General features: G+C 35.0%; 6 protein-coding genes, 2 long non-coding RNA genes and 1 other non-coding gene across 11 annotated transcripts; 3 read left to right on the top strand and 6 right to left on the bottom strand.

The window, feature by feature from the left end:
• Positions 1-4583: 4583 nt before the first annotated feature.
• On the top strand, positions 4584-6122 carry LOC125807604 (SAGA-associated factor 11). Its single transcript, XM_049487342.1, has 3 exons — positions 4584-4740; positions 5222-5533; positions 5631-6122. The coding sequence occupies exons 1-3, from the start codon at positions 4606-4608 to the stop codon at positions 5808-5810; spliced, it is 627 nt and encodes a 208-aa protein (XP_049343299.1). The 5' UTR covers positions 4584-4605; the 3' UTR covers positions 5811-6122.
• A 301-nt stretch (positions 6123-6423) lies between these two features.
• On the bottom strand, positions 6424-6539 carry LOC125808087 (U5 spliceosomal RNA). Its single transcript, XR_007441686.1, has one exon. It is a non-coding gene; the product is annotated as a U5 spliceosomal RNA (small nuclear RNA).
• A 2846-nt stretch (positions 6540-9385) lies between these two features.
• On the bottom strand, positions 9386-22221 carry LOC125807558 (6-phosphofructo-2-kinase/fructose-2,6-bisphosphatase). Of its 2 annotated transcripts, none has more exons than XM_049487292.1 (23): positions 22036-22221; positions 21887-21950; positions 21421-21716; positions 20654-20863; positions 19879-20088; positions 19681-19776; positions 19421-19519; positions 19310-19339; positions 18666-18719; positions 17711-17764; positions 17558-17635; positions 16625-16716; positions 16481-16538; positions 16305-16379; positions 14895-14942; positions 13667-13764; positions 13457-13532; positions 11869-11931; positions 11681-11772; positions 10893-10961; positions 10721-10784; positions 10557-10622; positions 9386-9603 (listed from the first exon to the last, which is right to left on the bottom strand). In XM_049487292.1, exons 1-23 carry the CDS (start codon positions 22216-22218, stop codon positions 9529-9531), a joined length of 2250 nt encoding a protein of 749 aa, XP_049343249.1. In that variant the 5' UTR covers positions 22219-22221; the 3' UTR covers positions 9386-9528. The 2 variants fall into 2 exon arrangements, with proteins under 2 accessions (XP_049343249.1, XP_049343250.1); XM_049487293.1 differs by having other exon boundaries at positions 19879-20085.
• Positions 22222-23294: 1073 nt separating this feature from the next.
• LOC125807623 (uncharacterized) lies at positions 23295-23950 on the top strand. The gene is made up of 2 exons (XR_007441669.1): positions 23295-23463; positions 23673-23950. It is a non-coding gene; the product is annotated as an uncharacterized LOC125807623 (long non-coding RNA).
• Positions 23951-24448: 498 nt separating this feature from the next.
• Positions 24449-27494, bottom strand: LOC125807770 (pyruvate decarboxylase 2). The gene is made up of 6 exons (XM_049487509.1): positions 27024-27494; positions 26476-26639; positions 25182-25832; positions 24986-25103; positions 24730-24918; positions 24449-24633 (listed from the first exon to the last, which is right to left on the bottom strand). The coding sequence occupies exons 1-6, from the start codon at positions 27492-27494 to the stop codon at positions 24463-24465; spliced, it is 1764 nt and encodes a 587-aa protein (XP_049343466.1). The 3' UTR covers positions 24449-24462.
• Positions 27495-28514: 1020 nt separating this feature from the next.
• Positions 28515-32051, bottom strand: LOC125807603 (ran-binding protein 1 homolog a-like). Of its 2 annotated transcripts, XM_049487341.1 has the most exons (5): positions 31829-32051; positions 31580-31731; positions 31337-31462; positions 28911-29068; positions 28515-28880 (listed from the first exon to the last, which is right to left on the bottom strand). In XM_049487341.1, exons 1-5 carry the CDS (start codon positions 31981-31983, stop codon positions 28836-28838), a joined length of 636 nt encoding a protein of 211 aa, XP_049343298.1. In that variant the 5' UTR covers positions 31984-32051; the 3' UTR covers positions 28515-28835. The 2 variants fall into 2 exon arrangements, with proteins under 2 accessions (XP_049343298.1, XP_049343297.1); XM_049487340.1 differs by having other exon boundaries at positions 28515-29068; positions 31829-32030.
• Positions 32052-33585: 1534 nt separating this feature from the next.
• On the top strand, positions 33586-36062 carry LOC125807624 (uncharacterized). The gene is made up of 2 exons (XR_007441670.1): positions 33586-33657; positions 35938-36062. It is a non-coding gene; the product is annotated as an uncharacterized LOC125807624 (long non-coding RNA).
• On the bottom strand, positions 34778-43527 carry LOC125807554 (DExH-box ATP-dependent RNA helicase DExH12-like). Its single transcript, XM_049487283.1, has 4 exons — positions 43436-43527; positions 40291-43268; positions 38313-38702; positions 34778-38198 (listed from the first exon to the last, which is right to left on the bottom strand). The coding sequence occupies exons 2-4, from the start codon at positions 43243-43245 to the stop codon at positions 35019-35021; spliced, it is 6525 nt and encodes a 2174-aa protein (XP_049343240.1). The 5' UTR covers positions 43246-43268; positions 43436-43527; the 3' UTR covers positions 34778-35018.
• A 1207-nt stretch (positions 43528-44734) lies between these two features.
• Positions 44735-48633, bottom strand: LOC125807579 (ERBB-3 BINDING PROTEIN 1). The gene is made up of 10 exons (XM_049487315.1): positions 48471-48633; positions 48247-48373; positions 47889-47973; positions 47629-47778; positions 47173-47326; positions 45830-46045; positions 45590-45726; positions 45378-45469; positions 45101-45283; positions 44735-44993 (listed from the first exon to the last, which is right to left on the bottom strand). Exons 2-10 carry the CDS (start codon positions 48335-48337, stop codon positions 44938-44940), a joined length of 1164 nt encoding a protein of 387 aa, XP_049343272.1. The 5' UTR covers positions 48338-48373; positions 48471-48633; the 3' UTR covers positions 44735-44937.
• Between the last annotated feature and the right edge of the window lie 7773 nt (positions 48634-56406).

Genomic DNA, 56406 nt, shown 5'->3' with positions numbered 1-56406 from the left:
AAGAATTCCATCTAGTGCATACTTCTTTTGGAACTTTTCTATATTCAAGTCCACATTCTTTACAACGATTTTTAAATTCTGTAAATTCTAGCTTTTATTTTAGCTTTAAAAATTCAATTACAAGCAAGTCTAATTTTTTCACAAGAAATTCCAAATTGAGAAATACCATCTTTTACTATCAAATTATACACATGTGCGGCACACTTAATATGAAAAGAATCATTATCAATTGGACAAAGTCTACATTTTAAATAATCAATTGCTTTCAAATTATTAGAAACATTATCTAAAGTGACACTCATTATTTTATCACATATTCCATAAAATTGTAAAACAAGGCCATTTTTGTTGCTATATAAGCACCGGTTTTAGTTTCTTCAACATATTTATATCCTAATATTCGTTTTTGCATGTTCCATTCATGGTCAATCCAATGGACAGTAATTGTAAAATAATCATTACCATTAGGACTACGTCCCATATCAGAAGTAATAGATAATCTACCATCATAATAAACAAATAAATAACGAAGAAAATGACAATATTCTTTTTGATATTTAAAAAGATCACTTTTAATTGTACTTCTTGGAATACCTTCATAATCTGGGTTATACAATTCCCGAATATACTGAATAAAACCAGGATGTGAAGGAAATGAAAAAGGCAAACCATAAACAACAACCATTTTAGCTAATTCTCTACGATCTTTTTCTTTACTATATGTGCGGTGTGTGCTTCGGCTAGCCGGGTTAGTCATATTTAATACACTTTGAACCATATTAGAACCTCCAGCTCCCATAGAATTTTCAGGTTGAGGTATTCCATTTCTATTAGCCCTTTCTATATCATCTAGGCGAGCAAATTCTTTATTACATTTTCTCAAATGTGTTCTTAGTCGTCCCGTTCCCCTTTGTGTACCCGTATTTACATGTTTCATGATCAATTTACATTTCGTGCAAGTAACAATAGTTTTTTCCTCATTTTGCACCAAAAATTTTCATACTAAAGATCTTTTAAGACGTACAACGGTCTTTGAAAAAGTAGGTAAAGAGGGGACTTCATCTTGTTCCGGTAATTCGGTAGCCGGACTAGTAGGGGTAGGGGTCTCATCATCTTCCTCATTTATTTCTACTTCCTCATCTAATTCTTCCTCAAAATTAGTAAAACATCTATTTAAAGTTTCATGATCTACTACATTTTCGGAATTAAATTCAATAGGTTGTGAGTCTCGTGTAAAAGAAGTTTCATCAACATGAGTATAATCATTAGTATTAATTCTAAATCTAGGAGGTGACAAATTTTTAGAATTAGAACTACTTCCTCCTCCCCTATTATTTTTTCTTTCCGACATTGGTCTTTTACCACTATATTTTTCAAAATTCATGTTCAAGTTTAAAATAATTAATATTATGAAAAACAAGCAAAGATAATATAACAAAAAAATAAAATAACTTAATTAATAAACAAATAAAAAATTAAAGTTGGAACGAATGTACCGAACGTCTACGTAAAAGTAGACGTATAACCAAAGCCGGAATTGAGAGATGCCAATTGAAGCTTCCAATTTACTTCAAATAAATCTCCGAAATTCGAACTCCAAGTCAATATCACAAAATAATAATTATGAATTTATGAGAGATTGAAAATTAAGAGATTTTATAAGATATTAATGAAATAGTTTGTGAATTTGTGATTTAAATGAAAAAATATGATATATTTATAGTGTTAACGGGTAGAGAGGGGTGGGGGGGCTGTTTGGAGCCGTTTTGGGCCCCAGCCCAACGGCTAAAAGGGCCCAACGGCTCCTTATCGTTCACAAAAAAAAAAAAAAAAAAAAAAAAACAAATTTACCGTTGAACCGGACCGGAACCGGTTCTTACCGGACCGGATCAACCGGATAAAAATCCGGGTTCAGTTTCGGTACCGGTTCCGGTCCGGTAAGACCGGTACCGGTTGAACCGGTACCTATAAGACCGGTTCAACCGGTACCGGTCTTACCGGACCGGACAAAAACCGGTCCGTTTGCCACCCTTATAGTGGAGTATGTCTAATTATGTAGTTTCTACCTAGAAATATAATTAAAAAAATAAAAAGATTACCCCGAATTAGGGGTGTCAAAATGAGCTCAAAATAATTTGAGAGTTCAGTCTCAATTCATTCAAGACTTAACCCATCATTAAAGAATCTTCAATCGAGCCAATATAATCTGCAATTTCTAACCCATTTTTTAAAAAAAATTATTTGCATTAATGTAATGTATTATCCTATATTAAAGGAAAGAATTATTTTTTTTTTAACCAAAGGATCATGAGCCATTTATTATTGGGAAAATTGTATGAAATAACAAACTATTAATTCAAATTAAATGTTATAGTCATAGTTTATTTTAATTGTAATTTGCAGCAAACATCCCATTTTTTTGCCATTTGATTTGGTATACAATTAGCCATTTTATACATTTCGGTATAAAATGCATTTGTGTTTGTGTAAAGCGAGAGAAAAATATATATACAAATACAAATACATATATTTTCGTCATATACACTTATAATTATACAAATACAGATCTTATTATACAAATTACAATGTATAAATGAATTTATACAAAACTGAACAACTTGTATAAAATTGAATGTTTGTAGCGAATTATACAAATCAAAAGTTCCATATCAAACATAAAATTTGCTAATTATACAAACTATAATTATAACATACAAATATAATTTGTATATTTATTATATATAAACGTTGCTCTTGATTATTAAACAAAAAGAGTACAGAAGGCCCAAATCAGATTGATCCAAACCCAAGATAAAACAACAACAAAAAAAAAAGGGGCAAAAAATCTAAAAACAGTAAAAAGAGGAAAGTAAACAGTCACTCTTCTCTGTCCACCAAACTTCAACAAATTCCATCTTCATCTTCTCTAATCAATCGAAGATGTTGGCAAACTATAGAACCAGTGAAGGTATAAATTACTATTTACGGTCTACTCTCTGTGGTATCTTTTGACTTGATACGATATTTAAGAAAAAAAATGAAGACTTTTAAAACTTAAGATCTAAAATAATTTAATATTTGTGTGCATGTAAACCATTTTATCAAGGTAAAATGAGAATTTTTAAAGTTAAATTATTTACGATTATAGTAAAACCACATTATTTTTAAGACGGACTAAAAAGGAAATAGTGTCACATAAAATGGAACAAAGAAAGTATTTTATATCTACTAGGATTTTTTGTCCATTTGTAACTTTTTTTATTTTTTAGAGTAAAAATTCAAAATTGTAGTTATAAAAGTGTTAAGTAATAATATGTTAAAATTATTAAGATTAAACGAGTTAAATTGAGTGGGTCATGACCCAACCCAAATTTTAGCTAATTTGAGCCCAAAATAAAGTGATTCAACCGATTTCTATTGTAACCCATTTAATGCCTCTACCCGAATGCGCCTATCAAAATACCACACGAGGCAGTTTACAAAGTAGCTGACCGTAGAGCTCCAAATTCCCGACCCGACCCGACCCGAACATTGAAGCCCATCGTCCCTTCTGCCCCTGTTCCTAAATTCAGGTACGAAATTCCCAACTCCTTTCTGTTGAAGGAACAATCTTCTTTCTCGATCTGTAAGTTTTTTCTTTATGTTTTGGTGTAAGTTTATTGCATACGTTTACTAGATTTGGCAGGGATTTTAATCGGAAAATTGCAGATCGGATGTGGAACAGTTTGATTAAATTAGTTTGGAATTAAGATTTTATTGATTGATGCTTGATCATGGTTGAGATCGACTTTAAACTTCTAAATTAATCGAAATGAAATCCAGCCGATGGATTAAGTTTGTATGAACTGAAGTAGCTTCATTGAGCTGGGGAAAAAAAGGATGTCTATGTTTTTTTCATTGATACTTGGTTTGGAATCTTCAAATCTGTTGCAAATTTAGTTGTTGGTAATGTGCTAGTGCTGCTGTTCACTAGTCAGACTTTATCATAATGATGAGAGCATATAACTCGAGAAAATCACGAATCCATTTGTTTGTTAAGATTGTATTTTCATTTTCTCATATAGTATGTATATGACACAATCTGAAGATATGATGTTAGATTGGAGGTTATGGAGGACATGACTTAGGTTAGGAGGTTAGGTGATAAAGCATTGTCATGCTTATCCTTTCATTCCGGTAGTCGTAAACTCGTACTGTTTCTCTGGTAGTTTCTTGTCCTTCAAATTTTGTTACTATCTCTTGTACTTTGGTTATCGCATTACTTTGTCATGTTTTCTATAGTATTTTGCCATGATCTTCTCTTCATTTCCGTTATGTGTTTCCTTAAGTGGAGAGTCTATCAGAAACAACCTCTCTCACTCCCAAGGTAGGGGTAAGGTCAGCGTACACTCTACCCTCCTAAATCTCACTTGTGGGATTACACCGGATATGTTGTTGTTGTTGTGTAGTAATGTATCTATAAAATCAAGAAGATGATATAACCAGCTAAATTTGTAAACTTATTTTTCCTTTACACATTAACTGGAGAAAAATCATGAATCCAACTTGTTTGGGCCTGTGACATAGTTGTTGTTTGTATTTTTTTTTCCTATTCTCTTCTTGATCATGTTCTGTTGTTGTCTATCTAGGTTGCAGGTTTTTTTCTTGTGCCGAACCTTGTGGTGTGGATTTTATTGTTCATTGATTTCTGAGGAGAGATTCATGTCGGCATCAAATGAGGATAACATCTCTCAACCACAAGTAACCCACATCTTAAATGAAACCAGAAACTTATATTTGCTGGTTATCTTGCTTAATTGCTATAGTGAATTGTATGCATCAGTTGCTTCTGAAGGCAATTAGTAGAATCTTGCTATTATTTGACTCTATTGTTTCTTCTTCGTGTGGGCAAGCATGCTTTTTCTCGTCTTTCCCAGCTTTTCTATTGATTGCATATGGTTTTTGTTTTTATGTTTACTTTACTCTTAAATTTCTGGATATAGACTGTTCCTGCCCTTATTCCCATTGATGATCAAAGGTGGGCCTCGGGGTTTGGAGGCAGGGGTGTGGCACTCCTTATTTAAGCTCAGTTCCCCTATGTTTTTTACAGTTAGAATGTCTTGTATATGGGTCAATTTACTGTATTCTACTTCAGGCTTTTCTTGTTGATATTTGACTGTTAGTCTGCTTTGTGATTCTTGTTGATATTTAACTATTAGTCTGCTTTGTGATCCATGTGCAGTTGTCCGCTCATGTTTTTGATGAGCTTCTTGATTCCATCATTACTGATGTTGCATCTGAGTGTCACCGCGTAGCGAAACTAGGCCTTGATCGTAATTTAGAAGAAGAGGAAGAAGAACTTCGGTTGTCTGCACAAGCCCGGGCAACAGTAGCTGATCCTAGCAACAGTAGTGAAACAAATGGCAAATACGTCGTAGATATATTTGGGCAAACCCATCCTCCTGTTGCAACTGAAATATTTGAATGTATGAATTGTGGCCGATCTATCATGGCTGGGCGATTTGCTCCTCACTTGGAGAAATGCATGGGAAAGGTATATTCTTTTTCTATTTCAGTCGCCAGTCTCAAATTACCTCTCATCAGTTGATCCAAATTATTTTCTATTAATACTTGTATGCACTTGGCCTCAGGGGAGGAAGGCCCGTCTTAAGGCAACAAGAAGTAGCACTGCTCAGAACCGATATACACGAGGCAGTTCTGCTTCAACCTACTCCCCTTATTCAACTCCCACCAGCACGAGTCGATTACCAAATGGAAGTTCCGGTGTTTCAGGTCATGAGTACTCAAATGGCTCCTTAGAAGACTTGTGACATGGCCTTGGATGGATGCAGTGGTGGGGGCTGATTCATCTTCAGGTGAAGGATTGAACTGAGAAGACAACCCACTGTTGTTGCATCCTATCGTGCCATAAGAGGAGCTGGTGGAAGTAGCTGTACTGGTCCGTCATACAAAGCAGATGCTGCTCATAGTATGGTTAGATAATAACTGTATGAAAACATGGGTTTCCCATACAAATGGTTTATAGTACACATTGACTTTCACAAGAGAGATGAATAGCATTAGTTTAGTAGAGATTAACAGCATTGTAAAGGAGATCTCACTGTCTGTCTCAATATTCTAGTTCAAAGCTAATGCCTTCTTTTGCAAGTTTGGGGTTCTATTCTTGGTACAATTGAACTGATAATAACATGACCCATGTAACGAAGTAAAATACTATATGCTTTGAGCCTATGACTTGATCATAACATGGCGTCATAATGTCTCCAAAACTTTGCCTAACCCCGCACCCCATCCAACACTAAGCTGACACAAAAATGGCTCAACCAGCATAGAGATTTAATTTTAGAAACAACTTCCTAGGGTTATATGTGCAGGAAATTTACCCAAATTCACTGAAGAATTATTATAACTAGAATTGTTGGGATCCTCAGTGAAGAGAACCCCTCCAAAAATTGGCGTATGCCACTATTTGCAACGCACACACGGTATTCTTTAGTAAAAGGCGAAAGAATAGTTCGCTATGTGTTCATTGCGTGGCTGCGTGAGTATAACAGAAATGAAGGAGCGCTTTATATATTCCTTCTAGCCTCTCTGTTCTTCGTATGCACTTCGATGTGGGACTTTCTACTTACCAGGTTTCATTATTAAGTACCACTAATGGGCTCTGTTATCTATTGGGCCGAGTCCAAGACTTTGAACGACCCATATTTTTGAGGAAAAATTACTTGCAAGGGTATTTTTTAATAAATAATTACTGATTTTAACAATACTTTTTATTTATTAGTATCATTTTTAGCAATACTATGTTAAAATTGCTATGTATTAAAAGTGAATTAGGTATGCAATATATATGTATTATAATTGGTTTTTTAAAATATATTATGCTTGTTTGGTAAAAAATTGACACAGTGTTTTATAAGTGTATAAAATATGTGATCCATCAATAAAACTTGTATTATATGTGAATAATAAATTGTTCTTGTAATATGTATTAAAATTGTATTATAAATGTATTAAAACTGATCAAATGAGAAAAAAATGTTATTGCTATAAATGGTAAATATTTTTTGAATGTGTATATTTATGTAAGTTTCCCTTTTGAAATATCATATTATTTATGAACTTTTTAGATCGCCATGTAAAGATTCATTTTGTGCAAATTAAAAATTACAATGATTCCAATTTTCACTATTTCTTTGTTTGGGAGACCTTCAAACATGTTTTACAATGAAATTTCATTTTTTACAAAATTTACTTATAATTATTCTATATCTTTAAGTTGGGTAAGAAAACTAAGAAATCTGTTCCATTGTCCATTTTATGAGGTTCTATTTATCCATATTAATAATGATTTTAGCATTTACTTCCTCAATTTTCAATCCTGAGTTCCTGACCACTTTTTAAAAAAATAAAAAATTGTGATACTTATTTATTTTTTATTATTTGAATCCATGGTGTATGGGCAATGGGCCTTATTGCTGCTACTGAAAATAAATGAAACAGTTGACAATGCAGTAAACCAACTCAAAGAGAGTGAGTTTAATTACTCTTCTTTTTTTTTCCTAAACAAAGAGAGGGAGTTGGCTGTTGGATTTATTGCTACTATGTGATTTAAAATAATTTAAATATAAAAGATTATCTGTCTTAATTTTCAGATTATTAATTTCACCTACTGCTGTCTGCTGAGAATTACTTATACATATCTTTTAGTAAGCAATTTGATAATATTCGTTTTTATTGTTACAATATACAAGTTAAAAAGACTACAAACGGTTTGATCCATATATAATAGTAATATAATGGCATAATATAGACAAATTTAGGAGTTAAATTTACTTGGTTTAAACTTTAGATTCTAACCATTATGAGTTTAGAATCTCAAATTCATCTAAATTTTAATAAATTTAACGTAGAACGGATTTCTCCTCGGATATGCCATATTTCTAATGACATTCTGATGGAGCTGTCCATTTGAAATTCGCGTTTGTAGTTATATTTTTTCTCCATCTGTCAACAGTATTCCCTCCGTCTCAATTTAAATATCTTACTTTTCTTTTTGATTTGCCTACAAAAATGTCATTTTTATATTTAGTAAGTTTTTCAATTTTAACATTCTACGTGACAAGTTTAATAGTACTACAACAAGATTTAAAAGACTACACACATTTTTAATTTAAGATCACGAGATTCAAAAAATCTTCATTTATTTCTGAAACTTTGTGCTCAGTCAAACTAAGACACATAAATTGAGACAGAGGAAGAGAGTATTAATAAGTAGCTAGACAGCAGAATTGTCTCTACTTTTTTCCCACTTCCATTATTTGAGTTGCTCGTTATTGATCAATTGGTCATGTCTTTACAAGATACTCAAACTTCAAACTGGTACTTCAGTGACCTCAAATTAATAACCTCACATTTCCAAAACCATGGCCTTTCAATTATTTTTTTCTTCATCTTAGTATTACTTGTTGCCTTCTTTTTCTTCTATTTTGATTGTAAATTTAACTTCTTTTCTAGTGAAATATTGAGCTCACCACCAGATGCAAATGCAGTTTTGGTACAAATCAACAAGGGACTTGATGAAGAAACTATTCAAAAGCTGCCTGTTTTCTTATTTGGTGAGACAATATGTAAGTTAGATAGTGTTCAAAGAAGTGATGAGTGCCCAATTTGTTTGGGATTATTTGGAGATGATGAAATGGTTAAGTTATTGCCTTATTGTGAACATGTATATCATGCTCAATGTATTGATAAATGGCTAATTGGTCACTCAAATTGTCCTTTATGCCGAGCTTCTCTTCATCTCAACTCATCTATTACAAGTTCAGAAGTCGTTGCATGATTGCTTCCATCAACAATGAAGAAGTATTGACCATCAAATGGAGTGTATTTTATTTCTTTTGTATTTTTACGAGTTGTACTATCCCAACTTGTAAAATCCTCTTATTGACTTGATATAAGTGCTAGTTAACTGAGTATAGCAAGTTGTCACTATATTAGATCTCTAGATTATTATATTATGATTGATTTATAGAGTTACGCGTTATTATAGGTCAACTTAACCTGATAGTTAACAAATTCTTTATAGTGTCAAACTGTCAATGCATTGAACATAAAACATAGATCAGTTTTTTTCTTTTGGCTAATTAAGAAGTAAGAAACATAGATAACTTCAAGATTCAATAGTAGGATTATAGGCAAAGTTGAAAATAAATTTAATCTTGCTACTTATGACACTTTAAATTTCTATGTGAATTTGGAGAAGGGGGAAGTAGATATTTAAATTTATCATCTTCAAAAAGACCATAGTAAGAATCCTTCGCGAAATCACAAAGAAATTAAAAGACTGAAAAAAAAAAAAAGAGAAGAAGGGATCGGAGAGTGCAGAAGAAGATGAAGATGAAGCCTTCAAATTGATACACTTTGATGTCAAACACTCGTCGATATACAATTTTTTGGGTATCAGTTGCTACAATTTGAATGAGAGAATTGCTGCATATACGTATTAGAAAGTCAAGTTGCAATGACCTACATCAGTTTGTATCTCTTCTCCTGTACTCCTGTAACCCCCATTTGTATCTCTATGATTGTGTGAAGTGGCATCTGCAAGTTTAACAAGGAAAAGGGTACAATAAATGGATCTTTCGACTTGTTCAAAGGTCACCACATAAAATTGCACAAAGCATAAATGCAGAAACCATCACCTATACGGCTATAGCCACTACAAAACTTTGCCTCGTCTTCCAGCCATTAGAATACATATGTATGGCTTAATATATCGATAGTCTTGAACTTTTCTGTAAATTTCATTGAACAAGCTGTAGTTCCAGTGTTTAAATGAAATTTACTCAACAAGTTTAAGGGACTGTTATGCATTAAGCCTATAAATGATCAGCAGACACTTCCAACTTCAAGGCCATTTTCCTGATTAAATGATGAGTAATGGGTGTTTTTGGTATGAACGGAAATATTTCCCAGAAAATGTATTTTCCGGAAATCATTTTCCAGAAGAAACTGTCTCAATATCCAACACTCTCTAAAATTTTAAAGCTATTCCAAATGAACTATCAGAGTTATACATAAGCAAGGAAAGTTGTTTTCTCCCTCTTTAATGAAATATATTTTTCATTGGTATTCTGTTGCCAGGAAATGATTTATTTTTTAGAAAACATTTTCCTAGAAATATTTTTCTTCATACCAAACAACCCAAAAGATAACACCAATAATGAAAGTTGTATGCTCAACCTCTTTTTTTAGAATCATGTCAGTAACTTATCTACCCTTATTTAAACCAGGGTGTCATAGAGGAGCCTTAATGAACTTCGTTTCTTTCAGCAACTTAATTAACCAATTCAACCAAGACAGATGAAATGAAAGAAAGAAAAAGTAACTCCGCAGCTTGCCCAAAGAAGATAAATATCATTTTCATGTCTAGAAGATATGTTCACTATGCTTTAACTACCAAATTAGCACGAATAGATATGTATCCCCATTCATTGTGGAATATAATATAATGATCCTCTTCAAAGTCTTCACACGCAAGATCAAGTAATTACCTCTATGTGTGGAATTTCACTCAAAGGCCTATCAGCAAAATAAGCATACAAAGCCCTCAATACAGCCTACAAAAAAAATTAGAAAGAGACAATCTGAAGTCATGCACATGCTTTATTGGCATGGAAAAGCGAGATATTTTAATGCTTCAGCAACATTTACCAACCTGGTGAGATACCACCACCACTGGTGCTCTTTGTCTTTCAAGCTCGATAATCACCGGCTCCAACCTGCAACATGTTGAATGTTAATTAGAACAAAATGAGAAAAATGAAGGATTCTAAATTTAATGTATTGAAAGTAACAAACCTTTCAATTTAAAGGGTTAAATAACAAACCTTTGTATGACATCAAGATAAGATTCGCCTCTAGGGTATCTATACCTCAGCTTGTCCTTTTTGCGTGACCTGTATGTATAAATAAGTAACAAGCAATTTGACATAGCCAATTGATATTTTTTTTAAAAAGAATACAGTGTTGTTCATTAGTGTATTCACTACAAGAGAATGGTGGATTCATTTCTTCTCACAAGTAAGCAACATACTGCTATGAAAACATGTGAAGAGAAAGAGTAAATCACACAGCCAGTTAGAAAATAATGAAGCAGAAAAACCCTATGATTTCCAAGGAGATGTCTTTACTCCATATATGAATCTTTCATCAGTTGTTCAACGAATTCCCAAACTAGGAAAGTGATGGTCTTGCCATCACGGAAGACCTTTTCCAACTCTAACTACATTTCAAAGCAGTTCAATCCAGTTGATTTTCAACACCCGTTGATTCAGATCCTTATCAGCTAGAATAAATGCCTTTAGATCTTCTCAGATTTTTTATCTGGTAACTGACTTACAGATAGATACTGAAAAAAGAAAGAACTATGCCACTGGGGCAACTAATCAAATTAAGCTCGTTAATTAGACTCCAAACAGACTCTGTGGTCAATTCTCTGTCTTAGTAATATCAGTTTTCTGTAGCTGATGAGGCATATCTTCCCTTCAGTATGTGTTCATAGTTTGCTGACTGTTCCGATAAACACCACAGAAATTCTACTTGGATAAAACCCTACTAGGTCACAAACAAATGGATAAGCTTGCATTGCGAAAGGTAAAGAAGAGTTATAGCATACTCATATTCTTCGGGCATATTTTTCTTTATTTCTTCATAAGTCATCCCGTCACATACACCAGCATTTATTTCATCAAGGGCTCGCCATTGTATCTGAAGAGGGAGTGAGGGAAAAGGAAGAACCTTACTTCAGGAGAGTTAAAGACATGATTTAAAACAAACAAACACACGATGGTTCAACAAGCTAACCTTGGGAAACCCAGCAATTGGACTAGCTGTCAAAATTGTTCTTTGCAATGTGCTGGTCCATATCTAAGTCACAGAATATATAATAGAGCATTTTATTTTTTTTGAGATAAAGGTAACTGTGTATTCACAAAAGGCTCATCATCAAATAAATGATGAGCATAGGTCACTTACAATCTCATCAGAGCATATCATATAATAGAGCATTTTATACAACTTTTCTCTAGCATATATAGAATAAGTTGTGCAGAGTAAGCACTACCAGCTATCTTCAACTGTTAATGATCTGTGCAGAGTCAGCAATACGTACCGAAAGCCTAACAAACCATCAAGGTACTTAAACAGGGCCCTTTTCAAGGAGAAATATAAGAAAAATAGAAACTTTTGAGCTTAATAACTCCTAGAGACCATAAAATCTTTATATGCTCATACTTTTTTTAAGAAGTACTCTTTATATGCATGATTATGCTGATTTTTTTCTTCATGTGCATTATGTTCTTGAAAAAAAGTAAGCTTTTAATTCTTCAAAAGCAAGAAATTTGAGATATCATCACATCGCACATTCCCAAAGATCAGCTGCAAGACCGCAAATCCAATTCTTTTAAATCACCTCCTCCCAACCCCCACAAAAAGTGAACAGTGCCTGAATTTATTTATTATTTCTTGATTTCCTTTTTGAGGAGAACGTGGATCTTTTTGTGCAAACAGGTGTATTAAGCTGCTAGGGAACCACATTTTCCATATAGGGATTCCTTAAATCTTAAGATCAGTATAAAAGTTTGACATCTGTCCTACTAAATAGGAGTAGCTTAGTTACGGGCTGATACTAATTTTTTAAATTCTGGAAGTGGTGCATCCCGTATAAGCTGAAAAAGTTGGCTGCTAATGGTTCATGCACTTTTGCTTTGTGATTCTTAGCAACCATTAATCCTACTTCGAGTTTGTGTAAGAAATGATAGTAAGTATAAGTACTGCATTTAGATCCTTTTACTTCAAAATTACATCTGACATAGGAAGTTACGAATATCAGAGAAAGCTGCGATCATGCTTCTTCTAGAGAGCTAATTTTCCAGTTGAAAATATCAGGCCAAAAAAAGAAAAAAGAAAAAAGGAAATAGAAAATGCTTGCTCGCCTTGGGGGAAAGATCAAAGGTCCCTGCTCCTGGCACAGATTACTATCCAAAGCACGGAACTTCAGTTCTTTTTCTTTATTAACTTATTTATTTATTGAGATGTAGTTATCAGGAAAAAGGAAGTGCTTTCATCAACGATTAAGGAAGCTTTCTTCTTAAGCCAGAGAACACAAATTGATTCAGAACAGGTTTCAAAATGATGAACTAGATTAGTCATTAAAATTGAAGAACTAGATTTTCTGGATATGTTGACAGTAACATAATAAAAGAATGCTTTTCCACTATTGCTTTAAGCCCAATCTTTCTCCCAGCCCTCCCCAACTCACCCAGTGATAGCTCAATCAGATGCTGTAGGTCAGTTCCCATTCGTATATTTCAATAAAAGCACTAGTGGAAGTTGGAAAAGAAAAGGGAAAAAAAAAAATTATACAATTGAAGCATCAGTAGGTAGAACTTACAGAAGCGGCCTTTTCATTTTTCAGTCGTTTTTCAACAAAATTGGCAAGCTTCTTTGCATAGAGCTCCCCAGTTTCACTGTTAAAGAAATTTGTCAGTCAAAAATTTGAAGCTCCATCGATGTTCAAAAAAATGTTGTCTTGGACAGTATTAGATGGATTATAAAATGTTCACATATATATATCATCTTCAAGGTGTAAGAGGATACAAACCTTATCGCAGTGTCACCACCAATTCTGCCTCTAACATTGTACAAACTCTCTCCATGCCTTGTTAGCAAAATTGGACGGGGTGTGAGATGTGTATTGACCTGCATATCATATCAATCTGATGGGCACTTCCAACAAAATTTAAGATCAAATGAGAGGAGCAAAATAAACAATAAAATGTCTAGATCAGGCAAATTGCCATCTTGCAATGAATGCTAGTGTGTTTGACCAGTTCTCTTTCTTTCCTTACTTTCTGGGATAAGTGGAGGGCCATGACAAATGTGAAAATCACTCTTATGCAAAATGAGAAGCCCCGTCACAAGAATGTGCCAGGTCTTTGTTATACATTCAAATGATAAAGGGAACACCAGTAAAGAGGACCTGTTCTGTACAGCATGGAATTCTTCCATTTACCAGTGTGTACCAGTAGTCATATCATCCAGTAGCAAGAATACTAACTCTGCTCCCAAACTCTGATTTTCAATCTCTCTTTTCTTGAAACCCTAAGAACAGATAAGACTTTACTAAGGTGGTAACTGTTAAAACTTACACATTGGTTGAGAGAACGGATTGTTGTCTCCTTATATGGTCTTGAGAAATTTTCACCTCATGAGATAACTTTTAGGCCCAAAGTTCATTTTCTTAATAGCAGTGTCATCAAAGGCGCGCTTAAGCCCTAAAGCGAGGCTACGTATTGAGCGCTTTGCCTTGCTTAATGTGTGCTTCAATATCGTCATCAAGGTTCTAAGGCATGCTTTCCCTTGACAATGAGCCTCTTCTGAAGAGGCAACACTAAATAATTGATATTTCATTTTATTGTTAAAAAAAATTCAATTTCTTTATTCATATATTTGGCATTAATGCTTATAATTATTAGTCTTGGACTAAACATATATATTTGTACTTTTTTCTCCCTTTGCGTCTTCATTCATTAACAGTCACGCTTTCTTTCATCTTTGCACTTAAAGCCCCAACAAACCGTAAGTTTTTTTGCGTTTTTTTCTTTTGATAACACTGCTTAATAGTAACATCTGTGGATGTGAGTTTATTCCAGTCTTTGCTACTTCTGTTTTTCATTTGTATCTATTTCATGGAGTCGGGCATTACGAGAAATAGAAGCAATTCCTTCATTTCTAGCTACATTATTCAATATAATTCAGGAGATGCCTCAAAGACACAGTAGTCTATCGGAAAGAAAAGAGACCACTTAGTAGGATGAGCAGTAACTTACCAAGAAGAAGACAATCCTCCCAGGAAGATAGCCACTAATATTATTTACCTGCACAAATAGAACTAACTAATTAAAGAATCTGAAGCTGAATAAATAATTTCAAGAGACTAATCTGGTAGGATCCATTCCTCCCTTGGAAATCTGAATTGAATTGCACAGAAACTTAGTCTATGGTTGTAGCCAAGTCTAGCCGCCTATCAAATTTTGAAGAAAGTACTCCTCCGTTCACTTTTACTTGTCACATTTGGACTTGCCACTCTCACTAAAAAAACAATGATTGAGATGACTATTTTGCCACACTACCCCTATTAATTGATGTTTAGTATTAGGTCTTGGAAAATGATAAGTTAAAAATGACAAGTAAAAATGAAAAACTATTTCTGAAATAGTGGATAAGTAAAAGTGAACAGAGAGAGTAATATATTATACAAGTGCATGGATGTCTCCGGTAATACACTAACACATCTCTTGATCTTACACGAGTAATTAGGATAACACTAGAAGAATCTTGACAGTGGCACAAATTTCCATCAATTTTGCGAATCAGTCATTAATAAACTTATACAAGCCTCACTTCATACTTAACTGGAGATGCTACCAACTAGTAACTCAAACAAGGCCAGCCTAAAAGATTGACAAATTTGAACACTGCTGCATAGGCATATTAAGAAAGAAAGAGAAGGTCCTGTAGCCTGTTCTGATTGCTCCCACCTCTCTTTCCTCTTTAATTAACTGAACAATCCACTGTCAATAGCTTTCGAATTCTTACTGAAGCCAATCTAAACATCGTCTGCACCATAGATTACATCTTTTCTCCAACTCCTAAAACTCGACATGAAATTGGTACTGAAAAGTTTATGTCAGCCTGTAAAAAGCATATAAACCAATTTTATACAGAGTCCTTCACTATCAAACTGTTTACCCGTCTCCAGACCGCCAAAAGATATATAGCTCTCACTGAAGTTAAATGCGATGAAATCTTAAAGAAGTCAGAAGAAATATAACTTCATATTCCTTCAAAAGACTGAGATAATAGGGTATTTTGAGGTTATAAACCAACTTATAGGAAGAGTTAGAGGTACAAGGCTATTGAAAGTCAAACCGCTTAACACTAAGTTAGCCCGATGAGGGGAAAGAAGTAACCCTAGTTAAAAGTATGAAACCTAAGACCTAAAAACCCTTCAGAGGCACAACCTACCACTTGAGCCAAGCCTCATAGGTAGCTCACTGTCGGTGGAATAACACAAAATCATCATGAAGAAATCAAGAAGTTTAAATAAAGTCCACCTTGGAATTAATTCCTTGGACATAAAATGCAATATTTGCTAGTTGCTACCAATGCTTACATCGACCTTTTGAAGTGTCCTCAAATAAACAACACATGAAACAAATCAAAATAAGGTCACTTACTTGTATTTGTCCTCCATGACCACTGACCATATCAATCATTTTAATATAAGAACCTTCCTCTACTGGCTCATAAACCTTGGAGAAAAGAAAATGACAAACATTACATAATATGATGTTAAGCATTCATAAATAAATATGACAAAAACAACCATAATAACTATGATAAATAATATTACTTTTTCATAATTATCAAGGCGATTCTTGAAGTCCCTGTATCCAGCTTCAAAATCTGGCCTGTATAACAAATTAACAATGCCAACTATGTAAGTTCTTTTCTAACTAATATGAGAAACACCAAAAGATACAGCAAATTATCATACTCTTCAGCATAGTCTGGACTTTGTTGAACTTTGAGGCGTATGTTTCTTTCAATTAGTTTAGGATCATTACAGAGGGTTTCCAAGAAAATTATCTGCATGCAAAGCATCACAGAATTCAAGAATGAGAACTAAGAGCAGATAAACAACTTAGGCTTCTGCATATGGATCCACAAAATCCACCAACAAGTATCATCATAAAATGTACACTTCTCTTTTGGCTTGTCTACAACCAGTAGTACATAAACATAAAGAATGAATTAAAAAAGAAAGAAAGGACTAATCTGTTAAAAGAAACTACTTAGACACATTAAAGCACTGAGATACATAAGTGGGTGATGCTGCAATTTTTGAAGTGCTAAGAAACTAGAAACACAAGTTGGAGTGACTTTGTTGATGCTGCAATTTTTGAAGTGCTAAGAAACTAGAAACACAAGTTGGAGTGACTTTGTTTCAACCAACAAACGCAGTGCCATGCAACCGCCACTCCAAATAAAGTAATAAGGGCACGTTGACTTAATCACTATAAGGACTTCAATGTTATCTCGACTCCCGCACCCAACTCATGGAAACAAAATAAGGTATAGTATTAGATGAAACCGCTATTTGTAAATATTAACTATTGTTAAAGAACTTAACTCAAATCCTGCAATTGCACTTACATAGATGAGAATTAAACACATCTTACAGTTCTTTTATTTTGTGATAACTGAGAAATCTTCGAGGGTCGTGGTTCAAAATTCAACAGGTTGCATGTCTGCCCTTCAATCCTTCTCCGCTTAAATATCAGGTTTTTATCTATGACGTGTGTGTAACCTATACAGCGCTCGCTCTTACCACTAGACCAAAGCCTTGGGAAAAAAATCTTACAGTTCCATTGAAGTAAACTAAGAGCAGTAACATACTAACACTTGATGTACATCAATAAGAATTCACCTTGCACTTTCCCTCAGCCATCTGCATAAGCATATTCCTTCTTTTCCTTGAGCTATTTGTGGCATCGAAAATTCCTACCTGCATTCAGTAATGGATATAGTTATCGAAAACTCAGAAACAGGTATTGTTCCATAAAAATTACAGAAGACTTACCTGACCACCCTCTTGCATCCAAGCGATCATGTCTTCCATTGCAAGGGCAGCTACCTAGTAGCATGTGATGTATTAAAACTATGTGAAAAGAAGAAAGTCAATTCAACGAATAAATTAAGTCCAATGTAACTACAAGAGAGATTGATGATGCACTACAACTCAAAGTTTTATAACCATTAGCCCTAGGGATAATGCAATAATAAACTCCTACCATGGCTACAAGAATAACAACAATAGAAATTTCTTTAAAAATTACCAGTCATACTGTCAATAAATGGGCCTATGGCCATCCATATCTAAACCCCAAAATCCTAGAAAGTAACTTCTACAGCAAGATGAGAAAGCAACATGTTCTTTTCTACAACACTCTTAATCCCCGTTTCAATATATGTTGACAAATAGACAAAGAATGGGAAGACAAAGACCTCCTCTGACTACATTACGTGGAGCCTACATCTCCATTTCAACAGCGGAATGTACTGCCCTTCTTAATGCTCACCCTCTGACCTTCCTGGCCTTGCTTCTTTCCTCTAAAATTCCCCATTGCTTCAAGTGAGGTCATCCGACACTGCTAACTGATGTATGTACATAATAATCACAAACTCACGATAGAATGACACTGTTTAGAAAATAATGTGAAGTAATTATCAGTTTGGGATGGAAGTAAAGCCTTGCTGAACCCCACCGCCTCCAATCCAAACATGTGTACTAGCTGAGTTATAACAGGCAGGTGTCAAAATCCTATGTATGGAGGATGGAGGCCAAAATGGGGCAGGGAAGGGGAAGGGCAAGACATATAAGGGGGAAGGGCGAGGGAAGGAGCACTATGGTGAGTCGTTACAGGCATAGCATTCAGTATACCCGCCCAAACCCTGCCTCATGTTCAATCTAATTAAGATGATTTCAGGCTTCTAGCAAACAGACAATACACAATACCTATTCTGACAGAGTTTACCTCATTGCGAGCCTCCAAGCCTTCTGGATTGTCACCTCGGAAGAAATCAGCAGTCTGCGTCAACAAGATACACAAGAAAATGAAGTTCCACAGATTGTATTTCAATTAATACGAACTTACAGCTCCTAGGAGGAGAAGCTCCAATAAGTAGTGTAGTTTTTTATGTTACAGTTGATACTTAAGGAACTACTTTGAACCTACTACCAAAGATAAAGGACCATTTTTGTCATTTTTATCATTTTCTCCATTTCATGGTGTATGCTTTCTATATAAAAGATGTCCACGGACTATTAACTTTGTCTCTTCAGAACACAAAGGATTGAAGCCGCTTTTAGATCTTTGATACAATTACTTATTGTAATACCAGTATGAAAGAAGTGGTAGTAGTACTTTGCTGAAATGGACAACCCAAAGTGTCAAATGTTTTAGATGTCATCTGCAAAATAAAATCATACCACCTAAACCAAAAGGCCACCAGATAATGAACCTTAAATGATGTCTTGGCAAGTGAATTCTCAGTTTAACATAGTTTTCTATACAAGAAAGATAACAGTTCTTTTTTTCTGTTTTTTTATACGTGAGACGGCAGTTCTATTTGACTGCAGATATTTAGAAAAATAGTTCAATTCAGGAATTTAAACTACCTGATTACTTCCGTGCTTGAGTCGGCGGTACTGTCACAGAAAAAAGATTGGTTAGTTTCCTTACGTTTGCAAATTTAGGAAGACATTGAAGAAACAAGTGCTACAATTTACCTTCCCAACATTGAAGTGCTTGGTGTCATGACCTAACCATCGAAGATACCTAGTAAGCTTAGCGGCAGTAAAAGTTTTGCCACGAGCTGGCAAGCCAACCTGCAAGAAGCATAAGCAAATCCTAAGATCATTCATTGCATAAGATACTATTCCAAGAACATAGGAAATCCAATCCGAGAGCACAACATCAGCATCAAAGTTGACAAGCTTACACCAAAACTAACGTGCTTATCAGTTCTTCATCATAAAAGAAAAAATACCAGAACGATTGCTAGATGCATGTCTTCCTTTGGCCCAAGCATCTGATCAGCTACAGCTCCAGCTGCAACTGCTCCTGCAGCAGCTGGCATCACATTCTAAACAATTTAAAAGAATGATACATCAGATGCATAAACCAAGATACAACAGATATTTTATTACAATATTCATCACAACGGAAACATTAGATTTCTACACACCTTGGCATCTGAATCAGGCTTGAGATCAAGAGTAAAACCGGTTGTACTGGGTGATTTTACTAGTCTTGGAGATCCCACACCCCTATCTACAAGGATTCCCCTGTAACTATCTTGCTTTTGCAAAGACGAGAACGCACCCATGGACTTGGATTCAACCGTACCAGACCCTGAGGGGACTCTAGTTGGATCCGGGACAATTACTTCCATCTGCTGGATGACAGAAAGACGGCATAATGTGAATCAACTGTGGCTCTTAACCAATGAGGTACAATTTGAAAGAAAATGGTAATACATGTAGAATGAATAAAAGCATAAGGTTGGTAAATTAAGTAGGGAGAACACTAGTCACATAACATGCATGTTTCCAGCGAATGTAATACCTTCTGTGCATAATATGGGATAAAAATTTAAATAGCCTCTATGATTGGTTATATGAGTGTCAAAGATGCTTACTATACAAGATTTTTAGCTGGAGGATGAAAAAGATTAGTATATAATATAAGTACCAGGGTTGAATAGCTTTTTCATTTTACTGAGTAAAATGATGATCATTATCATGTATTACAAAAATGCTAATGCCTATTTCTCTTAAATTATGGGAATGCATTACAGTGAAACACTTATCCCAAAAAAAATAGTCAGAGAATTAGTAAAACTCTGAATCTCAAGCGCACTTTGGGGGTTTGTTTTGTTTTGATAAGAATGGGATAAAGATAGACAAAATCTCAAGTCCTATAGTCAAACTAGACCTCAAGTCAAAAGGCACCACGAGAACCTTTATTGTAGCAGATCGATCATTTGAAGTGTGACCATCTTTTGAGGAAGGCCTTGGAATGATAGTGCCATCTGTCCCAGAAAATACCCCTTTACGTGTTAGAGACCTAGGAGTTTCTGTCAAGTTAGCAGCATAAACCGGTGCAGATGTTGCTGGAGCAGGGACAACATAATGTTCAAGATCAAGCTCTAGACTAGCCGAAGAGCCATGCTGTCAAGAAAAAATGTTTAAAATATAATTAATATAATTAAGGCATATATGAAAAACATATCCAACTGCCAAAATCTATAGAAACAACCCTGGTAAGCAATATTCATCCACAGACATCTGAAGAAGCTAAAAACAAGAATAATTTGACCAATAGACAGAAGCAGAAAAACTAGGAGCACTGATAAGAAACATGAAAGTCAATAGTTTCCTCAAAATTACACATATAGTAACAAAAAGCATAGGCTAAACATCCTTATTCAAAATTAAAACATCTTCAATATCAAAATCTGCAACCTCATTTTACTCCTAAAGAAGAGCAAATTATCTCCCTTTAAATTTAAATGTACAATATCTGTTGATGCAATAACCTGTAATATAGTTTCTCACATTTGCACCAAATGTGAGCACAAGGCTTCTGAGCTCCAGCATGTTAAACAAACACTCATTCACATGGAGAGATCATCTAACAAGATAGTAAGACAGTAATCACAGGCATCTAGCACCATGGTTACAAAGCAGCATTTACAATTAGCAGTCAAACAATAGCAACATCTTACCTCTGCACCCATTGCTGGTGTCGAATTTATGCTAACATCTGGTACTCCTCGAACAGTAGAAAGCCTGCGATTTTCCTGAAAGGCCCTCCAACTAGCCGCAAGGTCAAATGGTGAAACTCTGTCTGCTTTAACAAACACTCTATATTCAATAATCTCTTCATTTTCCAGCTTAAACGAGGCTGAACGCCCATCACCTTGCAACGTTCCAGCAATAAGTACACGGTTTGGGCCTTCCTCCACTATACAAGGCTCATGATTGTACTTTGGCTTCAAAAGGAACTTAAAGTCCAATGTCTCTATACAAATAAAAATCAATCAATCAACTACTTCCCAATCCCTATTTAGTTCGGGTCAACTATACTAATCCTTCTATAACTCCATTCCGCAAATCCGCAAATGAAATTACCATAGATTTTCATTCCATGAATTAACCACAAATTTAACAAAATCACAATAGTAAACTAACCGTGATTACGAGGAACAACGAAACTCAGTTCCCACATAGAAGTTGATTCCCGTTCCATCGGAAGCTGATAATGAAAAACAAAACTGCATTAGTTATTAATCACAAAAATCAAAAGGAAAAACTGAAAAAGGTGAGAGTGATGAAATTACAGCTTTAGATGAATCCCATGAGCCAATTAATGGAACGGAACCATAAACATGAGGAATGAGTTCTCCTTTAAGCTTATAATTCTCCATTTTCAGAGAAACGTAAAGCTGTCCTCCTCCATGATCTTCTCTATCTTCGCTGCCATGCGAGCTACTGTCTGTGTTCTTCGATGAACCAGTACCCATTTTTGCTTGAAGCTACAATTTCTCTCCAAACAAAAAAAAAGAAAAAAGTATTCCTGTAGGCTTATGTTAACTGAATATAGTAATAATAAAAATTATGTAATTAAAGTAGTCGTCAGTTGTGGATAGGACGATAGGTTTAAAGAGAGACGGAGATTGCAAGATGAGGAAAACTGAGAAAAAGAACAAAAATTGAAATGGTTGGTTAAATTTTTCCTGTTTTGATAAGAATAGAATTTGGGGGAAAAATATTTAATTTTTAGGTTAAGGCTATAATAATGGAAAATGAAAGTTGAATTCTATATAGGATTTGGATTATACCTTTGAGTGACGATTAATCAATATATATTTATCATGAATTGATTGGAGTTGCAGATTGATAATTTGCAACTCCAGTTTTGATGCATTTCAAATCAAAGAAAATTTATGAATATTTTCATCTATTATATGTTTTTATGAAAATATTATTCCTTATTTGTTTGTTAGAACGCGATTGACGGGATGAAATTTTTTGTGTATTAATTTGTTAATATTATATACTATAAAAAATTGAACAAACAATAATATATATTTCAATAAGGCATGAAAATTAGGTTGGAGACTAGTAGAAAGTAGGTTTTTAAATTTATGTGATGTTTCTCTTTCTTGGAGATGTTGATTTTAGCTATAGCTAGTAAATTTAATTAACTACTAACTTATATCATTTCATTCTTGACAATCCATGCAGCACATTTTGATACTTTTTCCATTATTCTGATTCGTATTTTTATATAAAAGAATTACTTCATAATTTAATGATCGAACAATCTTTTTTCTTTGTTATCATGTATGAGATCAAATAAATTTGCATTTGATCAAATACAAATGTATTAAAATATATATTATGAACATTTATAGTATTTTCATAAAATGTAATTTTAACTACTCCTATATGTTTTTTGTTTTAAGAAAATTAATGAATTCATGTAGGAATACAAACATAAATTGAATGTCTAAAAAACTTCAAAAATTAAACATAAGGCATATATTATGGTTACTTGGTGCAAATCCTACAGAGACTGGGCCCATTTCTCGGATTATTTCCCCAAAGCCCATTAGTCATATCCACTCTTAGGGTTTCCTTTTATATTCCACCAGTCCTCACTACCGTTTTCATCGTGCAGATTCTCTTCTTCATCGGTAAGTTCACTCCGGCCAGGAAGTAAATAGACTCCCCTCCGTCGTAGCTGATTCACCATGAGAGCCAAGGTACGTAGACGTCTTCGTCTCGTTTTTTCCCTTTTTAGATTGTAGTTTAATACAGACGGATCTAGAATTTTAAGTCGATTGATACAGAATAATACTCCTATCACTACCGATTTGTGAATCATGCTCCATTGATGAAGCTTTACATGTGCTACTTTTTTTATTGCGATTAATATGTGTTGGTGCTCACTGGGCATTTTTTTTCATTTCAGTGGAAGAAGAAGCGTATGAGGAGATTGAAGAGGAAGCGCCGAAAGATGAGGCAGAGATCTAAGTAGAATTGTACTTTGCAGTTCTTAGCTTTTGACATATCTCCGTCGCTCTAGGTTATTGCGTTTTTGTCTTATTTTCAGTGTTTGCAGTTAAATTTCAGTAGTTACATTGTGCTAATGGCACCTAAACCTAATGTGTTTCTGTTTCTGAGGTGTATTGAAACTCTGGGAGCCATTTTTGGCTCAAGTTTATGATATTTACTCCTTAATTACTGATTCATCTCGATCTGTTTTTTCTTTTACCAAATGGTGTATTGGCCTGCTAATATTGTGAAGATGTGACAATGTCCCAAACGGAGTGAATTACGACTGTTTGTCAGTAATGCATTGTTCTTGGTCATACTTTCTTATCCAGTTCATTTTGAGCAATGAGTCTTTTCTCATATGGTAGTCTGCTAGTTATCTAGCTATATACATATCAGAGAGGTTTAACAGTTTGAAATGCTAAATTTTTGCCTTCATTAACTAGTGAATCGTTTAGGCAGTGAGAATTAGAAGCTGACTCCTAACATTGAACCTTTAATTTCCAAAACCGTCTGATATTGAAGGGGAATTGTTAAATCAGCTGGGTGAAACTGTAATAGATGGAGCCAGGTAATAGTCCAAAAATCCATTTTATTAAATGGTAATTAATTCTGATTACTGAGTTTAAACAAAGAATTCTAATACGGCTCTGGTGTTATTGAAGAAGTAGTAAGACGTGCTGGAAAAAAAAACTAATCTAGCAGACTCATTGAGGGTTTGGTGGACGTCCATTGGCAGAACAGACTCTAGATCCCCATTCAAGTAACTCTTTGCTAGTATCATCCCTGTGAACAATAACTTCAATGAAACATAAACAATGTTTCTTCTCTCCAGTTGCAGTTGCAATTGCTTCAATCAGCTCCTCTTCCGTCCTTACCTGCAATCCAGTCATAAAACAATTTGAAAACAGCCCTGTTTTTCGTTGAAGTATGGATGAGCATTTCTGTGTAGAGTAAATAAAAGTAACACTTACCTTCTGGGTCCAGCAATTGCCTTCACCATTGTGAAGTGCATCTACCAAACCAGTGTAGTTCCAGTTCTTGATCACATTATAAGGCCCATCATGGATTTCAACCTCAATGGTGTAACCGCCATTATTAATCAAGAAAATGATAGTCTTTTGGTCATGACGAATCATTGTTGACACGTCTTGTGCAGTAACCTGTTATCCATAATTTAGTTCTCCACTCGAATAATAGTGTCTGGTATGACGAAAGTCATTTTGTTACCTGAAAACTTCCATCACCGATGAAAGATATGACACGTTTTTTGGGTACAGATTGTGCATAGCCCAAGGTAGCACCAACAGACCAACCAATGGAGCCATATTGCATCTGGAATTGATACCTGCAACACGAACTTTTTTCGTCTAATGACTCAAAATAAAATGGATACCAGGCTGTTAAGCTTTTATTAGTCACATACCCACATCCTTCTGGTAACTTAAGCTTCTGGCAATTGAACCAAGAATCCCCTGTCTCAGCAATCACAGCTGTATCAGCTGAAAGCATCTTCTGTACATGTTGGAACAGAACATTGACTCTTAGAGGTTCGTTAGGCTCCGGCTTTGGAGGAGTTCCTTCAGGAACAAAGATCCGACGATAGTTATCATAAGCAGTTTCGTTTTTCTTTACTTTCTTTGCTAGTTCAGATAGGAAATCTTTCATTAGGACACAACCAAATGCTGGTCCATTTCCAATTACAACTCTATCAGGCTGCACGATTAATGCCTTTTCTCTCTTGATCAAAAGCGAGTACCCAACAGAGCTATAGTCATTAAAAACCGGACCAGCAAACAAGTAAGCATCAGCTGATTCAACAATTTCCGCACAATAGGATGTGCCTACCGCACCCCAGTAAGTGCCAATGAAGTGAGGGTGTTTTTCTGCCACTAGCCCTTTTGCTGATGGCATCATTGCCATGGCATAACCAGAAGAATCAGCAAGTTCAGCAAAAGCATCACAAGCTTTAGCTACTCTTAGCTTTGGCCCTCCAATCATGACTGGTTTTACTGCCTTGCTTAGAAAGGCCACTGCTGCATCCACTGCAGCTTCCAACCCCTTCTTGCTACTTAGCCTGTATCAATAAGTTATAATTGTAAGTTGAAAGAACATTTCACATACAACAGTGGCGAATCCAAGATTTAAGGTCAGCAAGTTCTTCTCTTTATATATGTGCTAATTTCTTTTCACACACGCATATTTAGGCGAACCCACTGCATTTGGTCTTGATCCGCCATCAGGGGCGGAGCCAGGTAGGTAGGGTTGAGGGGTTCATCCGAACCTCCGTCGACGGGAAAATTACCGTCTTTATACATAATAATAATTAAAATTATTTTGGCTTCTTCGTGTGTTTACTTCATTATATTTTGAACCCCTAGTAAAAATCATGGCTCTGCCATTGTCAGTAAGTATATTCTGCTCTTTATATATGTGCCAGTTTCTTTTCACATACACATATGTAGTCAAACTCATGTGTCAAGTCTTGATCCGCCATTGTAAGTTCTAAAGGTAAGTTAAAAAATAGCTCTCATGTAACGACGACGGATCCAGAATTATGAGTCAATGAGTTCTGCTCTTTATATATGTGCCATTTTTTCACACATATATACTCTGAGCTAGACACGATGGATATGTGAACTCACTACGTCTAGTGTATTTCCGCCACTGTCATGCAAGTTCTTTATAAATGTAAGAATAATTGATAATGTAGCACATACCTAGGTGATAGAAAAAATGGAATAGGATCCCTGCTGAAAGTTGGATGAGGGGTGGCTGGCAAATTGCAACTGATACTAATATATACTGGCTTTCTTTCTATTAGAGCAGTAGAAATTGCTCTATCAATTTGTTCAAGTGCATCCTCCAAGTTATTTATCACAGCCTAACACAACCAGACATAGAAACATACAATTAGTTGGATATGTAGGGAACTTTTTGCATTGTATTAATGGGGGAAAGAAACAGGAGTAGAATTTTTCTTTGGATATAAGCACCATCTTCTATTTCGTGTTTGACATGGTTCGGTGTATAAGGGTCAAAGTACTTACTTTTCTGTGTAAATTTGGACATAGAATCTTCAAGTTCTTAGAAATAAAGTTTGTTTATCTAAAGAACTACATAAAAAGTAGTACTCTCTCTCTCTCTGTTCACTTTTACTTGTCTAGGATTCCAAAAATAAATTTTCACTTTTACTTGTCAATCTTAACATAGTACATAGTAACCTGTAAACTTCAAATTCTGAATCCAAAACTAGAACTTAACTTACCTGATAACATGTAACAGTCTGAAAACACCTAAGTTCTTGGCTGAAATCAGGCAATCCAATAGTATGATGCAGAATTCTATTAGTTCCATAGTCATTAGTATTAGGACCTCCAACAATGCAGATAATAGGGAGGTTCTCACTATAAGCACCAGCAATTGCATTAATCACACTAAGACCACCCACAGTGAACGTGACAACACACGCACCAACACCCCGAGACCTCGCGTACCCGTCAGCAGCATATCCAGCATTAAGCTCATTGCAACAACCAACATTCTTCAGCCTTGGCTCAGCAATTAGGTGATCAAGAAGTGTGAGGTTGAAATCACCAGGCACTGAGAAAACATCCTCAACGCCAATTTCAACTAACCTTCGGGCTAAATGGCGCCCTAAGGTTGCGTCAGGGCTCGCAATAACGGAAGAAGAATGTGAGTTTTGGATACAGGAAGTGGTGCCATTTGCATTGTCCATATTTTGTTTTTGAGGAAATTGATACAGGGAAAATGAAAGACATAAGGAAAAAATATATATGTGTGTAAAAATAAAAGAAGTCAATTTGTTAAGATTCGAAAAGATAGGGAAAATTGAGTGAAGAACAAGATAGTGGTTTCTTGGAGAGGTGGTCAGTTTTTTTTGCTTCAAATATTTCAAGGTACCCAATACAGGACGAATGTCTTGGCTTAATGATCGGGGTTACTATATAATTGTTGTACAATTTTATTTTTAAGTATAACATTTTTAGTGGGTAAATAACGTAAGAGGAAGAGGTTCAACTTCAAATATATAATCATATTAGAATTTTATAGTTAGGTCATAAACAGTAAATATCCTTCATCGATCTGTCTAGTACGTAGAACTCAAGCCTAGGAGTTATATTTAAAATGCTAATGTAGCTTTCTAGACGAACCATGAACAGTTTAACTACTGATATTCTTAAAAGGCGTAACAAGTCATAAAGAAAATAAATTGTATAAAACCAATAACTATATGCAGCTCATTAACATTGCCTGTAATCAAAGAATGGCTACACAGAAAGGTTATGTATTCGGTAATTACTACATATCTTGTTTTCTTTTTACGTAAATCAAAAGAGGAAGCTTCATTATCCGCTCGAGCTGTTTCATTGAGGATTCCACATACGAGGTCAGTAGCTTATGACCAAGTGAGCCCACGCAGTTTGAGACAACTCCACTCTTATACGTACATTGAAAGTAAGCCAAATATCCAGAGAACTCTTTAAATCAAAGTTCCAAGAGGCCCAAAATAGACAGCAGTCTGATCACAGTGCAGTACTGTGAACAGCATCTTGTGTCTATATATCATACAAACCGAGTGATTTCCTTCGCGATACTCAACTGACGAGACCAAAAGAGAGCCTGTTTCTCTTACCATGCCATTTTTTAAAATTTTAAAAATAATCAGCAAACCTACCAGTGGATTCAACTTCCCCAAATAAGTAATGAATTGAATTATATGGAACCAAGGACACAGAGAAAGAACAGCCTCAAAAAGAGGACTTACATAAACAACGTACAGTTGGGTATATAATACCAAGACTTACAATAGACCAACACAATACCTCAATCAAAGAACAAGACCCAACCTTGACGTGAGTTTCCCCAAGATGTTGAAACACCTCAGAGATGGACAAACAAATAACAACCTCCCCCAACCCCAGACGACCCCGCCCCAAAGCAACACCTAGAAGTAAACACCCCTTGCACTTGACCAGACTATACCCAAATTTGGTTGGCAAAAATGGAGGTGCTACAAACCTCACCAACTACATTTGGCGTACATGACATACATCTCTCAGGCTGAAGCAGCCTCTTCCTTTTTCTCTGCATTATCTGAAGGCTTCTCTTCTTTGACGTCATCTTCCTTAACTTTCTCTTCAGTTTTTTCCTCGCTCTTCTCTTCTGGTTTCTTATCTTCGACACTCAACTTCTCAAGTAGGCCAGCAGCATTAGATGCATCCACATTTTCCTCTTTCTTCGTTTGTGATTCAGTAACCTCTTGGAAAGTCTCCATGAAGGTCTTGCAATCTAAGAATAAAAACATTACACTAAGACATCATTTTTGCTGAGGAGAAAAAAAAATAAAAAACAGGCAGCAAAATAAAAGAATCGGGGACATGATCATACATACTATTAAACTACAACATCCTCACAATCACTTCCAGGGCCCCTCTCAAGTCTCATCCAGTGTTTGACTTATCCCCAATCATGGGAAATTTTCTAATCCCTTGAAAGTGTAATTAACTCCAATATGTTGAGTAAAAACTGCAATGAAGATCCAGTTCAGGAGTCCATACCCGGCTAGGTTCATTCCACGCCTTATAATCCAATAGTCCTAGTTGATAATTTATAAAGCACCAGTCCTCAAGTCCCTAAAGAGCAATCACTCTCAAGTAGGTAACCAAGCATGCAGTATTAACCATGATTCCTTGTACCAGTACCTAGGATTCTGGAGAGAAGTCCAAGATCAATTCACTCTCAACACTACACGGACCTCAATCAAGAGGATATGACCTAAAGGTTCTCAACAACTTAATAATAAAAGATCAATCACTTAGGTCATTGGCAGTTCCTGTTTGGAGAATCATAAATGGGGGCATTTTTAATGGGTTTCTGTAGACTGAGGTTGTGGTTTTGCCTTCTAACGGTGCATCTGATTTGCAGTCTAATGTTTTAGATTCAAAACCTGTGAGGCCTGCAATGACATTATTTCTGGAATTTGGTAATTTCGGAACTATAGCAGAAGGCAGAAACATGGAGTCTACCTTACATACAGTTGTCCCATCACTCCCCTCTCAGCTAATCCCAACCTCGCCTAAATCTTAGTAAGGTATAATATTGGTACTACTCGTATGATAGTATTACCAATTTAATATAATGAGAATAAAAACACAACCAAAATAATTGATAGGTATAAGATAATATGTATGTTGCCACTAAACAAAAATAATATACATGTTATTCCCTTGCAGAGAGAAGTCACCTATCAGTTTAAGGTTTGGTTTGCTTTTCCCTCGTCAGCAAAGTCGTGGATTTACTATATAGGAGGGCCTAAGGCATGGAAGAGATCAGACTGGCGACAACCTAAGTCACAGGTGAGATGATCTTTATTCATAGCGCACAATGTTGAGCAGTAAAATTTGTACATCTATAATCTTGAGCCTGCACTTAAGTCTAGAATTGGAAAAGAATTTAGGGACTCATCAATTCCCTAGTTTCTGCAATCAACCTTAATAAGGATTTTACTCTTCCAAGTTCTATTCATGCTTCAACCACTGTTTCAATTTTCAAAAGGCAAGGATGTACTACGTAGGGTATCTTAACTTCCTTGATCACTCTTTCTTGCTATTACCTTATATATATATTCAAGGAATACACACCATTAAAGCCATAACTAACATCTCATGTTGAGAATAGGTACCTCGGATATGAAATAACCTCTATTAAACTTCAACATCTGAAACATCAAGCCATTGGTTCTAATATAGACAACTTATATAGACTTGAAGAGGAGCAGAGCTTGCAAAATTCTATTTCCCTGTCCATCTAAGTACACTTCTACCCCCTCCCCCACACACCCCAACTCAAAATCTATCGAAACATTTGGTTATCTAAATTACACCAACAAACTACCCAAAACATAATTTGGTGGTACTATAATCTTGCCTTGATCCATCACCTAATCCAAACAACAATCATAGCCTCATAAGCCAAAACTACTGGAACACCTTTGCATCCCAATTACGCTCAAGTAGATGAATTGCAGAATTTTACACCTCAGACCTGAAGATCTAATCTTATGATTGTCACTACATTCAATCTTCCAGAGTGGAGTAAATGGTAGTTTCAACTAGACTAATAGTTTATGAACAATCAAAACGAAATAAACCATATGCACACAACAGAAGTGTATGTTAGTGTAGGTTTTCCAATCATAGAGACAAGCTTGAGTTGGTGACTAACAAGAAGAAAATGAGAAACTACAAAGCATACCTAAAGTACAGTAATTAACTGGTGAGCTTCTATACTCAATTGATCTGAATACTTCAGAAATCTACAACTACAATACGTGCACCCATTACAGCATTCAGTGGGAATGAAATATTCTCCAAACAAAAATCTAATGTTATAACCATAGGCATAAAAGGAGCCATTATAATGACTAGCAATTATGGGGCAAAGGCAATCACGACAAAAGGAAATTGCAGATTTTAGCTAATTGAAAGCTTCATCTATCAAACAAGACCCTAGAATCTAGTAAAAATTAACCGAACCAGCAGATTCAGAAATTCTTACTCTCTAACGATGCAAATCTAATACAGAAAAATTCATCCTTCAATTCACCATCAGCAAAATCTGCGGCATGCCACACACAGGACTTCTCGTTTCCAGCATGTTCCTGAACTGTCATCGTCGGAATAACTGCATAGCACCGAATCAGAGTCCAAATCTCAGATCCCGAATCAAATGAAACACATAATTGAATAAAATAAACTTTAATCATGCAAATAAAGGTCACAAATCGAACTATAAACAAACCTAGATGATTGGCACAGATCTTAAGAGTCTTAGATTGACGCATAACAAGACGAACTTTTCCAGTTTCCTTATGCTTTAAAAGCTTAACAGTACCAGCACCTCTCTCTTTCCACTGATTTCCCTCTTTGTCGAATCGATAAAGCTTCGCTTTCCTGATACGATAAATTCACAAGTATTAAAGTTATTCATCATTCCTAGAAATCGAAGCAGATCGAAAAAATAAACACAATTATCAGAGAAATCAATTACAAATCGAGGATAGCATCTTCGTTCTCTTCGCCAGTTGTTACTGCAACTTCCTCGAGCCTGACAATCGGCGCAACGTGAGCTCCGGTATCTTCGTCATCGGCTCCAGCGGCTTCTTCCTCTTCTCTGTGCTCGTGTTTAGGCTCGGCGCTAGACATTGTTAACCGTACGGTTGCTGTGTTTCTTATAACAGAGGTTTTATTTATTTTTTTGTAGAAAGAGAAAAGATAGTGAGACGTCTGAAGAGGGAAGAAAGGTTTATATAAGAGTTATGGGAAGAATGCGTGATGCTTACGCACATGATTTTTTATTTTATTTTTTTACCTTTTTTATCATTCAGCCCTTATTTAGTACCAGTAGTAATAAAATTCTCAATTTATCATCTTAATTTATAATAAATTACCTATAGGTCAAGAGACTTAAGGGGGGTTTAACCTTTAGATTTTTATTATTAATTTATTACGCTTTTAAAATTAAAATTTCAAAAATATTGAAAACAGTTGACTATATGTTACCTCATACTAATTTATGAGGATAAAAATAGAATCGAGATTTTGATTTGTCCAACTTTACATCTTATAGAATAAGCCAAACAAACAAATACAGAAAATAATAAAATACCTGGGTCTCAATTCAAGGAAAAAAAGGAAAATATAACCCGACATGTTTAGTTTCAATCGTGAATTTCACTTATGAAGATGCATCCAATAATATTATTGTACCATAGCCCATAGGACACGAAATTGAGTGCACACATATCGAAGTAATAATTTTATAAAAATATAACATTGTTCTACATGAAGAGAAAAGAGAAAAGCAGTTGCAGAATTGAAACTGAAGTCTAGCTTTAATCAAAAAGGAAGGAACTGAAAGCCACATAACTAATCACTACTATATAGGAGAAGTTGTCAAAAAAAGAAAAAAGCTACATCATTCTCTTCAACTGTCATCTTCAGCCATTGCCTCTTTAACATTAAGAGTAAAGTTGTATTCCTTGTCACAACCCAGATAAGAATCGCACATGAAATAGAGTGTGTAGTACCTTGTTCCAGCTTCAGCAGGGGCAGCAAAATCCAGCTTGACCTTAGATTTCCTTTGGAGGGTTATAACTCTCTTAATGGCCAGTAATTGGTTGCTCATTGTATCCCCGACAACAAGCCACCATCCTTCCTCTTTTGTTCCGGGATATCTAGGTTCTTCTACGCTCAACATATCGCTTAAGGGTTACCTGCACACTTACATCGTCTCCAGCACTCACATTATCACTGTCCAGCACATTATACTTCAAATAAATGTCTGGAAACCGGTTACAGAACCGGGCAATATGTCGAAGCTGAAAGTCCGACATTTGCAAGAGCACACGCTTCTCATCATCTTTCATCTCCACTAAATCAAACACTGTCTCTATACGATTTTCTTGGCACTTGTTAACCAATTCCTCTGTCAAGTGTGGAAGCTGGAGAAGCATCGAGTTACGATGCCACAACCCCTGTGTCACCATCTGGCTCACCTCCATTGTTAGAAGTGCTAGACTAAGCCAACCATTACGGGAAACAACATCAACCATTGCTTGAAGCAGCCTAGTAGCAGAAAGAAGCACCTCTCGCGGATCAAAAGCAAGATTTCCAACCACCATTCGCCTAGAGAGATGGGCTTGTAAAAGAGCATTAGCCTTTACATGAGGATCTGTGTATTTCGGATTCTCAAAAGATATTGGCAGATGATTAATCAATCTTTTTATCGATTCCTCTTCACCTGGCCGTATTGGCAGCTGTTCAAACTCCGATGCTGACGCCAATATTTCCAGCAAGCCCTTCAAATTTGTTTTGGAGGTCACAGAAGAGCTAAAACGCTCTATTGTGGTGTGACTGATATTATAATATGACGCTATCATACCGAGATTCAAAGGTGAACGCAAAAAATTCATCTCAGCTCTCTCAAAAAACCTTGTCTTTCAAAACAATACTGATCACTGATGAGCAATTGAATAATTCTCTCAAGCCATCCTATTTATAGAGTTGTGTTTTTTCTTATAAAGCCAAATAAAATTACAGCTCGAATCCTTTTTCTAATAGGAGTTGTGTTTTTAGCCAAAATCTAACTCCAAATAGAATTAGAGCTCAAATCCTTTTTCTAATAGGATTGAAAACCAAATAAGGAGAAAAATTCCAATCCTTTTCCAAAAAGGATTAGGCCATGGGCTTATGGCTGAAACATGGCCATAGCCCAACACTGTAATCGGTTCAGTTTCAATTGAAAACTCTGACGTTTCACTGTGTTAAAATCCGACCCAGGTATGTTTTCTTAAATACTTAATCTACATATGTGTTTTCTCAACTCTTTATGAACAGATTCTAAGACTGGGAATTTGCACTACTATTTATGGTCTCTTGGTTTCGCTCTTAAGCGAGCTGTGTTCAACACCAGTAATCTTCTATTTAGATTGTTGATCAATATTTTCGCTGTTTTGAAGTAGTACTGTGACATGATCCTCCAGCTTGAACTTCATTTTAAAAAAAAAGAAAACTTCAGTAAGTCTTATTAGCATGTTTCAGCATGTCATTTAGAGATCCGTTTTGCAATGCATATGAGTTATACTTCCTTATATGTTTAGCATCTTTGGCTGGCCGAATTGGTTTTAACCAAATGAGTACGGTATGCATTTGTATTTCTAATAACTTTCGATATGCATTTGAATATCCACTCATCTTGGCGCGTCTCTCGCTTGATTAATTATGCATCCGATTAAAATCAGAACAACAATTAGTGTAATTGATTATTTTAAGTATGGTAATGTTATTAGAGCAGCTTCCTCATTTGTGCTATATTTGGGTAACTTTGATTTAGTCCTATCTAATTGATTAAGATACCCACTGCCCCCATTCAAGAAATAAGGAAAACATAACAAGACATGTTTAGTTTCAATCGTCAAAGTTGAGCAACCATTCTCTATCAGGGCACGAGCAGAAACATTAAAGTAATTGAAAAACCGAGTACATCCAATTTCAATTCATACTGAACAAGTCCTCCTAAATAAGGATAATCAAAGCTATAAAGCAGGTGCAGCAGTGAAACTGAAGGATCTAGTACCAACTGAAAGCCACATAACTAATCACCACTAGATTGTCTACAGAAATAGATAAAGCACTTCGGAAAAGTTCTCAAAAAAAAGAAAAAAGCTACATCATTCTCTTCAACTGTCATCTTCAGCCATTGCCTCTTTAACATCAAGAGTAAAGTTGTATTCCTGGTCACAACCCAGATAAGAATCGCACATGAAATAGAGTGTGTAGTTCCTTGTTCCAGCTTCAGCAGGGGCAGCAAAATCCAGCTTGACCTTAGATTTCCTTTGGAGGGTGACTCTCTTAATGGCCAGTAATTGGTTGCTCTTTGTATCCCCGACAACAAGCCACCATCCTTCCTCTTTGGTTTTGGGATATCTAGGTGCAAAAACAGGTCCAACTTCTGTTCTACCTTCAAGATCTCGCTCAAGGGTTACCTGCACACTTACATCATCTCCAGCACTCACATTATCACTGTCCAGCACATCATACGTCAAATCAATGTTTGGAAACCGGTTACAGAACCGGGCAATATCCAGAAGCTGCAAGTCTGACATTTGCAAGAGCTCACGCCTCTCATCATCTTCCATCTCCACCAAATCAAACACTGTCTCTATACTCCTCCCTGGATTTTCTTGGCACTTCTTAGCCAATTCCTTTGTGAAGTGTGGAAGCTGGAGAAGCATCGAGTCACGTTCCCACATCCCTTGTGTCACCATCTGGCTCACCTCCATTGTTAGAAGTGCTAGACTAAGCCAACCATTACTGGAAATAACATCAACCATTGCTTGAAGCAGCCTAGTAGCAGAAAGCAGCACCTCTTGCTGGTCAGAAGCAAGATTTCCACCCACCATTTGCCTAGAGAAATGGGCTTGTAAAAGAGCATTAGCCTTGACATGAGGATCTGTGTATTTTGGATTCTCAAAAGAGAAACGCAGATGATTAATCAACCTTCTTATCAATTCCTCTTCACCTGGTCGTATTGGCAGCTGTTCAAACTCCGATGCTGACGCCAATATTTCCAGCAAGCCCTTCAACTTTGTCTTGGAGGTCACAGAAGAGCTAAAACGCTCTATTGTGGTGTAACTGATATAATAATATGACGCTATCATACCGAGATTCAAAGGTGAAAGCAAAAATTCATCCTCAACAGTGACACATTTACTTGCCTCCAAATCACTGATGGTATTCTCCACTAGCTCCGACAGTTGGTCAGACAGATGCCTATGACTAACACCCTGCAGATTGTAGTAATTTGGATTCTGTGTCAGCCTTCTATACATGAAGGTCCATGTAAGGTAATCAACAGCATCCTGCTTGTTCTGAATAACGCCAACCACCACCTCAGCATTCAAATTATCATGGAGATAATGTTGCAGATGGCTTTCAACTGGGAATGCTTCATACAAGAACTTCTTGTAGTAATCCTTGCGTGGTGCATGGCAGAGGATAACACACTTCCCTGAGCTATCTACAAGAGGTCGACTGGCATGGCCCATCATCTGCAACAAATCAGTAACGGGATAATCAGTGTGTGCATTTTCCCTACCATCATAATACTGAGTCCCCATGACCACCACCAAATGTGCAGATAACGGTACTCCCCAACACATTGTACCGTTCATCACACACACTTGAATCCATCCAGTTTCAAACAATGTCTTCACTATATCCTGATCAGTGGCACTCAACCCCTCATGCAAGTAGCCCACACCATACTTGAGTGTCTCTTGCAGCATAGGTTCATTGATCCTTTCCACGAAAGGTTCCAGCTCTTCTGCAGATCGTAGCAGAAATATGGGTGTGTCTTCGCTGTCCATGCTTGAATAAGTCATCAGATCTACAGCAGTCAAGCGAGCATGCTTCCTTGTGGGAACGTACACAAGTGCAGGTTTACCCTTCCTTGCATGTTGGACTATTGCAGTATATGTGGGTTTTGTCATGGCTTGCATCCTAGCTTCAAAGTTAGCAATATCAACACCTTGAATGTGTATTTCAAGTGGCACAGGCCTTACACCAGGCGGAAAGTTGAAAAGCCCATGAGATGTAGCCCCAATCCATTCTCCCAAATCCTTGGCATTAGCTAAGGAAGTTGACAAAGCAACGATGCGGATCTTGTTCTCAACCTGGCTTGAGATATATCTCATCCGAGAGACGATCACCTCCAGGATTGGGCCACCTTGACCCCCAATCAGGTGCAATTCATCAATAATGAAAAGACTGACTTGCTGAACATGCTTACGTTGTTTCCAGCGACGAGACAAAGCATCCCATTTCTCAGGTGTGCTGATAATTAGTTGACCCTTCTCCAACAGCTTCAGATCACTGGCGGTCTCCCCAGTTAATTCAACAACCCTCATTCCCAGATGGTCCCCAAATTTCGTTTTCCAATCATTGAACCGCTCCTTAGCAAGAGCCTCTAGTGGAGCTATATACACAGCACGAATGGTACTATCAGGTCCTTTCTGATGATTCCTCAATATGGCAAATTCAGCACAAATAGTCTTCCCACTACCAGTTGGAGCTGCAACCAAGACATTGTCATCTGAATTGTACAGCACTGTGAAAACCTGAGTCTGAACCGGATTGAAATGCTTGAAATCTTGATAAAGTGCTTCATATGCTGGATTCCTCAATGCAGTAACTGGCAGAGGTTGCAAGTCTAGTAACTCGGTGGGAGGAGGATATTTCTCTGGCAAAATCAGATGTCGGAAAGAGACGGGTAAAACAGTCTGGGACCCTAGCCATTTGTCAGAGACAACCCGAATGAAATACTGTGGGGGCAGTGGCTCATATATTGGGACTGTGAAGTTCAAAGTATGGTCCTCATCAATATACTGCTTCTTCAACATGAAATATTCATGATGAAGAATAAACTCCCCATCATTATCTTCAACAATTATCCAGAAAGGTTCTACATAACCATGAATCTTGTCTTCCCATTGGAAATCCGGTGTAATTGTCAATTCAACCCTCAAGACTGACCGCGTAATTGGTTGAACATGTGCAGCAAGGTTCAGCTTTGGGAACTGATGAATGAACTTGTGTAATGTCCTTCCCATCTTTGGGAACCGGATAAGCTCTCCCAATTCTTGTGATGAAAGATCATAATAACGCTCCCAAGCCAAATCTTTCTTCTCCAACTTCATCAAGATTTCATTTGGTATGCCATGGAATTGGCGAAGTGGTGTCTGTACACTCCACATCCTTTTGCTTATCATTTTGCACCATTTTAAGGCCTTCTCAGCTAACTGAGCCCATCCCCTTTTCAGAACAATCTCAAAAAGGGCTCGCATCAGACGTGCAGCACTCTGCAAAAGCAAATAACTAAGTTAGATAATTCGCTATCAGATAACACCAAATCACAAATGATTAAAGAAATAACAAGCAACTATATAGGAGGTTATTTATACAACACAACAAACCTGAGTGATATAAACCATGTCGGATGACAGGGACAACCCTTCAAGCTTCAGCCGTGAAATATATGCCTGCAATAGTACATTGATCTTGGCACTAGGTTCCTCAAGACTCTCTTTTATTGGGATAGGAACACGATCTAGAAGCTTCGCCAATTCCATTTTCTCATCTTGTCTGACTGTAACATATTTGAATTCCTCACTAAGAGAGAAAAGCCTGCAAAGTTCAATGTCACCCATCGTAGGCTTCAAATGCTCATTGTACGTGGAAATTGTCCCGTGAGTTATATAATAATAACTCGCAATGCGACCCAGGTCAGTCACCTGGAAATATCCACTTTTTCTGTCATACTTGACCAAGTTATTCTTGTCCAGCAATATAGCAGCAGAATGTACCTGCAAGCAAGTATTTCAAACTCTGAAGGAATTATCGATGCTTTTCAGCTAAGATGGAACAAAATACAATTTGAATGTCAAACTATCAGTACAATAAGACATAACAACAATTTCAAGGATGGAAGAAATACAGCACATATGTTGGATATTACTACCATTGATTATCATAGAAATAATTATATTGAAGGTTAGTCTCTGCTCTGTTTCATTCAAACTAATGGAAATTAGCTCTCCATATAAACAACTAGCTGGCATCAACTCACCAAGAATGATCTAACTACTATAAACTAAGCATTAACATAAATACTCACTCAACTATTAGACATTACTTTTTTCCATGATTGGCATCAATATTCACGGGAATGCAAGATTATTAATCATGGAGAATCTGAGCAAGCCATTTGAACACCATTTAGCAATACAAAAATATGGTGCAACCAAGAGAATATCATAATATGAGTTTGTCAATTAGATGGTCGCAGATCTTTAATGAGAATTGAGGTTGTAAAGCAATAATTACTGTTAAATATGGTGAAGCAAATTTGGCGCACCAATTCAGTGTATGTGCCTACTTATATAGGAGTTTGAAAGAATATATGCAAGCTTTGGTCTGAATTCCAGCACCATGTCAAACTAAATGATGGCAGGGGCTGCAGGATTCCTTCTGGACAGATTTTTGGTTGGGAGATAGAATAATTAATGGACAAATCTCCTGTATTGTGTAGCTTAGCTGTAAGCAAAGATAGTACAGTTGCCAACTGTTATACTGACTTGCGGTGGCATTTAAATTAAAGAAGAAACTTCATGACTGGGAAAATGGATGAAGATTAGCAAATTTCTATATATTTTGGAATCTATAAACCTTGATGTGAGCCGGCTAGATTCCCAGACTGGAAAGCTAGTCAGGATAGAACAATCTTTATTAAAAGCTGGTATACCCTTCTACAGAAACAACCAGACAGGTGGAATAAGTCTTGGCCTTGGAAAATGTTGTGAGAGTAAAAAGCATCTTCTAAGGTTTTCTTGTTTTGGTTGGACTGCTGTAAGGAATGTGAGTTTAGCTCATAGAATTTTACATGAAAAGGCTTCTCCCTGTGCAGTAGTTGCTGGTTTTGATTGGCCATCTATTTTTCCTTTGCAGGCAAACAAGACAAATCTAGGATCTTTTTCTTAATACGAAATGTGCAGCAGATGATGTCTCAACACGTGAAGAATTTACTGGAGGCGGAGTAGAAGAGTACAAAAGATAAAAACAGATCTGGAAAACCATTCCTTTGTGCACCATATGGACAATTTGGTTAGAGAGGAATAAGAGAGATTCTTTCAAGGACACAAAAAACAGACACATATCATTTGTAAAAAATAAATGTATTCATAATTTATGTTTCTGGTGTAGGAACAACAAGATAGAAAATTTGTCTCAGTACATGTTGACTTTCAGAGTTCCTAGGGATGAAACAGTGATGGTGAAAATGTAAATTTTGTTCTTTATATTTTGCAGTGCCTTCTTGGCACTATTAATGAAACTTTTATCAAAAATAAAGTAAGGAAAGAAAGGAACAGCAAGTGGAATATATGTAAGACTTACCAAGTCAGCACGCCTTTCCTCCAAAGCATAATCAGTCTTGAGAGCATCAGCAGGTAGACCATAAAGTGTGGGATTCCGTACCATGCGGACATAGAGGTAAGTATACAGGAGCCATTTACATGCTTCCTTGGCATTCAACACAGTCCCGAGGACAATCTCGGCATTTAACTGATCTGCCAACTTGGAGATAAATTGACTTTCTATTGGCAGCTGCTGATTCATCAGGGACAAATAATATTGCAATTCGCTGTGGCCCGTTAATATGATTCCTTCACCATAGGTGTCATACTGAGGACGTCCAGCGCGACCAAGCATTTGCATAACATCAAGAGGACTGAGTTCAGTCCATGCTCCTTTCTCAGGATTGTAAATCTGGGTACCTTTTATAATCACAGTATGTGCAGGTAAATTGACACCCCATGCTAAAGTGGCTGTTGAAACCAACACTTGCACATGGCCATCAGCAAAAAGATCCTCCACAAGTTGCCGATCAGTTCTAACCATCCCCGCATGATGAATAGCAAAACCATATGGTAAAAGATCTTTGAGATCATTGCTCTTCACAAGCTCAGTTTGCGACTGTAGAAGTTCCCGAGTTAAACTGTCCTCCTTCAAAAACTTACCAAGGGTGTCATTAGCAAGTGCAGTATCCCGTATCGCACGAGCTGTTTTAGATGTTTCCTTCCTTGAATGGACAAAAATAAGCACCTGATGCTTTCCTGCAATACTAATCACCTTCTCATAGCAAACGTCATTCATCAACTGGAATCTCTGCAGTGGCTTCTTAACTGTAATTCCAATATACTGCTGAGCCAACGGAACAGGCCTATAGCTATTGTCAAAATGGAAGAGTCCTTTCTTCAGATCCACTCGCAAAAACACAGCCACGTCTTCATAATTTGGAAGAGTTGCTGACAATCCAACAAGACGAATATGCTCTTTGGTGGTTTCGATCTGTCGAATAGTTCTAGCAATGATACTCTCCAAGACAGGACCTCTGTTGTCATGCAGGAGATGAATCTCATCAATAATAAGAAGTTTAACAAGCTGTGTATATGTGCGATCGCCCGACTTTCTGGTTATAATATCCCACTTCTCTGGGGTAGTCACGATAATTTGAGTCTCTTCAATCTGTTGACGAGTTAATGTTTGATCACCACTCAACTCTTTCACTGTGACACCATAATGTTCCAAACGCTTGGAGAGATTACCAACCACTTCAGCAACAAGGGCTTTCATGGGTGCCACATATACGATCTTATAGTTGTTGTGGTTGAATGTACCATCATCTTCATTGCGGTTTAGTGCAATTTGCTGAAGTATAGTGAGCATAGCTACATTGGTCTTCCCGGCACCAGTTGGAGCACAGAGCAAAATGTTCTCCGGAGAAAAAAGGGCAGTCTCATATACTTTACTCTGCACCCTGTTCAATTGGGTCATCCCACTGAATGCTGGTCGAGCCCACTCTGGAATGGAGGATATCTTCACAAGCTCTTCACCAGGGTCTAGTGGCCTTGGCTTCAATGCTGGCACGTGAACTTCCTCGTACCCCTTCTTATGATTCCTGTAAGACCCCACTGGAAGCTCACATTTCTTATTTGCCATCAACAAACCGCCTTGCTGAAATGCAAGGCTGTCAAGATCAAGAAACTGACGCTGCCCCATTAACCAACCATTATCAAGATCTCTATCTACAAGTGCCTTCCTTTCTCCATCACCATCAACACCAGACTCATCTTTAAGACGCCTAGCCTCTTCCCTAATGCTTTTCTCCAGATTCTTCTGCCTCTCTTTTGCAGTAGCCCTAGTAGCATGCAACTGTTCTAATATAGCCACATGATCTGGCCCCAACCCCAACATCTCTTCTTCGATTTTCTTCCTATTCTCTTGGTCTTCAGCCCTTGCAAGGCGGGTACACCATACTACCTTTAGCCGGTTGCGCAGAAGATATTTGATGAGACTAAACTTATCAAATTGGAGATGCACCAGCAGCTTTGTTTCTACTTCACGATCATCGCCTTCAGCAAGAATTTTAAGAACCTCTTCAGCAAGCTTTTGGCTCTGTTGGGGATCGATCTGCTGCTCATAAGCTTGAGAGATCTTTCTTTGAAGCCAATAAGCATCTATGTCCTGAACATTCAAGGCCATTCCCTCATCGGCCTCCCGCATCTCATCATCATCAATGCCACTGCCCATCTGCATAGCACCAGAAGCACTGGCTTCCATCACATCATCATCCTCCTCTTCATCATCAGGTACCACATCAAGATCACTCTCTTCTTCTTCTTCTTCATTCTCCTCAAACTCAACTGCTACACCGACATCATCGTCAAGACCATCATCGCCGTCAGCTGCAGCAGACGCTGATGCATCGCCACCATCCTGATAGTCAGTAATGAGTCGCCCAATTGACACCAACTGATCAAACACCTGATTCGATATAGGATTTAACAGCTTCTCAATTTCCTTTTTCTTTTCAGGGTTCTTGAAGTTATCATTTTTCAACACCGCCAACATCTCATCAGCTGCTCCACTCACAATGTTGAGAGGCTGTCCCCCAAGTTGCTGCTGAATCAAACTGAGCATAGCCTCATAAGCAGCCCTAGTTTCCTTTGTTTTAGGCTGGTAAACACCTTCCTCACTCGAAGTAAGAACACTTTCTTCCTGAAGCCGTCTCTTCTTACTCTGCCTAGTGGGCTCAGAGACAAGTGGTTCCCGCTCCTTCTTCTTCCTAGCCTTCTGAAGTTTCTCATCCAACTCTGGAGGTCTACCCTTGTAAGCTCGATCACCAAATGATTTAGGGTCAATTTTTCCATAAAGAGACTCAGGTTCACCAGAGGGTTCATGAGTATCTCGGGGACGAGAATCAGTAGTTAGAACAAGACTTGAGTTCGCTCTGTACTCATACTGTTTGAAACGTGCATGTGCTTCTGCCCCACCGCCCAAATTCGACATATTTCAGTCGAAAATCAGAAAACCTAAAAAAAAACTCAACTACTCAAATCAGTCGGCTCAAATAGCTTAACCCTAAGTACAACTACAAAATTCAAAAATTGACAATACAGTTGGGAAAACGCAGATACAAGTTCAAACGAAAAACAATAACAGCAATAAAGACGAATTAACAAAAAAGCTTTGCACTCACCGGAGTCAAAGAGAGAGATTCGAACGCTTCCGACTATGCCGCAAGTAGAAATAATACTATACACCAACTGATTAGTAGTAGTAATATCTAGGGCTCACAACCGACTCGAAGAATCGAGGACAGTAGCCGCCTCTAAGGATTGAAGATGCCGAGTTTGTATGGAGTTAAAGTGTTATTTGATTGATGCCCTACCGTAGTGAGCCTTTGAACTACAATAAAATCAATTCTAGATCTACAATTTACACACTAATTTTTCCCTCTAATTATCGATTTTTGAGCGTGCATAAATAGATTTTTTTAAATTAAATTAAATAAATAACCATGTGCATATTACATAGAAAATCTCATGCAATTTGACATATAATTTGAGAATACAAATATTAGTAAAAGTATATTTTTACATGTATTATATCTTCTTTTTATTATTTTTCATTCATTTGACATCATATTGAAATGCGATTAAATTTGGATTACGCATCGCAGAGCTTAGGACTTATCTATAGGAAATAGACTCTAAACAAAAGGAATTCATTGCAGGAGCGAATCGAAAACTAATTAAAGATGAACAGCTTTTTACTATATCAAATACAATTCAAATTGATATAATTATTGCATAATTATAAATTTATGACTAATATCGTAAAGTCATAGACTCATAGTACAACTATTACTCATATTGATAGCAAAGTAAAAGTATTTTTAAAATATAAATGGCTTTACTTATTCATTATACAAATTTAAATTCAATATATTTATAAGTTGTTATCACAATGAGCCTCGTTCAAAGATATGGTAGGTCATTACCATTTTGTAGTGATCTTCCTAGGCACTCCAACATTTTTTTTCCTAGATTACTCGAATTCACAATCGTTAACATCAAATGTAAATTAATTGATAAATGGTTATATAATCGTGCAATGATTTTGAATATTTCATGAAGATGTACCAAGTACAAATTTCTTCAATCAATTCGGTTATTAAATGCATAGATAGCCACTTAAACCTGACACATTTTATTACATAGTCATTCAAATTTGCATAAAGCAAAAAGACCCGGTATCCTATTAACTTTAGGCTTTAGCATTTCTTGATGAAGAGCTTATTAAAAGGTGAGATTCTTCTACTAAAAACTTTGAAACATTTTTTCTAGTAGAATCAGAAAAATGATTATGTTTCCCATTCATGTTTGAAGCCAATCCATATTTGTCAATATCAGAAACCAAAATGTGATCTTTCTAACTTCAAACAAATAGAGAAGAGCACAATACGGACTTATTGAAGGTTTAAAATTAAAATGATAAGAGAATTTTGAATAGCATTGAAAAACCTAAGGAGAACAACTTAACATGAACGGGTACAATAATTGTCTTTCATAACCCCACAAAGATGAACATAAGCAGCTCAACGTGCCGAATCGACTCACACTGAACCAATAGTTTCAGTAAAGTTGATCGATCAAAGCACCTCAAAATTGCAAGTATGAAAGTTTTGGAGCCACTTCACTATCCTTCCATAGGCTCAGCTTGAGATGCCTCTTCTACCTTGTCACCTTTCTTTCCTGCTCATGCAAAGGGGGTAAGATATCAGAATTCAAAAGTTACTGGTAAAAACAAGTTTTGCAACATCGATTCAGTAAATATATTTTGCAAAGGCATTTTGAATTACCTTTCTTTTTCTTCCCACCACCTTTCTTCTTAGTCTTGGTGGGAAGGGCTAGCCAAGCCTTGATTTCAGGTTCATTCTCTGTTGTCTTTGTAGGCTGAAGCTCCTGGAGCGCATGAGATGTTACCCTATCCGATCCATTGGGCATTAACAGCACTGTGAACTTAATGTGAGCAACCAAATCACCTGCGTAAGCAACAAAAGATGATGAAAACGAACAAGGGATATTATCGACAAAACTTACATCTAAATTTTGAATACTGAAGAAAATGGTACCAACCAGGTTTCTCATGTAGAACAGGATATGGCTGCAAAAGCTCATGGTTAACACATTCAACAAGGCCCAAACGAGCCCTCTTCTCCTCCAAATCCCTGCTCAAGTAAAAATAAGAGAGTAAGTAAACAGCATTCTCTGTGAAACCAGACATCACTATTATCATGAAACTTCTAAATTACTACAGTTGAATATGAATTTTGAGAAAATCATCGGACCTTGCGGTAAATGGCATGATAGGGAACTTCTGACTGATTTCACTGAAGATGAACCTTGAGGCTTTCATCTTCAGGTTATAGCTTTTGTCCACAGCTCTCTTGTAGATGGTTGTTTGTTTCTCATCCAACAACTTGGGCTGCAAAGTTTAAGAAAGGCCCATGAAAATAAACTGTGAGATTCGCGATGAGAACTCGTAATATTAGATATTCAGATGTCAAAGGTGCAATACACATCCATACCTTTCCATCACCAGTGCTCGTCACGATATCAATGGAGTAGACTTCATTCTCTTCAAATTCTGCTTCATCTACTCTTGTGTCAGGATTGGACACGCTCAATACAACTTTGTTTCCATCAATAACAAACTGTTTCATTTGATGGCTCAATACACCCTCGACAATCTTGCAGTCATAGGCAGCAGCAACCTTCTGAATAGCTTCTGTTACATCTGAGTTCTGCAACGTCCAAGAAACTTAACAACACAAATAATACACAAGAAGCCAAAAAATAGATACAAGACAAAGCATCCTGACATCTTCATGCCATGACTATAATGGCCTAAACAGCATCTGTATCCTAAACACCTACTCTACCTTGTGTCCTTGTCTACATAATCATAAGGAAGACAGCCTCACAGTAAACTGAGGATTAAGAACACAGTTGAAACAAATAGAAAAAGACCTAACAACTTACAAGTTCACACACATAAAACATACTACTTTTTATATAACACTACCTAAGATGATCTATAACTCCGGCATTACAGAGCATAACACTCAGTTAAGTGGATCTCATGCAAGTCAAAGACTAGTGATTGAGGTACATATCAAGAATTTTTTCAACAAATCATGTTACTACTGTACTACATATCAAATTTACCAAGCACTAAGAGAACGAAAATTTAATTGTCAAAAAGAAAAAAAAAAACAGCACTAAGAGACTGGAAATGCTAGACCAGTTAAGATCAAAATAATCATACGGTTGGAGGAAAAAAAATACATTGCAAGTAAAATTTGTTCACATCCATCAATTATGTCTCCAACTATATTGTTTGAGGTTCCTCAATTGGAAAAAAGAAGCATCAATAGCTCCTTCACTTCCTAAAAAGACCCACCAAACTAAGGATGTAACAAGTAGTCACACAGAAAAACACTTACAATTTACCAACTTAAAAAGGTCTTATGGTTTCTTTTAAATAGGCAAAGGTGAGAATCATAGCAATAGCTGAAAAAGTTACAGCAGAGCAGGTTTTTTAAGCAAGAGGAAATGTTGCACAAAGCAAAGAGCAGCAAAGATCGAAGAAAAAACATGCACATCAACACCAGATCACTACCACCATTTAGAAACTAGACTGACACTATTTGGTAAAATTACTTGAGATAACAGAAGTACCCACTGAGGAATAGCCAATGGGAAACAAATAAAAAAACTATATGAGTAAGAAATAAATATAATTCAATTCCATGTAGAAATCCCTTAATTATATATAAGCAAGTACAGAAAGAAATATCAGCCAATACCTCTAAAATGACATGTAATTAGTTGGTGCATCACAAAAAAAAAACATCTACAATGACATTACCTTCTTTCCTGGTCTTACAAGTCTCAAAGCAACTTCAGCAGCTGTATTAGCAGCTGCAATGACATCAGCAGCTCTACCAGTAACTGGTCCTTCGTGAAGAACATGTGTATGTCCAACTACTGCAATAAATCCATCAATGTGACATCCCATATCACTGCATCAAAAAAGAACTACGTGTTACTCACAAAACAGTTTATCTCATTTCACATTATAAAATCAAAAAGGGTCACAGCAAAATCCTCTGAATGCATTGACTAGTTAAGGCCTAAAGTTAGAATTTGACCTGGACAAAAACCAAATTATTTATGACTTAAAGTTCCTGCTATCAGCACTTGATGCTAGAATTCAAGCTTAGCTCTGTGCTGAAAGAATTTTCCTTTTTTTCTTCTAAAGTAGGCTTCTGGAATCATGATAAACAATGAAAATCACCTCAAAATGATGTAAACCATTACTTACATCTTCAATATATCACCTTCTTCCACTACTGTCTCATCACTAGCCAATGGAGAGAAATGGCACACGGTGTTATTAACTGAAATACATGTTGGAAATGCAACACCTCTCTCAATCTTCTTCTTCACATTCTTGTACATATTTCCAGTTTGCCTGCACAATGATTTATTCTTCAATCAGTAAACTTAGCAGACACCATTATTCCTGATATACAAGGCAAAATTACATGTGTTGAAAGTATAGAAAACCCAAGAAGTACATACTCTTTGATAAAGGCATCCCCTTTCTCACAAAGATCAACTATCTTTACTTTTGGCTTGCATTCGGACAACACCAACTGCAGCGCCTCTGCAAAATCAAAACCAAAATAACAAAACTTAGTGCTTCATACCATGAACCTAGGTTCTACGATGAATATGGCGTTTCAAATACACTTTAATCACTGTAATTATAAACAATTGAGATTTTTTTCCACCACAGGGAGTAAACACCAACAGACTTTCAGCTATCAGATGCCACAAAAGTTTCAACCATCAATCAGAAAATCAAATAGGCTATGTAAAAAATGCATAAAACATCAAATTAAAAACCCAAAAAAATAAATAGAGAAAGGGGATTAACTGTTAACAATTTCAGCGGCGCTCTTGTACTTGGTGACGACCTCAGGACTTGTGAGATCCAATTCTTTCTCTACTCTCTCGTCGTCCGACATAGTTACCAAATAGCTATTAATTCAAACACACAAATTCTGCAGGAAAAAACTAACACAAAACAACGGAGAAAATGAACTGATAAGAGAATGGCGACAGAGAAAGAGGAATAAATGTAGAAAAACGAAAACTTACCGAAGCAAAATTGGGATTTTGCGATGGAAGAAAAATGGAGGCAACAAGGGTTTGGAAGCTAGGGTTTTTAGTGAAGTTAAAGGTGTATGAGGTGATAAAAAGGAGACAAAGTACTGATTTTATTTTTTCTCTTTCCTAATAGGCAGTTTATGCCTTGTTTGGCAATGTTCATGTGAGTAGTATTATCAATTGGTATTTTGGTTTGACAAAAAAAAGAAGTTGTTATTTTTTAAATTTATTTTGTTATTATTTTGGAAGGATAGCTATATAAATGAGGAAATAAAAAGTAAACAAAATCTTTAATGAAATTGAAATTCTAGAGGCAATCAATAATTTGTAAATTTTAAATAAATTAGAGGTAAGTGTGAGTTTTGTTTGTGATTTGTGGTTTTGAGATTTTTTAAATTTTTCAATGAACCTCGTAACTTTTTTATTTCATAAAATAATGGAGAAATTAAGCAAATGCCCCATAAAAACAAAATAATTATAAATATATATATCTTACATTTATACTCCACTAAATAATTATACTATATACCCCAAACTAATTTCGTTTTACTATGTTAAATCAATATATATATAGTATTGGTATCATTAAGGCTGATAGTTTCGCTTAATCGAAATCAGTATATATATATATATATTGTATTGATATTATTAAGACTGATAATTTCGCTTATGTGATACTAAATCAGCATATATATATATATATATATTGTATTGGTATCATTAAGATTTATTTTTGGAAATTACTCATTAGTCAATGATACTATAAGAGTGTGTGTATATTTTTTTTGGTATCATTAAGGTTTATTGTTCAGGAATTACTTATTAGTCAATGATACTATAAGAGTGTATATATATTCATATATATATTTGTTGTATCATTATTGTTTTTTGTTCACACCTTGCTCATTCATATATATTTGTGGTATAAGGTTTCTTGTTCACACCCTACTCATTAGTCAACGATACTATAAGAGTATATATATTGTTATGGTATCATTAAGGTTTCTTGTTCAGAAATTACCCATTAGTCAATGATACTATAAGAGTATATATATATAGTTAGTTAGTTAGCTGTGATATCATTAAGGTTTCTTATTCACACCCTATACTATTTGCTCATTTGTAAATGATATTGTAAGAGTATATTAACAAAGGGTATATCTAATAAAGGAAAAAAGAAAATAAAAAAGAATAAAAATAAATAAATTACCAAATGGTATCTCTAATAAAGGATAAAATGAAAAAAATAAAATAAAGAAGGAAAGAATAAAATTGTTACCAAATGGTATCTATATTAAAGGATAATATGAAAAATGAATAAAAATAATAATTAAGAAAAGAACAAAAGTAATTTATTTTATTTTCTTAAAAAGACAAAAATATAGAAAGAAAGAAAAAGATAAAAAAAAAGACAAAATTATTATCAAATGGTATCTCTAATAAATGATAATAAAAAAAAAAGAAAATATAAATATTTAATGAGAAAGAACAAAAGTAATTAATGATAAGATAAAATAATAAATGAGAAAAAAAACAAAAATAATTAATAATAGGGAAAATTGTATGAAATAACAAACTATTAATTCAAATTAAATGTTATAGCCATAGTTTATTTTAATCGTAATTCGCAGCAAACATTCCCTTTTTTGCCATCTAATTCGATATACAATTAACCATTTTCAGTATAAAATGTGTTTTTGTTTGTATAAAGCGAGAGAAAATGTATATACAAATGCATATATTTTTGTCCTATACACTTATAATTATACAAATACAGATCTTATTATACAGATTACAATGTATAAATGAATTTATACAAAACTGAACAATTTGTATAAAATTGGATGTTTGTAGCAAATTATACAAATCGAAAGCTCCATAACAAACACAAAATTTGCTATGGAGCGCAATTACGCAAACTATAGTATAACATACAAATATAATTTTTATGTTTGCTATATGTGAAATTTGTTCTTTATTAATATATGATAAAAGCTTTGGGTTGGGGTGAATTGGGCCTAAGTTTTAAAAGATTTGGGGGGGAATTGGGCCTAAATTTAAAGGAAGTTGAAGGAAAATTTAGCCTAAACTAAAAGAGGTACAAGCTGTAATTAATTTTGGGTCAATGTGTATTTGCTGAATTAGTTTGGGTTAAACTATGAAATTGTAATTATTTTATGTTTTGTGGTTCATTTATGTAATTTCCTCTAAGATTAAATAGATATAGAAAAGCCTTAAATGAGCCCAAAACAAAGCCCAAAAAAGGTAAACAAAGTTCGATCAATCCATTAAGACATCTGCCAACATCTATAAATCAATCCTCTGAGTTAGGATTTTTATTGTGATCTCCGCTTTCTTCTCTATCATGTCGCCTCAGGCGGCGGGGCTTCTTTGAACATAATCTTTCATTTTTTTCTTGTTGTGCATTATCAACATTTAACGTTTGATGTAAGTATCCTCATTTAAAGTAAGTATCCTCCTTTGTCATCTTTTTTATCTCGTTTCTTCCTTATTTGTAATCTCTTCCTCTTTTGCAGAGGTATACTCTTGATGATGGATGTAATGGATTTCAAAGTGATTTCGACACATGTACCAAGTCATGTGTGTTGTGAGAAGAATTTTATGTAAGTTCATTTTTTTAACTATCCCTTTCATCTCTTTTCTTTCTCTTCGATCTAACCTTTTATATATATATATAACTTTTTGAGGTACGTATATTTTTAATTAATAATTTATTTAGTTCACAAAGACATATATTATGAGTACGTATTAATAAAGTTGATATCCAAGTTTGACCATTTTTTAAAATTTATTTTTCGAGCTTCCATATTTAATAATAGATATAATTACCTTATTTTAACTACCAATTTATTACTTTTATATTTTTTATAATTATTATTAAAATTGTATATTTTATTATCGAAGTCACTATTATTACTTTGCACCTTTTGTTTTAAACAATTGATTGTCGTCACCTTATTAAAAAAAATCACACTTTTTAAATTAACTATAGGTCGTTAAATTGTATTTTATTTATATATTAACATTAAGTTATAATATTAATATTTTGTATATATTAATTATTAGTTGTCATCACATAATTTATTGTATTAGTTATTAAGTTAGAAGCTCAAAATAGTATAAAAGAAAGAAGAGAAAAGACCACAGAAATCAGATCAAAACCCTATATGAGATCAAATATTTCAGTTCATGAATTTTCTAATAATCTATACAAAAGGTAGCTCAAATATAGGCCTTAATCCATGTATTTCACTGACAATATTCTCAAGACCCAAAAATTAAATTAGATCATCTCTTTTCTCAATGTGTCTTTGTTCCCCTTCATTTTTGACTAAAACTTCATCTCTTTTTCACTATTGACAAAGCACCTCTCTATTTTCATGTAGACACTGAATATTCCATTACATTTTTTTATTTTTTTCCTCTTCGTGGTAGATTTAGTCAAGTATAAAGATAAAAGTCTTTTGAAATTTTGACATTGAATACAGCTAGTATTTACATTCATTTTTTGACGAACCTTTTTCGCCATTCATATTACCATAAGCACTGATATTTTCTTTAAAAAGATCTTATTAAATTTCTGTTTAAATATATATTGATGATCAAAGTACCTCATTCAGTGTCCCGCAGAAGTTTTTATAAAGACTTTTGTTGTCGTAAGGAGTTTTGCTTTGAGAATTAATATTGCGGCTAAATTTGGAATATGTATCTTTTTTTATTTGCTTCTCTAGCTATCTCTTGTTGCATTCCGAGCAAAAACGAAGGAGGAAAACATGAGAAAATCTTAAGTTCTCTTCATGCATTATTTTTCTTCCTCTTTTGAAGATATATATTGAAGAAAGCTTTTTAATTTTGTGATTTTTTTTAAAATAATTTTATTTTTTAGTCATATTTTTTTTTATTAATAAGCAGGATTACTCATACATCTAATCTAATACTTCTTTAGTTTTAGTTTGACTTTCAATTTGAAGTATCTACCTTATTATAGACAAGCCTATATATATATATATATATATATATATATAATCAAAACTTTGTTCATCCGCCATAATAAATTCAAATTTGTATTGTTCTTTTTTTCTTCTTTTAGTTCAGTGAAGTTATATATATATAATCAAAACTTTGTTCATTCGCCATAATAAATTCAAATTTGTATTGTTATTTTTTTCTTCTTTTAGTTCAATGAAGTTTTTAGGCCAATATCCACAACAAGAACAAACTCATCAAGATCAAATGTGAATTTCAAGCGAATTGAGGAGTAAAGTTCATGATCAAGAAGAAACAAACACTAGTATATGGGATAAATACAACCATGGTATTAAAAAGTACAAGCTTAAGATTTTCTTGTATACTCCACATACTAGTTTTTGCTTTTTCTTTGTCATAAACTTGAATTTTCAATTCTTTTGATATTTCACTTTGATCTTGATGATCTTGTTTCTCTCGTAGAAATTAGCCTAAAAACTCCATTGAATGAAAAGAAGAAGAAAAAGTTAAATTATTCAAAACCTTATTAACCCGCCACAATAATTTCAAATTTGAATTGTTCTTTTTTTCTTCTTTTCGTTCAATAAAGTTTTAAGGTCAATGTCCGCAACGAGAACAAATCATCAAGATCAAATGTGAATTTCAAGCGAGTTGATGAATAAAGTTCACGATCAAGAAGAAACAAACACTAGTATATAGGATAAATACAACCATGGTATTAAAAAAGTACAAGCTTAAGATTTTCTTGTATACTCCACATACTAGTTTTTGCTTTTTCTTGGTCAGAAACTTGAATCTTCAATTCTTTTGATATTTCACTTTGATCTTGATGATCTTGTTTCTCTCGTAGAAATTAACCTAAAAACTCCATTGAATGAAAAGAAGAAGAAAAAGTTAAATTATTCAAAACCTTATTAACCCGCCACAATAATTTCAAATTTGAATTGTTCTTTTTTCTTCTTTTCGTTCAATAAAGGTTTTAGGTCAATGTCCGCAACGAGAACAAACTCATCAAGATCAAATGTGAATTTCAAGCGAGTTGATGAATAAAGTTCACGATCAAGAAGAAACAAACACTAGTATATAGGATAAATACAACCATGATATTAAAAAAGTACAAGCTTAAGATTTTCTTGTATACTCCACATACTAGTTTTTGCTTTTTCTTGGTAAGAAACTTGAATCTTCAATTCTTTTGATATTTCACTTTGATCTTGATAATCTTGTTTCTCTTGTAGAAATTAGCCTAAAAACTTCATTGAATGAAAAGAAGAAGAAAAAGTTAAATTATTCAAAACCTTATTCACCCGCCACAATAATTTCAAATTTGAATTGTTCTTTTTTTCTTCTTTTAGTTCAATAAAGTTTTTAGGTCAATGTCCGCAACAAGAACAAATCATCAAGATCAAATGTGAATTTCAAGCGAGTTGATGAATAAAGTTCATGATCAAGAAGAAACAAACACTAGTATATGGGATAAATACAATTATGGTATTAAAAAAATACAAGCTTAAGATTTTCTTGTATACTCCACATACTAGTTTTTGCTTTTTCTTGGTCAGAAACTTGAATCTTCAATTCTTTTGATATTTCACTTTGATTTTGATAATCTTGTTTCTCTCGTAGAAATTAGCCTAAAAACTCCATTGCATGAAAAGAAGAATTTCTTTTTTTAATTTTTTTTTTATTCAAAACCTTATTCATCCGCCACAATAAATTCAAATTTGTATTGTTCTTTTTTTCTTCTTTTAGTTCAATGAAGTTTTTAGGTCAATGTCCGCAACAAGAACAAACTCATCAAGATCAAATGTGAATTTCAAGCGAGTTGATGAATAAAGTTCATGATCAAGAAGAAACAACCACTAGTATATGGGATAAATACAATTATGGTATTAAAAAAATACAATCTTAAAATTTTCTTGTATACTCCACATACTAGTTTTTGCTTTTTCTTGGTCAGAAACTTGAATCTTCAATTCTTTTGATATTTCACTTTGATCTTGATGATCTTGTTTCTCTAGTAGGAATTAGCCTAAAAACTTCATTAAATGAAAAGACGAAAAAAATAAAAATTAAATTATTCAAAACCTTATTCATCCGCCTCAATAATTTCAAATTTGCATTGTTCTTTTTTTCTTCTTAGTTCAATAAAGTTTTTAGGTCAATGTCTGCAACAAGAACAAACTCATCAAGATCAAATGTGAATTTCCAGCGAGTTGATGAATTTTATGATCAAGAAGAAACAAATACTAGCATATGAGATAAATACAATCATGATATTAAAAAATACAAGCTTAAGATTTTCTTGTATACTCCACATCCTAATTTTTGTTCTTTCTTGGTCAAAAACTTGAATCTTCAATTCTTTTGATATTTATTTTGATCTTAATGGTCTTGTTTCTCTCGTAAAAATTGGCCTAAAAACTTCATTGAATGAAAAGAAGAAAAAATAAAAAATTTAAATTCATTGTGGTGCATAAATAATTTTTTTGGCAAATACATATATGATATATAGTGACTTGTTTATGAAAATGTGTACTATTTTAAATTAAAAGTCAAATCAAATAAAAAATTAAAGAAACATTAGATGACTCAGTGTGAGTGTTCATTAATGATTAAAAATATAATTAAAAAATAATGTTTGGAGTATTTAAAACTTTCACAAAATTATAGACTCATGTCTAATTTTTTTGAATTTTGTGTTCTTCATTACCATAAATGACTTTTATTCAAATTAGGTTATTTGTGTGTGTACCGGTGAGGGTGGGGGAGGTTTAAAATTGTATATGAATATTTTAATTTTCGAACGGAAGAAATTCTAATTCTAATTCTCTCATATTTGATTGAATTTTTAAGTTCAATTTTGAATATTTTAAATTTTTGATTAGATCATTAGTGACCAAATGATAACATCGACATAAGAAAAGAAGGTGAGTAGGGAATGGTCTCTTAAAAAATACAAACGGATTTCATAAAAAAAGCAGCGATAAAACTTATTGCATATAAGATTGAGAAAATGTTAAAGCTTACGAGTTCTATACAAAATATAGTGTACAATAAAAAAATCAATAAAACTTCCTTATAGAAACAGAGTTTTCGTACTGCCAAGAAAAGAATGCACTTTACAAATTAAGGATCTACAACTCTAGCAAATGAGCATTTCATATTTCCCGCGTTACTTCCCAGTCTAATAGAGGTCTTTTAACTTTCACAAAATTTACTAGAACTCACTTCTAGTCACTTTTAGTATTGAATTAAAGTTATATAGTTGATACATATATATATATAAAATATATGTAATGACAAAATAACTATTAAGATATTTTGTGACAAAGTGAAACATCTAATCATACTTAACTAGTGTCATATATACTTTATGATACAATGCTATGATTTTGACAAATAAAAAAGGCGATGCTCTAGTGTTTCCATGTCTTATGTAACTGCAGCAATTTTAAGCCTTCTATTGTTGCACACAATGTACTCCAATCTCATTGAAAATTTTATATCTATTACTATTACATTTAATCTTGGACTTTTGGTTAACTAAATTGCTTTTTCAATTTCATTTCATCACAAAACACGTTTTAAAAACATTTAATGTTATGCTATAGAATAAAGTTGATTCCAATGCATATTAAAGGTGATGTGAAGCAATTAATAGGAGTACTTTCTTAAGGACATATGAAAGAAAGCATTTCACTCCTCATCACCTTCTTCACGATCAAACATCACACCTTCTCACCAATTCACTGTCCGTAAGGCCACTTATCAAATTCACATGGAGGTGACGAAGGCCTAATCATATCATATTGATGAACTGACTCTTATTAACAGGAGTTACCCAATAAATTATAGGAGAAAGTACACTTACAATTTCTACGTATGTATATAGACAATATTTTCTTTTAAAAAAGTA

This window comes from Solanum verrucosum, unplaced genomic scaffold (genome assembly GCF_900185275.1).
Source record: "Solanum verrucosum unplaced genomic scaffold, falcon-dt-bn FXZP01000183.1, whole genome shotgun sequence".
Classification (NCBI taxonomy): Eukaryota; Viridiplantae; Streptophyta; class Magnoliopsida; order Solanales; family Solanaceae; genus Solanum; species Solanum verrucosum.
The sequence above is the reverse complement of the archived record's forward strand: the minus strand, read 5'-3'. Positions and strand labels throughout refer to the sequence as shown.

What these genes read in the sequence shown, in the direction of transcription:
- LOC125807604 (XM_049487342.1), top strand. Translation starts at nt 4,606, where the DNA reads ATGTTCTGTTGTTGTCTATCTAGGTTGCAGGTTTTTTTCTTGTGCCGA. An exon ending in ATAACATCTCTCAACCACAA is followed by an intron (nt 4,741 to 5,221) that starts GTAACCCACATC and finishes ATCCATGTGCAG; the next exon opens with TTGTCCGCTCATGTTTTTGA. An exon ending in TGGAGAAATGCATGGGAAAG is followed by an intron (nt 5,534 to 5,630) that starts GTATATTCTTTT and finishes ACTTGGCCTCAG; the next exon opens with GGGAGGAAGGCCCGTCTTAA.
- LOC125807558 (XM_049487292.1), bottom strand. Translation starts at nt 22,218, where the DNA reads ATGGGTACTGGTTCATCGAAGAACACAGACAGTAGCTCGCATGGCAGC. An exon ending in AGCCTGATTCAGATGCCAAG is followed by an intron (nt 19,777 to 19,878) that starts GTGTGTAGAAAT and finishes TAAATTGTTTAG; the next exon opens with AATGTGATGCCAGCTGCTGC. An exon ending in GTGAAATTCCACACATAGAG is followed by an intron (nt 9,604 to 10,556) that starts GTAATTACTTGA and finishes TTAAACTTGCAG; the next exon opens with ATGCCACTTCACACAATCAT.
- LOC125807770 (XM_049487509.1), bottom strand. Translation starts at nt 27,494, where the DNA reads ATGGACAATGCAAATGGCACCACTTCCTGTATCCAAAACTCACATTCT. An exon ending in AGACTGTTACATGTTATCAG is followed by an intron (nt 26,640 to 27,023) that starts GTAAGTTAAGTT and finishes TGGTTGTGTTAG; the next exon opens with GCTGTGATAAATAACTTGGA. An exon ending in AAGTTACCAGAAGGATGTGG is followed by an intron (nt 25,104 to 25,181) that starts GTATGTGACTAA and finishes TTCGTGTTGCAG; the next exon opens with GTATCAATTCCAGATGCAAT.
- LOC125807603 (XM_049487340.1), bottom strand. Translation starts at nt 31,983, where the DNA reads ATGTCTAGCGCCGAGCCTAAACACGAGCACAGAGAAGAGGAAGAAGCC. An exon ending in GAAGATGCTATCCTCGATTT is followed by an intron (nt 31,732 to 31,828) that starts GTAATTGATTTC and finishes TTATCGTATCAG; the next exon opens with GAAAGCGAAGCTTTATCGAT. An exon ending in TAGATTTGCATCGTTAGAGA is followed by an intron (nt 29,069 to 31,336) that starts GTAAGAATTTCT and finishes TTTTATTCTTAG; the next exon opens with ATTGCAAGACCTTCATGGAG.
- LOC125807554 (XM_049487283.1), bottom strand. Translation starts at nt 43,245, where the DNA reads ATGTCGAATTTGGGCGGTGGGGCAGAAGCACATGCACGTTTCAAACAG. An exon ending in AGGAAAGGCGTGCTGACTTG is followed by an intron (nt 38,703 to 40,290) that starts GTAAGTCTTACA and finishes ACTTGCTTGCAG; the next exon opens with GTACATTCTGCTGCTATATT. An exon ending in ACATGGTTTATATCACTCAG is followed by an intron (nt 38,199 to 38,312) that starts GTTTGTTGTGTT and finishes TTGCTTTTGCAG; the next exon opens with AGTGCTGCACGTCTGATGCG.
- LOC125807579 (XM_049487315.1), bottom strand. Translation starts at nt 48,337, where the DNA reads ATGTCGGACGACGAGAGAGTAGAGAAAGAATTGGATCTCACAAGTCCT. An exon ending in CGCCGCTGAAATTGTTAACA is followed by an intron (nt 47,974 to 48,246) that starts GTTAATCCCCTT and finishes TTGATTTTGCAG; the next exon opens with AGGCGCTGCAGTTGGTGTTG. An exon ending in CGAGCACTGGTGATGGAAAG is followed by an intron (nt 45,727 to 45,829) that starts GTATGGATGTGT and finishes TAAACTTTGCAG; the next exon opens with CCCAAGTTGTTGGATGAGAA.